We start from the raw sequence: 72089 nt of genomic DNA on the forward strand, positions 1-72089 counted from the left end.
ACTTCAGGGTAGAACTTGAAATGTTCTTTTTAAGGATGAATACGATGCCACTCTTCTTTAATTTGTCATTCCCGGCATAGAAGACCATATGATTGCCCAATTCAAACTCACTAATACCAGTCCATTTTAGCTCACTAATGCCTAGGATATCAACGTTTATGTGTTCCATTTCGTTTTTGACATTTTCCAATTTTCCTAGATTCATACTTCGTACATTCCAGATTCCAATTATTAATGGATGTTTGCAGCTGTTTCTTCTTATTTTGAGTCCTACCACATCAGCAAATGAAGGTCCTGAAAGCTTGACCCCAGAGACACCATTAGAGTCAACTCCACTTTGAGGAGGCAGCTCTTCCTAGTTGTATTTTGAGTGCCTTCCAACCTGGGGACTCATCATCCGGCACTATATAAGGTGATGTTCTGCTCCTATTCATAAGATATTCACTGGCTTATTTTTCAGAAGCAGACCTATAGGTCCTTCTTCCTTTCCTGTCTTAGTCTGGAAGCTCAGCTGAAACCTGTCCACCACGGGTGACTCTGCTGGTATTTGAATACTAGTGGCATAACTTCCAGCATCACAGCAACACAGAAGCCACCACAGTACGACAAACTGATAGATGCAAAAATTAGCCAATGAAAACTCTATGGATCACAACAGAATATTGTCCAATATACTGCTGGAAGATGAGATCCTTAGGTTGGAAGGCAATAAAAACACACAGTGATCACAACAACGGACTTGAGCACACCAAGGATTATGAAGATGGCACAACACTGGCAACATTTTGTTGTCTTGTACATGAGGTCTCCATGAGTCAGAGCCAACTGACAGCAACTAACAATAACTACCTCCTAGGTTCTACTTTCATAACCTGGGAAGGGAGTGATTTTCTAGGATACTGTTTAGACGTAGGAAAACAAAAGAAAATTAACGTTTCAAGTTTTGGTTGACAACTTCTGTCATTTCTGTTGTTATTGTTAAACTTAAAACTTGTTAATTTTCTTTTCCTACTTGGGTGATTTTATCTATGTAGATATCTTTTTAACTACTTCTGAGAGATTACTTTGCTGTAGCACATAGTTTAAGTAATCAGTGATGAACCATCCTAGCCTTTTTTTTTCTGAATTATTTTTGGGGGGTGTGTGTGTACGTTCTGACAAAGTACAGTCAGCCAGTGGGGCTTTTTATGGATATAGAATGCACACTGAATGATCTTCCTAAAATTAGATTTGCATTGCTTGTTGACTGTTCCCTTCATGTATACAATACTAGAGGAAGAATAAGAAAACAAGTCATTTTGCTAACACTAGCATTTCACATTCAATTAAGAGGCTTAATCTTGGTTTTAAAAGCATCTTTTAAACAGAATCTCAACAATGCCTATTGGATAGTTATTATTAGAAGGAGAATGGACACTATTTAAATAGTGATAGAAAGAAGTTGAAACAGGACAATAGTAGAGGAAAACCATTAATGTTTACAGTATTTTTAACCTGAAACTAAAATGAAGAGATTTCAAATCCATTCAGATTTGTCAAAGTGTTTTATAGGCTTTGAAACTAGGAAATCTGTTATATTCCATTGCAGCAAATTGATTCATCCATGAAGACACTGGTCAAAAAGAAATCCTATGTAACAGTGGAGTTAACACAATAGTGTGATATACGTGGTCATTTTTTTTTTTTTTTGAGATGGTTTGGCTTTGCACTGTAGTCTCCCTAGGAGCTAATTCTTTCTTCCCTGAACACTGTGCTCAAAGGACTGAAAATTGCTGTCAGGCAGAAGATTTGCCAGTTAGATCAGTAGTCTTATTCCAAGAATGGAAAATTAATTTTTCAAATAAATGAAATCCAATTTTGCCAATTAGACTTTGTCTCTGAGACATATGACTATGTTTAATGAAAAGTAGCTAAGCAAAGGTACATACTAACACATTTCAAAGAAATATAATTCTAAGGCACAGATATAGGCATTCTGACAATAAAACTGTTATCAATTAGATTTTCTGAAGAAATGCTTCAACTATGAAAAAGTCTCTCTACAGTCACACATATGCATGAAACATTAAGTCTATCATTTTTTTCTCTTTCATTAATTGACTTGCTGCCTTTTGTTGACATAGTCACGAACTTAGCCAGGTTGACCTAGTCTTCTCTTTATCAATCAGATTTTGTGATGTCACCCTAGATGTATATATCCACAATCTATGCTCATGGATGCAGCAGTCAAGAAATCAAACGACACATTGCATTGGGGAAATCTGCTGCAAAGGACTTCTTTAAAGTGTTAAACAGCAAAGATGTCACTTTGAGGACTAAAGTGTGCCTTACCCAAGCCAGGATATTTTCAAATTGCCTCATATGCATGTGAAAGCTGGACAATAAATAAGGAAGACCAAAGAAGAATTGATGTCTTTGAATTATGGTGTTGGTGAAAAATATTGAATATATCATGGGCTGCCAAAAGGACAAACAAATCTGTCTTGGAAGAAGTACAACCGGAATGCTCCTTGGAAGCAAGGATGGCCAGACTTTGTCTCAGGTCCTTTAGACATGTTATCAGGAAGGACCAATCCCTCGAGAAGGACATTATGCTTGGTAAAGTAAAGAGGGTCAGTGAAAAAGAGGAAGACCCTCAACAAGATGGATTGACACAGTCAGTGGCTGCAACAATGGGCTCAGGCATAACAACAATTATGAGGATGGCGCAGGACCAGGCAGTGTTTCGTTCTGTTGTACATAGGGTCACTATGAGTTGGAACCAACCTGAACGCACCTAAAAACAATAAGAAATGTAAATATATATTTGTTTCAAGGGATAATGGGATCTTTGATTCATTTCCCTTCCACTTTTAGAACAGAAAGCAACACAAAAAGATCAGCTCTCTTCTGTGACTGCCATTTACTGTAGGAAGTTCCAATTTTACCTCCCTCTTTTTTTTTCATCAGTAATTATGTTGCAGCTATTATAGGGTCGCTATGAGTCAGAATTGACTCAACGGCACTGGGTTTGGTTTGGTTTTGGTTTAGCATTTTAGTAACTCATTTTAATAGAGCTAAATCTTTTCCTAGGCCACACATTTAGATGCATATAACATACTGTTTAGAGCATGGAGCCTGAAGCCATTATGCCTGGGTTTGTAGTCTGACTCAGCTAGTAACCCACCATGTGATCCCGGGCAAGTTGAATAACTTCTGTATGCCTCACATTCCTCGTCTGTAATAAAGAGCTAATTTTAGTGTTATTTTTGAGAATTAAAGATGATAACATGCAGAGTACTTAGCACAAATACTGGTATAAACTAAACACTACATAAGTGTTAAATATTATTGTTTTGCACATATTTTGAACTGGACACTTTTATAACAATCGGCCTTTTTCATTTTTGAAAAGGGGATGTGACATATATATCAAAAGTATTTTCAACATAGATCTTGAACAGGCTTCAATGTTCATTTGGTGGAGGCTCTTTCTTGCTTTTGGCTATGTAGAGAATTATCTTTGTTGAGGTCTTTGCTAAAACATCTTTAGTAGCATCGCCTCATTACCTCAGGAGGCATGTTTCTGAATTCCTAGTACAGGACTCCTTCTAGCACGCTACAGGGAAGAAGTTGTAATCTCAGTTGACATTAACATCCCACCTCAAAACAATCTGGTAGATTCAAGGTGCAGCCAGAGCACTAAAAAGAGCAGATTTGTCATTTTATTTTGCATAATCATTAAAGGTAACCATCCAAGCATAAAAGTAGATTTTCTGCTGCTACAACAGTTTTGGACTCTGTTTTTCATCATAAAACTAATTAGGAATGGTGAAAAGCTGAGCCTTTTTTGGAGGGCAAGGTGGGATAAATAAGTAAAGCTTGATTCTTTTTGGTACCTACATTTTCTGCAAACTTCTACATTTTATTATAATCTCAACTGATAGTGAAGTTCTTCAGACATTATGTATAAACCAAAGTGGTAAGCTCCACAGAAATCAGCATCTTCCCTTTAGCCATTTCATGCTTGCAGGTACCTCTAAACCTCTAGGGACTATTAATTTTTTCAGCCTCTGGGGTTTATCAGTAAGGCGCTGCACCACTGACAGTGTGTGTTACCTCAAGATAGGCCTTTATGACTGTTTGAAGAACCTGGAGTGTGCCTCAAATTACTGTTTTCACAGGGTATTGTATGAGGTGTCTGAATTTTTGGTAGGTAAAATAGAAATTTTGAAAATTTTTATTTGTTACACATATGTGCCAATAGACCCCAGTGGGGACTCTGGGTTATAATTAGTGGTGCTTCATATGTACCACTAAACAGTTGGGGTAGACTTGTGGGAGGGAGCAAGAAAAAAAGTCCATACTACCTACCAAAAATTCAGACACACTCAATAATTCAGCACGCTTCCATTAATAAAATCACATGGTATCAACAAAAATTCAAAGCAAAAAATAATTGGTTCACGAAAGGGTTTAGTATAGTTTCTCCTCTAAATCCCTAGTACTTTCTGAAACCATTTTTTTCTTTCATTATCAGACCAACAACAGTGCTTCAGTGACATTAAGTTAAAAAAAAAAAAGGAAATGAAATGAAAATACAATTAAAGCCATGCCATAAAGCTTCAATAAAACACAAGGTATCAACATTGTAGAGGATGGCATTTGCTCTTCTGAGAACTGGCGCCTCAAAGAAGTATCAACCCTTGGAGACAAATCTAACCTGCTACTCTAATAGACTCTGTTGCCATTTTAAGTCTGTTTTCAAGCAGAGCCTGTCCTTGATTGCCATCTGTTATGTCCCTCCTTCCTTTTGTTTTGACTCTATGCTACTCAGGTCAGATTCTAGGCAAAACTACACAGTAAGTGATTACTCATCTTTATTCTTTTGCTCTCCTTCCTGAGGTCTGCTTACTCTTTTTGGATACCTTCACTAGAATGCAATTGTCCTGACTTGGGGAAAAAAAAGTATCCAATACCCTAAACAAAGTAAGCTCTATCACATTTTATATCTTTCTCGGGAGCGTGTACTATATATATAAATGTGTCATATGTTGACAACAACACTTAACTGAAGATCCAAGATTTTCAAGTGTTATAGTTTGAAGTCTTATGAAATGAATGGAAATAAGTATGCCAGTGCTATTAGATTAGTAAATTAAGAAGATTCCGTAGATATAGTGAATCAGGATTTCCATCACAATTTGAAATAAGCCTGGCATATCCTGGAGGCGATCATAAAGCTTATAAGTAGTAGTTGTTCACTAAAGTTTTATTACATCAAAATGAGGAGAATTACATTGCAGAGAGATATGGAGTTAGAGATATGGGAGTTAGGAAACTTCATGTATGCATGAGGGCTGTTGGTTAATAGATAGGATTTATATCTAGAGGATTGTCTCTAGTGCAGAACTATAGTCTCGATTATTGGACTTAATCATTTCCATTTTTATCAACAACTTAATTAAGACAAAGAAAGTAGATAAGCTTATCAAATTTGTGGACAACATAACTTGGCAGAATACCTAATACAGAACCAAGATTTAATAAGGAAAATCTGACAAGCTGAAATGATGAGTCAAAACTATAGTGACAGGCTCTACTAAGTCATAAAAATAAATTGCAAAAGTATAGGATGAGGGTAAAACTCCTTTTAGAGCTGCTATGTAAAACATGTTTTCATTGACTCTGGGACATCGAGAAAAATAGTATTACTGTTATGAAAATAGTGAAATACCAGTCTGTGTCCACATAAGTGTAAGGTCCAGAATTAAAGGAGTTCATCTTCTTCCATTGGTCAGACTATACTACAAATGTTGGGTTTAGTTCTGGGAGAGATGACTTTTTAGTGACATGCACAAAACGGTCTTTTGAGAGGACAGTGGTTTAGGTAGTAAAAGATCTGGAAACTATATGTGTAGGATGATAGAGGAAACTGGAGCAGTTTTGAACAGAGAAAATGAGATTTTAGGGAAGCATGATAATTACACTCACTGTGTGAAGAGCTACCAGGTCTTTAAATACAGGTTTTTTTTTTTTTAATTCGTTCATTCAACAAATATTTGAATACTTTCCATATCCCAGACCCTGTTCCAAGCTTCGTAGATAGAGACGTGAACGAGTCAATGTCTTGGCCTTAAGAAGTACACTTTCTAATTTCTTTCTTCTTTGGTGCTTGCCTCATTCTATGCATTCTACTTAGGCAATTCCGTCCATTCTCATTGTTTTGTTTATTTACCCCCATAAGCAATTATGGAGTCACTGGGTGGTGCAAGGAAATCCTGGTGGCATAAAGGTTAAAGACTAAGGCTGCTAAACAAAAGGTTGGCAGTTTGAATCCAGCAGGAGCTCCTTGGAAACTCTATGGTGCTATGGGGTAGCTATGAGTCAGAATCGACTCGATGGCAATGAGTTTTTTGGGGGGGGGCGGTGCAAACTGCTAATGCACTAGGTTGCTAACCAAAGGGTGGGAGATTGGAGTCCACCCAGAGGCACCTCGGAAAAAAAACCTGGTTAAATACTTCCAAATAATCAGCCATTGAAAACACTAGGGTTTTACTCTGACACACATGGGGCCACCATGAGTTGGAATTGACTTGATGGCAACTGGTTTATCAGTAATTATGTTGCTACACTAAACAACTCTATATTTAGGCAGTGCTCTCTCCTAATATACTGATTCAGGCTTATTCATTTAAGAAACATTTATCTGCACCAGATACTGTTCTATCCACTGGGAAAAAACAGGAAGAAAAGATAGACACATTGCTCCTGTTTTCATGGATTCTGCTGTCTACTGGGAAGACAGATGTTAGATATTTGCACAAATAAATATAAATTAAAAATTATGAGTTTTAGGAATGAAAAATACAGGATGCTATGAGAGCAAAGAATTGGGGAAGGGAGTTTAACCTCCCTGAGCAATAATATATAAGCTAAGACATAAAAATTAACTAAGAATTAACCATACCAAGAGATGGGGAAATCATATTCAGGGTAAGAAAACAGCATATGTGAAGACACTGAGATGCTATCTTCTTACTGGTCCTCTCCTTCCAGATGGTCCACAGGTAGGTGAAATTTAACATGTTTAAAACTTGACTCATTGTTTTCTCCCCAGACTGCTCTTTCTCCTATAGTTGCTATCTTACATGATCATTAAAGCCCAAAACATTCTACCCACCCTCATTCTAGTTTTCTCACCCATTACATCTAGTTTATCCTGTCAGTTCTCTGTCACTTCTGTTCTTCCTTCACATGTCAATTCTGCCCTCTCCTGCCCCATTGCAACAGTCTTTACCATCTTTAATCTAGGTTCTTGAAATACTTAAATAACTGTTTTTCTTACAAAACATTTTTACTTAACTTTCACATCAAAAATGGCGGTGTTAAAATGTTGAAAAAGTATCACTCCCCCCTCCTACTTAAAATTCTTCAATAGCTCCCTGTCACCAATAGAATGAAATAGAAACTCCTAAACACAGTACCATTCATGTTTTGCACCTGCCTACCTGCCCAGATCCATCATTCATCCTTCCTCCCTGTACACCCTAGTTACCAAAAAAAATTCCAAATCCTTTGCTGTCAAGTCGATTCCAACTTATAGCGACCCTATAAGACAGAGTAGAACTTTCCCATAGGGTTTCCAAGGAGTGCCTAGTGGATTTGAACTGCCGACCTTTTGGTTAGCAGCCATAGCCCTTAAACACTATGCCACCAGGATTTCCACCCTAGTTACAGTCAGGTGGAAATGCTGGTAGCTTCCCATTACAACATGTTTTATTTTCTCTAAGCCTTTTAGTATGGCATTCCTTTCTCCTCCTTTTGTGTTTTCCAACTGCCTAGGAAAATAGTACTTTCTCAGTAAATATTGGAAGGAAGGGATGTAGAAGGAGGGAAGAAGGAAGAAAGGAGAGAAGAAAAGAATGGAAGGAGGGAGAAACGAAAGGAGGGTAGGAAAGACAGAAAAACAGACAGAAAGAAACAAACAAGGAAGAAAGAAAGGAAGTAGTTTAGAATAGTGTAGAAAGCATATTGAATGATAGGTCTACAATGGGTTGTTAAAGGGAAAATTAATGGGATTTAGGGTATAATATCTTGAGATTCTTACCAGGTGGTATAGGACAACAAGATCTCTTGTGGCTCTGTTAAAGACTTATTGCAGAGATTCTTCATTTGATTCACTGAGTCATTCTTTATATTCTTCTGATTCTGAAGATTTGCATAGTGTTTTCCTGTGAAGAAAGGAGACAACAAAAACATTTTTAGTGCATGTCTCTTCCTAACTATATTGCAAATTTGGAAAGGAAATTTTATATGGTTTCTGTTTCAGCAATATCCAAAACGAGATAAATAGAAGATAAGTGATTTTCTCAGGGTCACATAGCTAAGTGGCATCAACGTTAGGAGAAGAAGCCAGAGCTCTTTACTCAAGTCTTATATTTTTTCACCAAATCAGTTTTCCAGCATGGTTCAGTTCCTTTAAAATATCTAGCAATCGTGTGTAAGGCCAAAGTCCAGAAAATCATTACTAAAAAAAATTCATATTTTCTTAGCGACAGGTGACTCAGCTATAGAAAAGTTGAGGTACTGGGGAAAAGACAGATTGATTTTCTTTCACCAAGCATTTCTGTAATCCCTTAGTTTGTTATTGTGTGCCATTGAGTTGATTTCTACTCAAAGTGACCCTATATGACAGATTAGAACTGCCCCCACAGGATTTCCTAGGCACTGGAGCAAATAGCCAGGTTTTCTCTCCTGTGGAGCCACTGGTGAGTTCAAACCATGGACCTTTTATTTAACAGACCAGTGCCTAACCATTTCACCACCAGGGCTCCTAATCCCTTAGTGTACAATTTAGTAAATAATTATTTCTATGAACTTATAGTTATCCTTTGCAATTAGTAACAATTGAGGTTATATATTGGGGTTGTAGGTGATTGGGCTTTACTTTAAATGCAGGCAGCTCAGGGTGGAGGGAACTCTCTCTGCATTTTTTAATAGCAGTTAAGAGGAGAGAATTTATTTTGCAAAATAAATGAAGACCCAGCATGCATATTTTATGGAGTGTAAAGGAGAAGAAAATAATCTGCCAACACATTACTTCCACAAGAAGATTCCAGTTCATTCAATTGCAGCTTCCTTGACTCTATTCTCACAATGATCCTGAAACAATGGGAAGCTGCTTATTAGGCATTTTTTCTCCTTTATGCTATTCCATTGATTTCAAATGGCAATGTCATAGGTCCAGCCAGGACCAAAATTAGAAAGGGTGGTTTCATCCTTCTCTCTTGTCATGGGAATATCATTGCCAGAACTCTAGTAATTCTTCCTGAAATCCCAAATGGAGCCTTGAGAAGTGTTCACAGGTGATAAAAGTGAAAGGCTGCTGCTACCCGTTAGGAAATACCTGCCCTGCTTGGTAGGAAAATGTAAAATTAATTTTTAATCAATGAGTCTGCAGAAGAGCTTGTGGTGCACTCCATGCCCCAAGAAAAAAATAGATTTAAACTGCCTGGAAGATATGCCCTATTGGGAAAAACAGCAACTAGAACAATAACAACAAAACCAAAGAAAACAAAACAACGACAGAATAATAGAAATCCTGATATCAGGCTCCAGAACTATATATTTTTTGCCTTTTTGTTTTTTTTAATAATTTTTATTGTACTTTAAGTGAAAGTTTGCCATACAAGTCAGTCTCTCACACAAAAGCCCATATACACCTTGCTACACACTCCCAATTACTCTCCCCCTAATGAGACAGCCCACTGTCTCCCTCCACTCTCTCTTTTCCTGTCCATTTCACCAGCTTCTAACCCCCTCCACCCTCTCATCTCACCTCCAGGCAGGAGACGCCAACAAAGTCTCAAGTGTCCACCTGATCCAAGAAGCTCACTCATCACCAGCATCCCTCTCCAACCCATTGTCTAGTCCAATCCATGTTTGAAGAGTTGTTATTTGACTTTTTGAGCCTTGGTTTTCTTACCTGTAAAATGGGGTAGGCACTACCTATCTCATAAAGATGAAGTGAGATGTTGTTGTTAGGTGCCATCCACAGAATTATATTTTTAAAATATTTCTTATTTATATTGCACCGCTCAGGCCAATGCCTCCCTAGGTGCCTTACATATAAAAAGACAATTTAAAATCAACAGCTGAAGTAAAAAGTCTCAAAACTGTGATTATACCACCCCTCTCAGAATTTTCAGATTTCCCCCCAACTCCCCAGCAGGAGAAAAACAATGGAAAACATTTTCCCCCTCAAAACACAGATATATTTTGCAGCAAGTCTTGAATATTAGAATTGATGGAGGGAAATGAATCATTTAAACTTCGCAATTTCTTTCCAACATAGGGAGTAAGGCTTTGAACCAAGAAAAGGCAAGTCATTACTTAGCCATTTAATTATTTGACTTACATGAAAAAAAAAATATGATTTTACATATAGCTGACCATTTTTCACGAAAAAGTAAGAATTTTGCCTTCGCCCTCTGGGCACAAAGATGAATGAGGTCCCTGTCCTAAAGATATAAAAAGTAAGCAAACCAGAATTATAAGAGAGTATAAACACTGTGAGAGAGAGTAGCATAGAACACCACAGAGACACTGAGATTTGTCTGGCCCAGATTTGGGTCGAGTCATTTTTTTTTTTTTTTACATAATTAAGATAGATTTCAAGTGAAGAGCTTGGCTCAAAATGTTTGACACTAATGCCAGTCATTACCCTTAGACCTAGGCCTGGGACTAAACAGAACCCTGCTCCCACCCTCCTCTGGCTACACCTTTCTCCGTGGGCTGAGAGGTGTGCAGGGCCAACAGTGTGTTCACCTGGAATATGTGCCCTCTCCTAGACCATGCTCCAACTACTCAGGACCCTGGAATTTCTTGACAAATGGCAATCAGTTCACTTGCATAGTCTACACAGGCCTCTTCTCTTGGGTCCTCCTGAGTGGCCATAACCCATTAAAACCCATTGCCATCGAGTTGATGCCTACTCCTAAGGATCCTATAGGAAAGAGTAAAACTGCCCCATTGGGTTTCCAAGGCGATAATCTTTACTGAAGTAGACTGTCACATCTTTCTCCCAAGGAGCAGCTGGTGGGTTCCAATCGCCTACCCTTCAGTTAGCAGCCAAGCTCTTAACCCACAGCGCCACCAAGAGAAAAAACAAAACAAACAAACTCGTTGCCTTCAAGTCATTTCTGACTCATAATGACCCTATAGGACAGAGTAGAAGTGCCCCATAGAGTTTCCAAGGAATGCCTGGTGGATTCGAACTGCCGACCTTTTGGTTAGCAGCCATAGCTCTTAACCATTACACCACCAGGGTTTTCCAGCACCACCAAGGATCCTTATTTATGGAAGGTGTGAGTACGGTTTGGTTTTCAGTCTGGAGAGTCCACACTCATACACATATGTGGGAATAAGCAAAAATAACCCCCCAAAAGAATAAATGGTGGCTATTTTTTTTTTTTATTTATTCAGAGCTTCCCATAGAAAGGAAACCCTGGTGGCGTAGTGGTTAAGTGCTACGGTTGCTAACCAAAGGGTCGGCAGTTCAAATCCCCCAGACGCTCCTTGGAAACTCTATGGGGGCAGTTCTACTCTGTCCTATGGGGTCCCTATGAGTCGTAATTGACTCGATGGCACTGGGTTTGGTTTTTTGGTTTCCCATAGAAAGGGAGTGAGCCACCATCATTTGCATTTGACAGGGACTCAGAAGCATGTAGGGGAGTGGGAAAGCTTCATAGTGAAAAACAGGAAAGGCTTCAGGAGTGTTCTGACGGGAGATTGTTGGCATGGGGAAGCCGGAGGTGGGCTAACAAGAAACACGGAATCCTATATAATCAGTATGGGGAGAATATTTAGTTTTTCTTTCTTTCTTTTTTTTTTTTTTTTGGTTCATCTTGAGTTGGCAACAACAACAACAACAACAAAACAAATCCGTTGCCATCAAGTCAATTCCAATTCATAGCAACCCTGTAGGACAGAGTAGAACTGCCCGACAGGGATTCCAAGGAGCGGTTGGCAGATTCAAACTGCCGTCCTTTAGGTGAGCAGCTGTAGCTCTTAACCACTGTGCAGTGGAGGCAAAATTAAGAATCTGGCAGCTATTGACCAAGTCCTGACCATTCTGGGCTGACTGTACAGATACTGTGGTTTCGCTCCCAGTTGCTGCAGGGTCTGTGGTTTAGAATTCTATTGTCATACATGGTCTGGGCGTTGTCCTTTTATATATTAAGTCTCTAATACACAAGACCTCTCAGGTGCCAGGTGTAGCTAGTGGTGGAAAGATGAGCTTGAAATCTCCTCTCCCCACACTGTCACTTTCTTGGACAGAACTCCAAAGAGCCCCAAAACTCTAAATTTGAACTTGGCTTTCTGGGTCTTTATGCAGGTGTATCCATCAAGATAAGAGAGTAGAATATATTTTATCAATTTGTTCTCTTCATTTATAAATTCTAAATATATATACACATGTTATATGGGCCTCCATTTGACATTTTGCCCTGGGCCTCACAAAAGTTAGAGACAGGCCTGAAAAATGCACTAGGTGACTCCATTAATTCCTTCCATAGGCTTCCAAATTATGTGAATTCTTTTTGTTATTTTTTTATTATTATTGAACTTTAGATGAAGGTTAACAGAACAAACTAGTTTCTCATCAAACAGTTAGTACACACATTGTTGTATGACATTGGTTAACAACCCCATGACATGTCAACACACTCTCTTCTCAACCCTGGGTTCCTGTTCCCTCCTACTTTCCAGTCCCTGCCCCAGGGCTGGTGCGACCTTTTAGTCTTGTTTTGTTCCATGGGCCCATTCAATCTTTGGCTGAAAGGTGAATCTCAGGAGTGGCCTCATTACTGAGCTGAAAGGGTGTCAGGGGTCCATACTCTCAGGGTTTCTCCAGTCTCTGTCAGGCCAGCAAGTCTGGTCTTTCCATTTGAGTTAGAAATTTGTTCTACATTTTTCTCCAGCTCTGTCTGGGACCCTCTATTGTGATCCCTGTCAGAGCAGTCAGTGGTGGTAGCCGGGCACCATCTCATTGTACTTGACTCAGTCTGGTGGAGGCTGTGGTAGATGTGGTCCATTAGTCCTTTGGACTAATCTTTCCCTTGTGTCTTTAGTTTTTTTCATTCTTCCTTGCTCCTGAAGGGGTAAGGCCAGTGGAGTGTCCTAGATGGCCGCTCACAGGCTTTTAAGACCGCAGATGCTACTCACCAAAGTAGAGTGTAGAACGTTTTCTTTAAAAACTTTGTTATGCCAATTAAGCTAGATATTCCCTGAGACCATGACCCCCACAGCCCTCAGCCCAGTAATTCGGTCCCTCAGGGAGTTTGGATGTGTCTATGGAGCTACCATGGCTCTGCCTTATACAGGCTGTGCTGGCTTCCTCAGTACTGTGTATTGTCTTACCCTTCACCAAAGTTATGACTTACCTATTGTCTATTAATTTTTTTCAATCCCCACTTCTCTCCACCTTCATAACCGTCAAAGATTGTTTCTTTTTGTATGTAAACCTTTTCATGAGTTTTTACAGTAGTGGTCTCATACAATATTTGTCCTTTTGTGATGGCCTTATTTTACTCAGCATAATGTCCTCCAGATGCATCCATGTTATGTGATGCTTTACAGATTCATTGTTGTTCTTTAGCATTGCATAATACTCCATTGTTTGTATGTACCACAGCTTGTTTAACCAGTCATCTGTTGATGGGCATCTAGGTTGTTTCCATCTTTTTGCTGTTGTGAACATGGATGTACATATATCTATTTGTGTGACAACTCCTATTTCTCTAGGATATATTCCTAGGAGTAGGATTTCTGGATAGTATGGTATTTCTATTTCTAGCTTTCTAAGGAAGTGCCATAACATTTTCCAAAATGGTTGTATCCTTTTGCATTTCTACCAGCAGTGTGTAAGAGTTCCGATTTCTTACATAACTGCATGGCAGCTATGCCAGGGTGAGATGGTATCTCACTGTGGTTTTGATTTACATTTTTTTGATGGCTAGAGATCGTGAGCACTTCCTCATGTGTCTGTTGGCCGCTTGAATGTCTTCTTTGGTGAAGTGTCTGTTCATATCCTTTGCCCATTTTTAATTGGGTTATTTGTCTTTTTGTTGTAGAGGTATTGGATTTTCTTGTAGATTTTAGATATTAGACCTTTGTCTGATTTGTAATAGCTGTTTTTTTTTTCCCCAGTCTGATGGTTCTCTTTTTACTCTTTTGGTGAAGTCTTTTAATGAGAATAAGTGTTAAATTTTTAGAAGATCCCAGTTATCTAGCTTATCTTCTGGAGTTTGTATGTTGTTGGTTGTGATTTGTACCCGTTAATGCTGTGTATTAGGGCCTCTAGTGTTGACCTATTTTTTCTTCTATGAACTTCACAGTTTTTGGCTTTATATTTAGGTCTTTGATCCATTTTGAGTTATTTTTTGTATATGGTGTGAGGTATGGGTTCTGTTTCATTTTTTTGCAGGTGGACATCCAGTTTTGCCAGCACCACTTGTTAAAAAGACTGTCTTTTCCCTATTTGATGATCTTTGGGCCCTTGTCAAAGATCAGGTGACTGGAGGTGGATGGATTTGCATCTAGGTTCTCAATTCTGTTCCATTGGCCAATGGATCTCTCATTGTACCAGTACCAGGATTTTTGACTACCGTAGCTGGTTCTGAGGTCAGGTAGTGCAAGTCCTACTTTATCCTTCTTCTTCAGTAGTGCTTTACTTATCTGGGGCCTCTTCCCTTTGCATATAAAGCTACTGATAAGTTTTCCCATCTCTTTAAAGAATGTTATTGGTATTTGGATCGGTATTGCATTGTATTTGTAAATCGCTTTGGGTAGAATTGTCATTTCACAATGTAGAGTCTCCCTATCCATGGGTGTCGTATATATTTCCATTTGTGTAGATCAAATTAAGTGAATTTGGCACGTAATGTTGTCTACAGAAGATAAGGGTAGGACTAAAGATGTTGGTTCAAGATGATCTTGAGGTACAGCTTGTCAACAAGTATATAATATAGCATAGCTGTGGACGACTGGGAGTCATTCAGTTAGGAACAAGCTGGAGACTACTATCATTCAATACATTGTTGCAACAGCCTGAGTGCATTTATTTTTTTTAATTTAATTTTATTAGGGAGTGTAAGAATAACCCCTTGCTGAAAAATACACGCTATTTCCTTTGTCTACAAGATTAAGTCAAACTCATAAGCATTTAAGGCCTGGCATTATTTGATCCCAATTAACCTTGCACACTTTATTATGTGTCACTTCTTTCCATGTATGCAACAGGAAAGACACACTGAATGTCTCAATATTTTTCTGATATTCCAGGCCCTTCACAATCCTTTGGCTGTGTACACAGTGCACTCTACTTAAAAGGCCTAGTCATCATCCTACAAGGCAAAGTATCCATCCCCATCCATTCATCCATCTTCAGTGTCTTGCTATCTACTGGTTTCTTACTTTCTGTTTTTAAGCAAACACAGATTTCATCTTTTAGGTAGCAGGATAAAATTATTCAAGAGCCACCTAATCTTGATAAAATGCTACCTGGTTTGTGAAACTTTCTTGTTTCCTACGGGCAGCAGTAGCCAGTTCTTCCAATGTGCCCCCTTAACAATCTGTTCTATTACAGGACTTACACACCTCTTCTGTAATTTCCTGTTTATATGTCAGTATTCCTACTTTACTCCAAACCTCTGAAATGCAGGAAACCTGCCTTAATTTTCTCTCCTGGAACATAGTAAGCATTATGTAAATATTTGATTAACTGAATTAAAAGAAAAGGTCAGGCAAAGTTCATTCAGTCTTATGTCTGTGACATGACACCAAGGGAAATTTTGCGGAAGATTGTAGTAATTCTCTATGATCAATCTCAGGATTACAAGAATGTCAAAATTTTCCCCCTTTTGACACACTATGAATCTACTATCTGTAAAAAAGGTACTTTAAAATCTCAAAGGAAATGTTATAGATTGTTTAAAATGTTTACCACAGTAGAAAGTAATTTCATTGTCTTTAATTTCTTCCTGCATCCTTCATACTTCCTTCAGAATTAACTCCTGAAAGTACAGTTCAGACCATAGCTCTCTCCTACATATGGCCTATTCTTTCTCAGCTCTGCCTCTCTTCTAAAGATATGCCTTAATGCTTGTGACACCACTCCTGGAACCCCTGCCTGTACTTCAAGGCTCAGCATAAATGTCAACTGTTTTATAAAGCCCTCTCAAATTTTCCAAATCAGAATAAATCATCTGTACTTCTCTGGATTCACTGTGCCAACACTTAAAATGCCTAAAATATGATTAGGCATTCAATAAATGATTTTCATATTGAATATTCTGGCAATTCAAACCATTTCCTTGGTAGTTATAGTCTATGGTCAATTCAGGGGCAATGCAAAATATTAGAGACAGATGTCTCAATATCTCGAAGAAGGTTTTGTTCAGCTTTAGGGAAGTTTTGTGCCCATAAACCAACCTAGTGCTTTATTTGTAAACTATGCAGACTTGCTAGCTGTTTACGTATTCTTCTCCCCCTGGGGAAAGAAAGCCCCCTAATTGGGAACTACTGCCTTTACCCTCACTACATATCCACTGCTGTTTACTTGTAAGGCCATCTTGTTATATTTTTGTCAGTTCTCTTACCTGACATAAACAACCAGTCATTGTCCCTACACACAACTAGCTAATTGATGGCTGTTGTTCACTGCTCTGAACAAACTGGGAGCCTGGAATTGATGGCTTTTTATTAATCTATCCAGTTTGAAGAATAAATGTACACAAATCTAGGATTAAAACCTCAGTATAAAACTTAGGCCTTATAAATATAACTGAAACCCAAGTCTGTTAAATCCTGGTTCTATTACTTTACTCTCCATATCTCACTTCATATCTCATGAAAATTTGTTTTATAGAAAATATAAAAGTAATGTATTTTTATCTTATTGTTCAGAGGCACAGACTTCTATGTAAACTAATGTGTTAATACTCTATTAGTAATTGAAAACACTGAGATATAGGCAGAAAATCTGTGAAAGGCTAAACAGATAACTCTAGAAAGAGCTTGAAATTATTCTGGACTCATTTAAAAAGTTTCTATTTCCAGGCCCTTTTCCCAAAACTCCAAGCTTGTCTTTACTGGAACAGAAAGCAAGAGGAAAAGGGCATTTTTCCTATTCGAGTTAGTTTTCATGAACAATTGTAAAATGTGATTAGTTTATATTATAAGAAGTATGTTGTCCATCAGGCAGAGTAGAAGTGAATTCCTAGCTAAGAAACTTAGAAAAGAAATTTGTAAGAAGGTGGAATACAGACAACAGATAAGTCCTAAATCTGGGAAACTGTTAAGCATTATTCCTTCACTGATTTTCCTTTTCATCTCCATTCTGCTATTGAGACTATACAGTGATTTTTTTAAATTACAGGTACTACTTTTTTTGAGTTTTAAAATTTGGATTTTTTTATATTTTTATAATTTCTTACATCTACTGAAAACTTCCATCTTCCCAATAATTCCAAGAGCTTCACACTTATCTCAAGAAAGGTAGTTGTAATGTTGTTGTTGATAGGTGCCATCAAGTTAGTTATGACTCATAGTGACCCTACGTACAACAGAACAAAACACTGCCCTGTCCTGCACCATCCTCATAATCGTTGTTATGCTTGAGTCCATGGTTGCAGCCACTGTGTCAATTCATCTTATACAAGGAGTTCCTCTTTTTCACTGACCCTCCGCTTTACCAAGCATGAAGTCCTTCTGCAGGGACTGGTCCCTCCTGATAATGTGTTCAAAGAATGTAAGATGAAGTCTCCCCATCCTTGCTTCTGATGAGCATTCTGGCTATACTTCTTCCAAGATAGATTTGTTCATTCTTTTGGCAGTTCATGGTATATTCAGTATTCTTCACCAACAGCATCAATTCTTCTTTGGTCTTCCTTATTCATTTTCCAGCTTTCACATGCACATGGGGCTTTTTAAAACACCACGGCTTGGGTCAGACACACCTTGGTCCTTAAAGGGAAGTCTTTGCTTTAAACACTTTAAAGACGTGTTTTGCCCAACGCAATACATCCTTCGATTTCTTTTGTTCCCATGGGTGTTGATTGTGGATTCAAGTAAAATGAAATCCTTGACAACTTCAATCTTTTCTCCATTTATCATGACACTGCTTATTGTTCCAGTCATGAGGATTTTTGTTTACTTTATGTTGAGGTATAATCCATACTGAAGGCTGTGGTCTTTGATCTTCATCAGCAAGTGCTTCAAGCCCTCTTCACTTTGAACAAGCAAGGCTGTGTCATTTGCATTTTGAAGTTTGTTAATGAGTCATCCTCCAATCCTGATTTCCCATTTTCCATCATATAGTCCAGCTTCTTGGACTATTTGCTCAGCACACAGATTGAATAAGTATAGTGAAAGGATACGACCCTGATGCACACCTTTTTCTACTTTAAACCGTGCAGTATCCCCTTGTTCTGTCTGAAAAACTGCCTCTTGATCTATGTACAAGTTCCTCATTGAGCACAATTAAGTGTTCTGGAATTCCCATTCTTCACAATGTCATCCACAATTTCTTATGATCCACAGAGTCGAATGCCTTTGAATAGTCAATAAAACACAGGTAAGCATTTTTCTGTTATTCTCTGCTTTCAACCAGAATCCATCGGTTCAACAATAATATTCCTTGTTCCACGACCTCCTCTGAATCTTGCTTGAATTTCTGGCAGTTCCCTGTTGATGTACTGCTGCAACCACTTTTGAATGATCTTTAGCAAAATTTTACTTGTGTATGATATTAATGATATTGTTTGATAATTTCCTCATTGTGTTGGATCACCTTTCTTTGGAATGGGTACAAATATGGATATTTTCCAGTCAGTTGACCAGGTAGCTGTCTTTCAATTCCTGTCCATCAATTCCTAGAGGCTTGTTTTTAGCCAATGCCTTCATTGCAGCTTGGATCTCCTCCTTCAGTACCACCAGTTCTTGATCATATGCTACCTCCTCCTGATATGGTTGAACACTGACCAATTCTTTTAAGTACAGTGACTGTGTATTCCTTGCATTTTCTTTTGATGCTTCCTGTGTCGTTTAATATTTTCCCCACAGAATCCTGCAATATTGCAACTCAAGTCTGGAATTTTTTTTCTTCAGTTCTTTCAGCTTGAGAAATGTTGAGTGTGTTCTTCCATTTTGGTTTTCTGTCTCCAGGCCTTTGCACATTTAGCTACTTTAAAGTCTTTGACTGGTAACTCCAATCTTGGCCATCATGGTGTTGACATGTCTTTTCACTTGAGAATTGGTCACATTTTCCTGGTTCTTTCTATGTGTAATAATTTTGGATTATATCTTAAACATTTTGAAAATTATGTTGTGCCACTCTGTGTTATGTTAAAATCCTTTGAGCAATGTTGTAATTTTTTTGCTTCAGTAGCTAGTCAATCCAGTTAGGTTCGGAACAATATTCTGTCTGTGTTGCCTTCAGTGGATAGTAGTTCTAAGGTCACTTCAGTGTACAAATCTTTTTCATACTCTTTGGGCCAATCCCTTGATTGAGCCACTCAGGAGTTTATTTGGGATTAGGGGGTTGACTTACATTGTACTTCTGTTTTGAAAGCCTTTTTTTTTTTTTGCCTTTGGGTTTGTTCCACACGTGCACAGCTTAGGGATGAGCTTAGCACTTGTGTCAGTTCTTGCCCATAATTGGGGAAATTCTCTATCCAGCTCTCTACTTTTCAGGGTATTTCTCACATGTTCTCATTTCCAGGGAACCCTATACTTGTACTCTGGCTACAAATCTGGGACTTCTCTGACATTTAGCTCACTGAACTATCACACATTTGTGCATTACCAACCCTACCCTTGGAGTGAAGCAGAGACAGAAATAAAGAAAACAAATTATAGAGATTTCCCACCACAGTATTAACCCAAAAGGAGCCCCTTTCCCCATTTCTCTATCCAGAGAAATGTATGTAACCAGAGAAATGTTTCTCTCAGAGTGGTAGATGCTCACACTGCCATTATTGCAGTATGAATGTGACTGCCTCAAGGCAAGGCTCAGAGAGATAAAATAAAAAGGGGAATTCCCATATACTCTCCAGCACACAAGGACCCCTTTCCTGGTTTTCTTTCAGAAATTTGGAGTTTCTCTTTTGCTGTCCATGCCTGCTATGCACTTCCCCAATATGTCCTGCCCTTGCTCCAAAGCTAGGAAACAAAAGGAGCAAAAAAAAAAAAAAAAAAAGAAAACCAGGAAACACACCGCTGCTGTAAAGGTCACTCTTCTTTTGACTTTTCTCTCAAAACCATCTACTGTTTTTTGTTTTGTTTTTTCAGTTATCAGGTAGTTGCTGTGTTTTTTCCAGAATCTTTAAAAAAATTTTTTTTTTTTAGCTGGGAAAAAATAGGCTGTAGTTGGCCTACTCTATCTTGATCAACACTGGAAGTTATAGATTTCATTTTTAATGTATTAATCTGAAGGACTAGCTCTTACATTCCTACTATGATTATGTTTTTCATAAGAATTACCTATAACATTACTAATATTTATACAAAACCAAAACAGTGAGTTTTTCTAAAAATGCCCAAGTTCAGAGAATCAAGACCATAGACTTCAGAGTCAGCCTGTCTGATTTTAGAAGTGGTTTTACTACTTGCTAGCTATGAGTCGGAATCGACTCGACAGCAACAGGTTTTTTTTTTTTTTTTGGTTTAGCTAGATATGATGGTTAATTTTAAGTCTCAACTTAGCTAGGCTATGTTGTCCCGTTGTTGGGCCAAATTCTATGCTAGATATTGCTCTGAAGGTATTGTATAGAGTGATTGACCTTAAGTAAAGGAGATTGCCCTCGAAAGCGTGTATGGGCCTCATTCAATCAGTTGAAGGCCTTAAGAGCAAAAAATGAGATTTCCTGGAGAGAAGGAATTCTGCCTCAAAAATATAACTCAGAAATCTGCCTGAATTTCTAGCCTGCCACCTGGCCTACCTATTTCAAAAGAAGACTGTAGGAGTTTCCAGTCTGCTGCCTGACCTACAAATTTTGTACTTTCTAGTCCCCATAATTGCATGAGCCAATTCCTTAAAATAAATTTCTCTCTCTGTCAGTATATATGTGTGGGGTGTGTGTGTGTGTGTGTGTGTGTGTGTGTATGTGTTTACTGGCTCTTCTTCTCTGGAGAACCGTGACTAATACACTAGGTAATCTTGGGCTGGCTAGATATTTAAACTCACTGAGCCTTTGTTTACTTATATCTAATTTGTAAGTTTGTGGAGAGGATTTAATGAGATAATGTAGATTGAAAGTTACATGAACTTGAAGAATTTCATCTACTTTGTTCAGCGCTCTGGCCTCAGTTTTTTTTTTTTTTTAATAATGTCTGGTACATAATAGGCAATTTAAATATTCAGTATATATGTGTAAAGCACCTGGCAGATAGTAGGTACTCAAAAAATGTTAGCCGTCACGATAGGTTATGAAATATCAATGAACACGTATTGGACAAATTGGGTGATGCATCTATACATGTATCCCAACTAAAATATTTACTACTGACACCCAACACATTATTCTTGGACTATTAAGATATTAAACATGAGATTAAATTATGAATATAGTATTAAAATGGCAGCAATTTATCAAAAATGTATTTAAATTTCTATCCTTCATTGCTTACCAGTGCAACAATTTTCACATTTACTTCCAGTTGGGTAGAGCAAAATTTTATTTTATTTAAAATTAAATTACTTCCTTCAAACATCAAGGGTTTGGGGAAGTAAAAGAGGGCTGACTTGCATGCTCTGAAGTTTAGTGATTATGCCATGTTCCCTCTATCCATGGTTTTCAAATATATGAGGCTGTCTTACTAGTTGTTGTAAATATCCAGAGGCACACTTAACCTTCACATCTTGAACACGAAGATGGCATTATCACAATGGAATGATCAGCTTCAGACCTCTTGGTACTATCATTATTCAAATATACCAGCTCAACCACTGACATTAGTAATTTTATCTACTAAGAAAGAAAAGTAAAGTATGACTTCTGCTTCAAAAGTGGAATTGCTTTTGAAATATCTAGTAAGAACTTCAAAGAGAAGTATGTGCCTTTATAGGGTGCAGAGTTACAGACTTCTGAGGTACATCCAAACACCTTGCGGGATTGGTTTACCGGGTAAAAAGGCTTAGGATCATAGTTTTGTGGGACAACTCAGTCGACTGGCATAAAATAGTTCATAAAGATAATGTTCTCCATCCTAGCTTGATAAGTAGTATCTGGACTCTTAAAAGCTTGCCAACGGCCATCTAAGCTACTACTACTGGTCTCTACTTGTCTGGAGCAAAAAAGAATGAAGGAAACAAAAGACTCAAAGAAGAAACTAGCCCACAGGATGGATAGCCCACACAAACCACAGCCCCTTTTAGCCTGAGACCAGAACTAGATGGTGCCCGGCTCCCACTGCGAGCCATTCTAATCAGGGACCAATAGAAGGTCCCGGATAGAATGGGAGAAAATTGTAGAAAAAAATCAAATTCTTAAAAAAGACTACTGAACCGATATAGACTAGAACCCCTGAGACTATCACCCTAAGATGCCCTTTTGATCCGGAACTGAAGCCACTGCCAGAGGGCACCGTTAAGCCAAATAATAGATGGGCTTATAAAATAAACAATATCACCTATGAATAATGTGTTTCTTTAAACAACCAACTATCTGAGACCAAATGGTCAACATCTACCCAAAACCATAGATAAGAAAGCAAGGAGGGGCAAGAAAGCTAGATTAATGGAAACAGAACAAACAGAATGGAAATAATGAGAATGCTGACACATTGTGAAAATTATAACCAATGTCACAGAACAATCTGTATAAAAATTGTTAAATGGGAACCTAATTTGCTGTGTAAACATTCACCTAAAACAATAAAATATTTTTTAAAAAAGGATGTGCCCTGGCAACAGTGCTCAATCCATGAGCCAGCTTGAGTAATCAAGTTATACAGTAGTCCTATTCTCAGTCCCTACAAGACATCAATCATATCAAAACGATGAACAAATTGCCTGAGACGTCACAGTGCTGCCCTCCTTTGCTTTCTCATCTTCCTGTAATTTCAAAGGCATTTCACTTCTCAACAGACCAACTAAAAAAATATTGTTTTGTGTGTGTGTTTCTAATCCTAAACAAGTCTGGAAAAGCTAAGCAGAAATGGGCCCAATTGGTAGCTATAATACAATGTAATTGTGCAGTGTTTAATTATATCTCTGTTACTTTTCATCTGTGTCAAGAAAACCTTCCTATGCAAAATATCGCTTTTAACTTGAATAAGTGAAAATGATGAGGATATTAGACTGCCTGGCTTTTGTAGGATAGATATTTATGAGCATTATAGTTTCTGTAGTTGGTTTAAAAATACAGAATCTTGATTCTTTGGTTGTCTTTAGAATAAATAGGTATGAAAAACAAACATATTTAATGGAAACTCTAACTCAACTCAACCAACAGTTATGTGAGCCCCTGCCAGGGTTCTCGATATTGTTGGCAGCATTAAAATGATTCAGAATTACTCCCTATCTAATATTAGGGATTAACAAAAACCACAACACTTATGTGGTACTCACTATGTGCTAGAAGCTGATTTAAGCAGATTATATAAATTAATTTATTTAACCTTCACAATAAATCCTACGATGTAGATACTATACTATAATTATCCTCATTTTCCATACGTATCAACTGAGGCAAAGAGAGGTTACGTTACTTACCCAAGGTAACATAGATATTAAGTGGTAGAGACATAGATTTTTAAACACAGTCTGGATATAGAGGTGATTATCCAAGCCACTATACTACCCTGAATACTAAGATATAGCACTAAAAATACGGTGATCAAAATAAGAGGGTGCTAGTCAAAGATTATGGAGGGTTAAAATGACGAAAGTTATCACATTTAGATTACAGGTGGAAGGATGATTAGAAAATAATTTTTTAGAAAATCCTCTGCTTGAAAAGACACAAGTAAAATACTTCAAAAGGGGAAGAGAGAAGAAGATAATCCCAGAAAAGAGAACAGCATGAATAAGAACTATAATTTTTATCAAATGGGGCAGTGTCATCTTGCACTAAAATTTTTAACTACATAGAAAAAAAAATCTAGATTTCAAATTTCTGGTTAAGTTTTCACATTTTTTCTGCTTCTGTCCTGCTCTGTAGGCATATTAAAACAAATTTCATTGACATAAGAGAAAATGACAGAGTAAGGACCTCTGAAAGTGCTTTCCTCCATAAAAGCAATAAGAAAAATGGCAAAAATGGTCAGAAAGTTTTCAAAAATTTGGGAATTAACCAAAGGCTTACAGCAATCCAGGGGGCATTTATTTAAGAGGAATGCTTGAATCTCAGTATGAACAGTGAGCTTTGTCACATTTTAGCTTATCTTATTACCATTCCCCCCTTTCCAGCTTCATGACAGTCCTGAAAACAGCCTACAATTACACTGAAAACCAGCAGCCTGGCAGCTATCAGAGAGGGCAGAATGGAACTGAAGCTCCTTCAAAGCCTCGTTTCCAGAGAATTGACATTATTGACTATCTGGTTGTTTCTCTGGAAGGCCCCTCTTGCAAGGCTATCTTTATTTAACCAGATTTGGAGCTCACCAAATAGGAAAAGCCTTTTCTTCAGGGGCATTTGTTAAAAAATGTGTCCTAGAGGTAGTTGTTCAGTTTTGGAGCTACCTGAGGCAGTGGATAGGCTTTGAAGCAAACAAGAGGGTAACCAAAAAGCCTAAAAAGAAAAACTGGAGAGTGAGATATTTATAAAGGTTCTGAAAAACTTGGACATAATTCTGGGAACCTAGAGGGTGACCTGCATACATAAGGATGTGTGCATGCCCAAGGGGGAATGTGATTTTCAAATTATATTGTTTTTTAAAAATCTAGTTGTCAAACCACAAAAAAATTAAAAGTGCCGTAGTGGTTAAGTGCTACGGCTGCTAACCAAGAGGTCGGCAGTTTGAATCCGCCAGGCACTCCTTGGAAACTCTGTGTGGCAGTTCTACTCTGTCCTATAGGGTCGCTATGAGTCGGAATCGACTCAACGGCACTGGGTCTGGGTATGGAAAGAAAGAAGAAAGTATGGCCCATACATAGGAAAAAACTGAGTAATCAATAGAAACCACTCCTGAGGGCCCAGATATTGGACTTACTAGACAAAAGCTTTAAGTCAGCTATGTTAAATGTATCTAAAGTACTACCAGGAACTATGTCTAAAGCACTAAAGCAAAGTGTGAGAATAAGTTTGCACCCAAAAAAAATATTAATACAAAGATAGAAATAAAAGAGAACCAAGTAAAATTTCTGGAATTAAAAAGTATAATAACTAAAACAAAAAAAAATTCACTAGAACAGTTGGTTCAACAGCAGATCGGAGTAAATGGAAGAAAGAATCAACAAACTTGAAGGCAGGGCAATTAAGATTACCCAGCCTGAGTAACAGAAAGAAAAACAAGTAAATAAAACTGTAGAGAGGAGGCAGAGCCAAGATGTCGGAATAGACAGATGCTTCCGGCAAGCCCTCTTACAACAAAGGCCAGAAAAAACAAGTGAAACGAGTATATTTATGACAAGCTAGGAGCCCTGAACATCAAAGGCAAGCATAGAAAATGAACTGAGGGGCAGAGGGAGGAAGAGCCGGTTCAGAAGCAGAGACTAATTACTGGACCTGAATCGTGCTGAGCCCTCAAGCATCACTTGGAGGAGTGGCAGCGGTGGCAGGCTGGTACTAGCGTTGGGCCACAGTTTCCTCAGGAAGAAGCAGCCACCCACACAGACTACTCACACCTCCGGAACCAGAGAAGAATGGCAGTCTCAGCAAAAGCTAAGTAATTCTGTATATTTTACCGTGCCCCTCCACCCCTCAGCTCCCAAGCCGGCTTCAGGGGCTGATCAGCCTGGGCCTGAGATGGGTCCTCCTGAGAGCCTAGAGCCATCCTCCCAGCCTTGGAGAGGGAAAAAAATAGTAATTAAGGGAAAAGATAATTTGCCAGCTCCACTAACCAGGGGAGCTCAGGACAGAAGCAGCTCCTGTCCAGGCATAAATGGTCCGTGGACTTTGAGTATGTTTCCCCTCTGCATGGACCTGTGTGGGCCTCTTTCAGGAGACTAGGCCCTTGTTGGCAGACTACAACCATTTCAGCTGTGCGGTAGAAAGGTGAGTGTTTGATGTTGGACATTGCTTTGCCTATTAATCAGGGTCCTCACCTACCCACATCAGGGGCCTAAGGACTGGTGGCTCCACGAGGTCACCCAGCCACCTGCGACAAGTGTCCAAGGATAACTGGTACCTCCCAGTCCTTACAACCAAAAACATTGGGTGCCCATGGTCCATCTGCAGAACCCACCCACCTGTACGCTCTAGGGAACAGGGAAACGCTCCCCTCAAAGACATGATTCTCAGCCCCCTGCCTTGTTCAGAGTGTGATCCCTGCTGCAGCCAGATACCAGTACCTACACCAATCACCCCTGCCCCTGTAAGACTGCAGGACAGAGCCTGTACTGCATGCTTGATGATCAGCTACCTGGACACCTGAGTTGAATTCATATAAGAAAAGTGAGTGGACTCCTAGGCTGATATACCTGATAGCAATGCTAGCCATCTGGGGACACAATGTCAGAGCTCCAAAGGCGAAAATAATCAAGCTAGCTCACTCAAGCAACCCATTTGGGCATATCAAAACAAAACAAAGCAAGAAGCTAAAACACAGTAAGCAAACATAAAATAAACTAATACAATAACTTATAGATGGCTCAGAAACAACAGTCAATATCAAGTCACATACAGAAACAGACCACGATCACCTCAACAAGCTCTCAAAACAAAGAATCAAGTGATCTTCTAGATGAAAGTACCTTCCTGGAATTACAAGAGGCAGAATACAAAAGATTAATATACAGAACTCTTCAAGACGTCAGGAAGGAAATGAAGCAATACGCAGAACAAGCCAAGGAACACACAGATAAAGCAATTGAAGAAATTAAAAAGATTATTCAGGAACATAATGAAAAATCTAATAAGCTGGAAAAAACCCAAAGACAGGCAGCAATGAGAAATTCAGAACAATAAAATTACAGAAGTAGAAAATTCAATAGAAAGTCAGATGAGACGAGCAGAATTGAGCAAGTAGAAGGCAGAATTTCTGAACTTGAAGATAAAGCACCTGTCACTAGCATATCTGAAGAAAACTCAGATAAAAGAATTTTAAAAAATGAAGAAACCTTAAGAATCATGTACAACTCTATCAAGAGAAATAACCTACAAGTGATGGGAGTACCACAACAGGGAGGGATAACAGAAAATACAGAGAGAATGGTTGAAGATTTGTTGGCAAAAACTTTCCTGATATCATGAAAGATGAGATGATGTCTAACCAAGATGCTCATCGAACTCCACATAAGGTAAATTTTAAAAGAAAGTGACCAAGACATATTATAATCAAACTTGCCAAAACCAAAGATAAAGAGAGAATTTTAAGAACAGCTAGGGATAAAAGAAAAGTCACCTACAAAGAACAGTCAATAAGATAAGCTCGGACAACTCGGGAGAAACTATGCAGGCAAGAAGGCGAAGGGAAGACTTATATAAAAAATTGAAGGAAAAAAATTACCAGCCAAGGATCTTATATGCAGCAAAACCGTCTCTCAGATACAAAGGTGAAATTAGGATATTTCCAGATAAACAGAAGTTTAGGGAATTCATAAAAACCAAACCAAAAGTACAAGAAATACTAAACGGGGTTCTTTGGTTAGAAAATCAATAACATCAGGTATCAACCCAAGACTAGAACACTGGGCAGAACAATCAGAAGTCAACCCAGGAAGGGAAATAAAAAAAAAAAATCAAGATAAAAAATGCTCAAAACAGGGTAACAGAGATGATATTATGTAAAAGAAGACAACATTAAAACAATAAAGAGGGATGAAGAAATGTAGCCATAGATCTCCCATACAGAGAGGAAGGCAAGGCAATACAAAGAAATAAAAGTTAGGTTTAAATTTAGAAAAATAGGGGTAAACATTAAGGTAAACACAGAGGAGACAAACTATCCTACACGTCAAAAAAAAATACAAGAAAAAAATAGAGACTAAGCAAAAACAAATCAGCAACAACAAATATGAGGAAAGGACAATATATAAAGTTAATCTACTCAGCAAAAAATATTAAGTGGGAAAAAGAAACAGTCAACAACACACAAAAACAGACATCAAAATGATAACACTAAATTCGTACCTATCCGTAATTACACCGAATGTAAACGGATTAAATGCACCAATAAAGAGACAAAGAGTGGCAGAATGGATTAAAAAACAAGATCCGTCTATATGCTACCTACAAGAGACAAACCTTAGACTTAGAGACAAAAACAAACTAAAACTCAAAGGATGGAAAAAAATATATCAAGCAAACAACAATCAAAAAAGAGCAGGAGTGGCAATACTAATTCCTGACAAAATAGACTTTAAAGTTAAATCCATCAGAAAGGATAAGGAAGGACACTATATAATGATTAAAGGGACAATACACCAAGAAGATATAACCCTATTAAATATTTATGCACCCAATGACAGGGCTGCAAGATACATAAAAAAAACTCTATCAGCACTGAAAAGTGAAATGGACAGTTCCACAATTACAATACGAGACTTCAACACACCGTTTTTGGTGAAGGACAGGACTTCCAGAAAGAAGTTCAATAAAGACACTGAAGATCTAAAGGCCACAATCAACCAACTTGACTTCACAGACATATAGAGAACAGTCCACCCAACAGCAGCCAAGTATACTTTCTTTTCTAGTGCCCATGGAACATTCTCTAGAATCGACCGCATATTAGGTCATAAAGCAAGCCTTGGCAGAACCCCAAAACATTGAAATATTACAAAGCATCTTCTCTGTCCGTTAGGCTATAAAAGTGGAAATAGATAACAGAAAACTCAAGGAAAAGAAATCAAACACTTGGAAACTGAACAATACCCTGCTCAAAAAAGACTGGAATACAGAAGACATTAAGGATGGACTGAAGAAATTCACAGAATCCAATGAGAATGAAAGGACTTCCTACCAGAATCTTTGGGACACAGCGAAAGCAGTGCTCAGAGGCCAATTTATATCAATAAATGCACACATACAAAAAGAAGAAAGGGCCAAAATCAAGGAATTATCCCTACAACTTGAACAAATAAAAGAGAGGAACAAAAGAAACCCTCAGGCACCAGAAGACAAATAATAAAAATTAGAGCAGAACTAAATGAAATAGAAAACAGAAAAACAATTGAAAGAATTAACAAGACCAAAAGTTGGTTCTTTGAAAAAATCAACAAAATTGATAAACCATTGGCCAAACTGACAAAAGAAAAACAGGAGAGGAAGCAAATAACCCGAATAAGAAATGGGATGGGCGATATTACAATGGACCCAACTGATATTAAAAGAATCATGTCAGATTACCATGAAAAATTGTACTCTAACAAATTTGAAAACCTAGAAGGAATGGATGAATTCCTAGACACACATTACCTACCTAAACTAACACAAACAGAGGTAGAATGATATTGCAACAGACTCAACTGAAATTAAAAGAATCATATCAGATTACTGTGAAAAATAGTACTCTAACAAATTTGAAAACCTAGAAGAAATGGATGAATTTCTAGAAACACATCACCTACCTAAACTAACACAAACAGAGGTAGAACAACTAAATAGACCCATAACAAAAGAAGAGATTGAAAAGGTAATCAGAAAACTCCCCCCCAAAAAAGCCCTGGCACAGACGGCTTCACTGCAGAGTTCTACCAAACTTTCAGAGGAGAGTTAACACCACTACTACTAAAGGTATTTCATAGCATAGAAAAGGATGGAATACTACCAAACTCATTCTATGAAGCCAGCATATTCCTGATACCGAAGCCAGCATATTCCTGATACCAAAACCAGGTAAGGACACCACAAAAAAAGAAAATTACAGACCTATATCCCTCATGAACACAGATGCAAAAATTCTAGCCAAGAGAATTCAACAACATATTAAAAAATAATTCACCATGAGCAAGTGGGATTCATACCAGGTATGCAGGGATGGTTCAACATTAGAAAAACAATTAATGTAAGCCATCATATAAATAAAAGATAACAATCACATGATTTTATCAATTGGTGTAGAAAAGGCATTTGACAAAGTTCAACACTCATTCATGATAAAAACTCTCAGCAAAATAGGAATAGAAGGAAAAGTCCTCAACATAATAAAGGGCTTTTATACAAAGCCTTATACAAAGCCAACAGCCAACATCATCCTAAATGGAGAAAGCCTGAAAGCATTCCCCTTGAGATCGGGAGCCAGACAAGGATGCCCTTTATCACCACTCTTATTCCATATTGTGCTGGAGGTCCTAACCAGAGCAATTAGGCTAGATAAAGAAATAAAGGGCATCCAGACTGTCAAGGAAGAAGTAAAAGTACCTCTATTTACAGATGGCTCTGTCTTATACACAGAAAACGTTACGGAATCCTCAAGAAAACTACTGAAACTAATAGAAGAGTTCAGCAGATTAACAGGATACAAAACAAACATACAAAAATCAGTTGGATTCCCCTACACCTACAAAAAGAACATCGAAGAGGAAACCACCAAATCAATACCATTTACAGTAGCCCCCAAGAAGACAAAATACTTAGGAATAAATCTTACCAGAGATGTAAAAGACTTATACAAAGAAAAGTATGAAACTCTTCCACAAGAAACCAAAAGAGACCTACATAAGTGGAAAAACATACCTTGCTCATGGATAGGAACACTTAACAGTATAAAAATATCTAGTCTACCAAAAGCTATCTGTAAATTTACTGCAATTCCGATCCAAATTCCAACGACATTTTTTAATGAGATGGAGAAACAAATCACCAACTTCATATGGAAGGGCAAGAGGACCCAGATAAGTAAAGCATTACTGAAAAAGGAGAACAAAGTGGGATATGCCTCACTCTACCTGATTTTAGAACTTATTATACTGCCACAGTAGTCAAAACTGCCTGGCACCGGTACAGCAACAGACACATAGACCAGTGGAACAGAATTGAGAATCCAGACATAAATCCATCAACGTATGAGGAATTGATATTTGACAAAGGCCCCACCCAAAGCAGTTAAATGGAGAAAAGACAGTCTTTTTAATAAATGGTGCTGGCATAACTTGATATCCATCTGCAAAAAAATGGAACAAGACCCATACCTCATAGCATGCACATAAACGAGCTCAAAATGGATCAAAGATCTAAATATAAAATCTAAAACGATAAAGATCATAGAAGAAAAAATAGGGACAACGTTAGGAGCCCTAATACATGGTGTAAACTGTACAAAACATTACTAACAATGCAGAAGAAAAACTAGGTATCTGGGAGCTCCTAAAAATCAAACACCTATGCTCATCCAAAGACTTCACCAAAAGAATAAAAAGATTACCTACAGACTGGGAAAAAGTTTTTAGCTATGACATTTCTGATCAGTGCCTATCTCTAAAATCTACATAATACTGCAAAAACTCAACTACAAAAAGACAACCCAGTTAAAAAATGGACAAAAGATATGAATAGACACTGCACTAAAGAAGACATTCAGGTTGCTAACAGATACTTGAGGAAATGCTCGCAATCCTTAGCCATTAGAGAAATGCAAATCAAAGCTACAACGAGATTTCATCTCACTCCAACAAGGCTGCCATTAATCCAAAATACAAAAAATAATAAATGTTGGAGAGGCTGTTCAGAGATTGGAACACTTATACACTACTGGTGGGAATGTCAAATGGTACAACCACTTTGGAAATGGATTTGGCGTTTCCTTAAAAAGCTAGAAATAGAACTACCATACGATCCAGCAATCCCACTCCTTGGAATATATCCTAGAGTAATAAGAGCCTTCACACAAACAGATATATGCACACCCATGTTCATTGCAGCACCTTTTACAATGGCAAAAAGATGGAAGCAACCAAGGCGCCAATCAACGGATGAATGGATAAATAAACTATTGTATAGTCACGTAATGGAATACTACACATTGATAGAGAACAGTGATGAATCTGTGAAACATTTCATAACATGGAGGAATCTGGAAGGTATTATGCTGAGTGAAATTAGTTGCGAAAGGACAAATATTGTATAAGACCACTATTATAAGAACTCGAGAAATAGTTTAAACAGAGAAGAAAATATTCTTTGAGGGTTACGAGAGAGGGGAGGGAGGGACGGTGGGAGAGGGATATTCATTAATTAGATAGTAGATAAGAACTACTTTATGTGATGGGAAATACAACACACAGTACATGGAAAGTCAGCACAACTGGACTAAACCAAAAGCAAATAAGTTTCCTGAATAAACTGAATGCTTCAAACATCAGCGTAGCGGGGGGTATTTTGGGCCCCATGGTTTCAGGGGACATCTAAGTCAATTGTCATAGTATAATCTATTAAGAAAACATTCTGCATCCCACTTTGGAGAGTGGCGCCTTGGGTCTTAAACGCTAGCAAGCGGCCATCTAAGATGCGTCAATTGGTCTCAACCCACCTGGATCAAAGGAGAATGAAGAACACCAAGGACACACGGTAATTATGAGCCCAAGAGACAGAAAGGGCCACATGAACCTGAGACTCCGTCAGCCTGAGACCAGAGGAACTAGGTGGTGCCTGGGTACAATCGATGACTGCCCTGACAGGAAACATAAACGAGAATCCCTGAGGGAGCAGGAGAGCAGTGGGATGCAGACCCAAAATTCTTGTAAAAAGACCAGACTTAATGGTCTGACTGAGACTAGAAGGACCCCAGTGGTCGTGGCCCCCAGACCTTCTGTTGGCCCAGGATAGGAACCATCCCCAAAGCCAAGTCTTCAGACAGGGATTGGACTGGACAATGGGATGGAGAGTGATGCTGATGAGGAGTGAGCTTCTTGGATCAGGTGGACACTTGAGACTATGTTGGCATCTCCTGCCTGGATGGGAGATGAGAGGGTAGAGGAGGTTAGATGCTGGCGAAATGGATACGAAAAGAGAGTGGAAGGAGGGAGCGGGCTGTCTCGTTAGCGGGGGAGCAATTGGGAGTATGTAGCAAGGTGTATATATAAATGTTTGTGTGAGAGTCTGACTTGATTTGTAAACTTTCACTTAAAGCACAATAAAAATAAAAAAAAATGTAGAGAGACTCAGAGACACAGAGGGTACCATCAAGCATACCAATGTCCAATAAGGAAATTCTTGAAAGAGAGGAGAGATAAAGGGACAGAATGAATGTTTAAATAATGGCAGAAAACTTCCCAAATTGAATTAAAACTACAAGTCTACACATCAAAGAAGTCCAATGAACTCCAAGTAGGAAAAATTTAAAAAGATCCATACCAAGATGCATTATGACCAAACTGTCAACAGCAAAAGACAAAAAGAAATCTTGGAAGCATCAAGAGAGAGAGAACTTATCATTCAAAAGGGATCCTGAATAAGATTAACAAGGGATTTATCATTAGAAACCATGGAGGCCAGGAAGCAGTGAGATAACATATTCGAAGTGCTTGAAAATATTGTCAACCAAGAATTCTGTATCTAGAGAAACTGTCACTCAAAATGAAGGAAAATTAACACATTCCAAGATAAACAAAATCAGAGAGATTTTGTCACTAGCAAACTTACTTGAGAAGAAAGGAAGTCCTTCAGGCTTGCATGACCAGAAACTAGGAAGTAACTCAAATTCACAAGAAGAGATAAAAAGCACTGATAAAGGTAGCTACATATGTAAATATAAAAGTGTATAAAGGTGTTTTTTGTTTTAACACCTTTTTCTTAAATATGACTTAAAACACAACTGCATAGAGGAATAATTATAAATCCATAGTGATGACCATGTAACTTATAAAGATATAATTTGAATGATGATAATGTCACACAGGAGAAGGGAGAATATGGAGCTATTATAGGAGCAAAGTTTGTGTACACTATTAAAGCTGAGTTGTTATTAAATTAAAATTGGTTGTTCCAAGTTAAGATATTAATTGTAATCCCCAAGGCAAACACTAAGAAAATAACTCACAACAGTAGAGTAAATTAAATGACGAAGGAATTAAAATGGTACACTAGAAAATATCTATTTAACACTAAAGAAGGTAGTAACGGAGGAATCCCAGTGCCATCGAGTCAATTCCAACTCATGGCGAGGAATAGAGAAACAAAAATAAGGCACATCACATACAGGAAAAAAAAAATGGCAGACTTAAATCCTACATTATAGAAAACTATTTTAAGGTTAAATAGATTAAACACTAATTAAAAGGAAGAGATGGGCAGAAGCACCTCAATCAAAAGGCAGTAAAAACAGGATGCAACTATATACTGTCTACAAGATACATAGATAAGATCCAAAGATCTCAAAAATGTGTTCAGGTCTCAAAGAATGAGATTAGAAGTGTCCCCTCTTCTATTTTTTGGAAGAGATTGAGAAATGTTGGTATACATTCTTCTTTAAATGCTTGATGTTTGGTAGAATACACAAGTGAAAACATCTGGACCTGCATTATTCTTTGTGGGTAGTGTTTTATTTTTTTAATTGTGCTTTAAGTAAAAGTTTATAGTTCAATTTAGTTTCTCATACAAAAATTTATACACACATTGTTATGTGACCTCAGTTGCTCTCCCTAAAATACGACAGCACACTCCCCCTTTCCACCCAGGATTTCCCGTGTCCATTCAACCAGCTCCTGTCCCTTTTTGCCATCTAATCTTGCCTTCGGACAGGAGCTGCCCATTTAGTCTCATGTATCTCCTTGAGCTAAGAAGCATCCTCTTCATGAATATCATTTTAAGTCTTATAGTCCAGTGTAACGTCTGTCTCAAGAGTTGGCTTCAGGAATGGTTCCGTTTCTGGGCTAACAGAGAGTCCAGGGGACCATGTCTCCTGGGGTCCCTCCAGTCTCAGTCAGACCACTAAGTTTGTTCTTTATACTAGAATTTGAGTTCGGCAGCCCACTTTTCTCCTGCTCCATCAGGTACTCCCTGTTGTGTTCCCTGTCAGGGCGGTCATTGGTGGTAGCCAGGCACCATCTAGTTCTTCTGGTCTCAGGCTGATGGAGTCTCTGGTTTATGTGGCCCTTTCTGTCTCTTGGGCTCATAATTACCTTGTGTCTTTGATGTTCTTCATTCTCCTTTGCTCCAGGTGGCTTGAGACCAATTGATGTGTCTTAGATGGCTGCTTGCTAGCTTTTAAGACCCCATGTCACTCTCCAAGATGGGATGCAGAACATTTAATCAACTTTGTTATGCCAATTGATCTAGATGTCCCCTGAAACCATAGTCCCCAGCCCCCCGCCCCTGCTACTCTGCCTCTTGAAGTGTTTGGTTGTATTCAGGAAACTTCTTAGCTTTTGGTTTAGTTCAGTTGTACTGACTTCCCCTGTATTGTGTGTTGTCCTTCTCTTCATCTAAGATGATTCTTGTCTACTATCTAGTTAGTGAATACCCCTCTCCCTCCCTCCCTCTGTACCCTCGTAAGGATCAAAGAATGTTTTCTTCTGTGTTTAAACCTTTTCTTACAATAGTGGTCTCATACAATATTTGTTCTTTTGTGACTGACTAGTTTCACTCAGCATAATGCCTTCCAGATTCATCCATGTTACGAGATGTTTTGCAGATTCATCGTTGTTCTTTATGGTTGAGTAGGAGTATTCTACTGTGTGAATATACCATAATTTTTTTATCCATTCGTCCTTTGGTGGGCACCTAGGTTGTTTCCATCTTTTTTGCTATTGTGAACAGTGTTACAATGAACATCGGTGTTCATATATCTATTCCTGTGATAGCTGTTATATCTCTAGGATATATTCCAAGGAGTAGGATTGCTAGATCAATTTTTTTTTTATGGTACTTCCATTTCTAGCTTTTTAAGGAAGCGCCAAATCAGTTTTCAAAGTTCCCACCAGCAGTGTATAAGTGTTCCAGTCTCTCCACAACCTCTCCAGCATTTATTATTTTGTGTTTCTTGGATTAATACTAGCCTTGTTGGGGCGAGATGGTATCTCATTGTAGTTTTGATTTGCATTTCTCTAATGGCTAATGATCGTGAGCATTTCCTCATGTATCTGTTAGCCACCTGAATGTCTTCTTTGATGATGTGTGGGTTTATATCCTTTGCCCATTTTTTAAATGGGTTATTTGTCTTTTTGTGGTTGAAGTTTTGCAGTATTTTGTAGCTTTTAGGGATTAGACGCACATCGAATTTGTCAGTCAAAAATTTTTTCCCAGTCTCTAGGTTGTCTTTTTACTCTTTTGATGAAGTCTTTGGGTGAACATAAGTGTTTGATTTTTAGGAGCTGCCACGTATCTAGTTTTTCTTCTGGTATTTGTGCATTGTTAGTAACGTTTTGTATTCTGTTTATGCCATGCATTAGGGCTCCTAGCTTTGTCTGTGGGAAGTATTTTGATTAATTTAATCAGTCTACTTGTTATGTCTATACAGAATTTCTAGTTCTTCTTGAGTAAGTCTCTGTAGCTCATGCTTTAAGTTAGATAATTTGTTGGCATACCATTTTTCAGAGCATTCCCTTAAAATTCTCTTTATTTATGTAAGATCAGTAGCAATGCCTCTCTTTCATTTCTGACTTTAGCAATCTGAATCTTTTTCTCTTGTTCAGTCTAGCTAACGGTTTGTCAGTTTTGATCTTTCCAAAGAATCAGCTTTAGGTTTTGTTGAGTTTCTGTGTTTTTTTCTATTCTCTGCTTCATTGGTTTCCTGTTCTAATCCTAATTATTTCCTTTCTCCTGCTTGCTTTGGCTTTACTTTGCTCTTCTTCTCCCTATCCTTAAGGTGGAAAGTTAGCTTGTTGATTTGGGATCTTTTTTATTCTTTTTTAATGTAAGAGTTTTTAGCTATAAATTTAACTTTAAGCTCTGCCTTAGCTGCATCCCATGAGTTTTGGTATGTTATGTCTTTATTTTATTCATGTTAAAATATTTTATAATTTTTCTTATAATTTATTTTTTTATTCATTAGTTATTTAGTAATGTGTTGTTGGAAACCCTGGTGGCGTAGTGGTTAAGAGCTATGGCTGCTAATGAAAAGGTCGGCAGTTCTAATCCACCAGGCGCTCCTTGGAAACTCTATGGGGCACTTCTACTCTGTCCTATAGGGTCACTATGAGTTGGAATCTACTCAACAGCAACGTGTTTTTGGTTAATGTGTTGATTAATTTCCACACATTTGTGAATTTCCCAAATTTCCTATTATTGATTTATAATTTCATTCCATTTTTGTCAGAGAACATATATTCTATGATTTCCATCCTTTTATATTTATTGTGACTATTTTATGGCCTAACATATTGTCTATCCTGGAGAATGATCCATGCACACTTAAGAATGTTCTTCTGTTGTTGGAGTGGAGTATTTTATAAATGTCTGTTAAATCTAGTTGGTGTATAGCATTCTTCGAGTGTTCTAATTTTTTATTCATCTCCCGAACATTTTTTCTCTTCATTATTGAAAGGGGGTATGAAAGTCTCTGAGCATTATCATTGAATTGTCTCTTTCTCACCTCAATTTCAACAGCCTTTGCTTTACTTATCTTGCAGCTCTATTTTTAGTTGTCTATTTTTTTTATAGAAATATATTTATGGATCAACCCTTTTGTCATTATAAAATGTCCTTCTTTATTTTATGATTTAAACTCTATTTTCTCTGATGTAATTCCCTACTTAAACACATCGCTGCTCCCAACCACCTACATTGGCTGTTAATGTCATATACACTGCTGTTGTTGTCAGCTGCCGTGGAATCAGTTCTGACTCATAGCAACCATATGTACAGCAGAACAAAACACTGCCTGGTCCTGCACCAATCTCACAATCATTTTTATGCTTGAATCCATTGTTGCAGCCTCTGTGTCAATCCATCTTGTTAAGGGTCTTCCTCTTTTTCAATGACCCTCTACTTTACCAGCATGATGTCCTTCTCCAGGGATAACATACTCAAGATATATGAGACATAGCCTCCTCGTCCTTGCTTCTGAGGAGCAGTCTAGCTGTACTTCTTCCAAGAAAGATTTGTTCCTTCTTTTCACAGTCAATGGCATATTCAATATTCTTCGCCAACACTATAATTCAAAGGCGTCGATTCTTCTTCAGTCTTGCTTATTCATTGTCCAGCTTTTGCATGCATATGAGGGGACTAAAGTATCATGGCTTTGGTCAGGCACTCTTTAGTTGTCAAAGTGACATCTTTGCTTTTCAAGACTTTAAACAGGTCTTTTGCAGCAGATTTGATCAATGCAAATATATTATTTGATTCCTTGACTGCTGCTTCCATGGACATTGATTGTGGATCCAAGTAAAATGAAATTCTTGACACCTTCAGTATTTTCTCTCTTCTCTATAACATATAAAAGGTAATATATATGACGTATGATCATAGCAAGCAATCAGGAACCAATGGTACTGAAGGAAGAGGTCCAAGTTCACTGAAGGCATTGGTGGAAAACAAGGCTCCAGGAATTGACAGAATATAAATTGAGATGTTTCAACAAATGGATGCAGCACTAGAAGTGTTTATTCACCTATGCCAAGAAATTGGGAAGAAGGCTTCCTGGCCAACTGACTGGAAGAGATCCTTATTTCTGCCTATTCCCAAGAAAGGTGATCCGACTGAATGTGGAAATTATCGAACAATGTCATTAATATCACGCACAACTAAAATTTTGATGATCTTCCAAAAGTGGCTGCAGCAGTACATTGACAGGGAACTGCCAGAAATTCAAGCCAGATTCAGAAGAGGACATGGAATAAGAAATATCATTGCTGATGTCAGATGGATAATGGATGAATGCAGAGAATACCAGAAAGATGTTTGCCTGTGTTTTATTTTTTTTTTTTTATTGAGTGTGCAAAGGCATTCAACTGTGTGGATCATAACAAATTATGGATAACATTGCAAAGAATGGGAATTCCAGAACATTTAATTGTGCTCATGAGGAACCTGTACATAGATCAAGAGCCAGTCATTCAAACAGAACAAGGGGATACAGTGGGGTTTATTGTCCAGAAATGTGTGTGCCAGGGTTGTATCCTTTCACCACACTTACTCAATCTGTATACTGAGCAAATAATACAAGAAGCTGGACTATATGAAAAAGAACAAAGTGGCGTTAGGATGGGAGGAAGACTCATGAACAACCTGTGTTATGCAGATAACACAACCTTGCTTGCTAAAAGTGAAGAGGAATTGAAGCATTTACTGATGAAGATAAAATACTACAGCCTTCAGTACAGATTACACCTCAACATAAAGAAAACAAAAATCCTCACAACTGGACCAATAAGAAGCATCATAATAAAAGAAGAAAAGATTGAAGTTGTCAAGGATTTCATTTACTTGGATCTGCTATTGACACCCATGGAAGCAGCTGTCAAGAAACCAAAGGATGCATTGCCTTGGGCAAATCTGCTGCAAAAGGCCTCTTTAAGGTGTCATAAAGGCAAAGAAGTCACCTTGAAGACTAACGTGTGTCTGACCCAAGCCATGGTGTTTTCAATTGCCTCATATGCATGCAAAAACTGGACAACGAATAAGGGAGAATGAAGAATTGACGTCTTTGTCTTGTGGTGTTGGTGAAGAATATTGAACATACCATGGACTGCCAGAAGAATGAACAAATCTGTCTTGGAAGAAATGCAGCCAGAGTGCTCCTTGGAAGTGAGGATGACGAGACTTTGTCTCAGGTACTTTGGACATGTTATCAGAAGGCACCAGTCCCTGGAGAAGGACATCAAGCTTGGGAAAGTAGAGGGCTAGTGAAACAGAGGTAGATCCTCAACGAGATGGATGGATAGTGACTGCAACAATGTGCTCAAACATAGCAATGATTGTGTGGATGGCACAGGACCAGGCAACATTTTCTTCTATTGTACATAGGGTCACTATGAGTCAGAACCGACCTGATGGCACCCAACAACAGCATTGTAGCAATACTGGATACTGATTACCTTGCCCCCTCTCTGGGGCTTGTTTGTTTTGTGATATGTCTAGACTATTTTTGTGAAGTTTATTTCCCCTGTAATTTGGAGCCTTTGTTGTCACTTTTCACAGGGCACACAGCCTTGTGTGTGTGCAATCCCCCTGTGATGACAGTCATTTTTAGCAGGTCTCTCACTGACTGTCTCTTTCTCTGATTTCTTTGTTATTTCTTTGAAGTTAAAACCTAAGTATTATACTCTACTAATTTCCTGCTAGGAAACCCTGGTGGCATAGTGGTTAAGCGCTACAGCTGCTAACCAAGAGGTCGGCAGTTTGAATCTGCCAGGCACTCCTCGGAAACTCTATGGGACAATTCTACTCTGTCCTATAGGGTCACTATGAGTCGGAATAGACTTGATGGCAGTGGGTATGGGGTAGTAATTTCCTGCTAGGAGCCCTGGTGACACAGTGGTTAAGAGCTTAGCTGCTAATCAAAAGGTCGGCAGTTTGAATCCACTAGCCGCTCCTTGGAAACCCTATGGGGCAGTTCTATTCTGTCCTCTAGGGTCATTATGAGTCAGAACTGACTTGACAGAACGGGTAATGGGTAATTTCCAGCTGATTTTTCCATTGTTTACAATAATGCCCTGCAGCATAAACTGTTCATCAGTCTGATCCAATTATATTCAGTTTGGAATAATTTTAGAGACTCGTCTTTGAGGTTTGTTCTGACTTCAGGAAGGCTCTTCTTAGTTGTCTCCCCCTAAATATCTTGAGTGAACTAGCTGACTTATGGCTTAGGTTATTCTTCTTAATTAAAAGGAGGTATTCTTTTTGAGAGTGTTGTTGTGCTTGAACTTAACCACATTTTGTTTGAAATAGAGTCAGTTATTTTTGGAGGTCTTCAGAGTTCTCTTCTTTTGTGGGCTGTTGCTACCCGTGGGTAAACTATTTCTGCCACTATTTTGTGTCATGATTATGCCTGTAATCTTTGAACTTCTTAGTTTTTCTCTCCTGATGTGGAATCTCTGCTGTGAGGGTGTTTAAGTCTCAGTATTCTCAGCCTCTTGAGTCTGAGCATTCGTCCTACTGGTAAAGTCTGAGTGGTGGAAAACAGCCCCGCACACTCACCAAAAATTTAGCATTTTAAACCTGGAGCTGAAGGGGTGAAAAATGCTGACAGCCTGCTGCTCCTCCTGGTGAGATAGAATAACCCATGACTGGGAGCTGAAGGGAGAAGAAGCCCCATCTTCTTGGCCACACCCACCTGTAGTGAGGCATCAAGCTGAGCTGGCAGTCACTTGGGGGCATTTGGTTGTTGCTCATACGCCACAGACTCTTGGTACTCTTACCAACTTTTAGTAAATTTTCTTCAATAAATATTTCCTCTTTTGCTATGTGCTTTTAGAAAATTTCAGGAGACATTAAGTGCATTTTTTAAAATAATTTTTATTGTGCTTTAAGTGAAAGTTTACAAATCAAGTCAGTCTGTCACATATAAGCTTATATACACCTTACTCCATACTCCCACTTACTCTCCCCCTAATGAGTCAGCCCGCTCCCTCCTTCCAGTCTCTCCTTCCATGACGATTTTTGCCAGTTTCTAACCCTCTCTACCCTCCTATCTCCCCTCCAGACAGGAGATGCCAACACAGTCTTAAGTGTCCACCTGATACAAGTAGCTCACTCTTCATCAGCATCTCTCTCCAACCCATTGTCCAGTCCCTTCCATGTTCCACAAGTTGTCTTCGGGAATGGTTCCTGTCCTGGGCCAACAGAAGGTTTGGGGACCATGACCGCCGGGATTCCTCTAGTCTCAGTCACACCATTAAGTCTGGTCTTTTTTATGAGAATTTGGGGTCTGCATCCCACTGATCTCCTGCTCCCTCAGGGGTTCTCTGTTGTGCTCCCTGTCAGGGCAGTCATCGGTTGTGGCCGGGCACCATCTAGTTCTTCTGGTCTCAGGATGATGTAGGTCTCTGGTTCATGTGGCTCTTTCCGTCTCTTGGGCTCATAGTTATCGTGTGACCTTGGTGTTCTTCATTCTCCTTTGATCCAGGTGGGTTAAGAACAATTGATGCATCTTAGATGGCCTCTTGTTAGCATTTAAGACCCCAGATGCCACATTTCAAAGTGGGATGCAGAATGTTTTCATAATAGAATTATTTTGCAATTGTAAGTGCATTTTTTTAATTAACTTTTATTAAGCTTCAAGTGAACATTCACAAATCCAATCAGTCTGTCACATGTAAGTTTGCATACATCTTACAACCTTCTTCCATTTGCTCTCCCCCTATTGAGTCAGCCCTTTCAGTCTCTCATTTCGTGACAATTTTGCCAGCTTCCCTCTCTCTCTATCTTCCCATCCCCCCTCCAGTCAAGAGTTGCCAACACACTCTCCAGTGTCCACCTGATTTAATTAGCTCACTCTTCATCAGCATCTCTCTCCCCCCCCGCTGACCAGTCCCTTTCATGTCTGATGAGTTGTCTTCAGGGATGGTTCCTGTCCTGTGCCAACAGAAGGTCTGGGGAGCATTGCTGCCGGGATTCCTCTAGTCGCAGTCAGACCATTAAGTATGGTCTTTTTATGAGAATTTGGGGTCTGCATCCCACTGATCTCCTGCTCCCTCAGGAGTTCTCTGTTGTGCTCCCTGACAGGGCAGTCATCGATTGTGGCCAGGCACCAACTATTTCTCCTGGTCTCAGGATGATGTAGGTCTCTAGTTCATGTGGCCCTTTCTGTCTCTTGGGCTCTTAGTTGTCGTGTGACCTTGGTGTTCTTCATTTTCCTTTGCTTCCGGTGGGTTGAGACCAATTGATGCATCTTAGATGGCCGCTTGTTAGCATTTAAGACCCCAGACACCACATTTCAAAGTGGGAAGCAGAATGTTTTCATAATAGAATTATTTTGCCAATTGACTTAGAAGTCCCCTCAAACCATGTTCCCCAGACCCCCGCCCCTGCTCCGCTGACCTTTGAAGCATTCATTTTATCCCAGAAACCTCTTTGCTTTTAGTCCAGTCGAATTGGGCTGACCTTCCATGTATTGAGTGTTGTCTTTCCCTTCACCCAAAGCAGTTCTTATCTACTGATTGATCAATAAAAAACCCTCTCCCTCCCTCCCTCCCTCCCCCCTTCGTAACCACAAAAGTATGTGTTCTTCTCAGTTTTTACTATTTCTCAAGATCTTATAATAGTGGTCTTATACAATATTTGTCCTTTTGCCTCTGACTCATTTCGCTCAGCATAATGCCTTCCAGATTCCTCCATGTTATGAAATGTTTCAGAGATTTGTCACTGTTCTTTATCGATGCGTAGTATTCCATTGTGTGAATATACCACAATTTATTTACCCATTCATCCATTGACGGACACCTTGGTTGCTTCCTGTAAGTGCATTTTTTTAAAAATAATATTTTATTGTGTCTTTGGTGAAAGTTTACACAGCAAATTGTTCACATTTGACAATTTCTAACAAATTGTTCAGTGACATGAGTTACATCTTTCGCAAGTGTCAACATTCTCTTTAATTGTGTTCTGGGTATTCTGTTTCCAATTTTCTAGTTTCCCTGCCACCTTATCATCTTATCTTTGCTTTAGAGTAGTTTTTGAACTTTTGGTGTCATATAGATTTTTTTTTTTTAATGGAGCACTGTACTCATGGGTAGTATCCTTCATTTTGCATGCCTATCTTTTGTTTCACTAAATCGTGACCTTGGGATGGTTTTGTTCAAGGTTTAAAAAGTATCTCAGGATAATAGTTTCAGGGAGTCCTCTAGCCTCTATTGGTTTGGATTTTTAAGAACTTGAGTTGTATTCCACGTTTTTCTCCCATTCTATCAAGGCCATCTATTATGGCACTGATCACAGCAGTCGGTAGTGTTAGCCAGGCACCATCTAGATCTTCAGGTCTCAGGATATGAGGCCATGGCTTGTGTAGGCTATTTTTTTTTAAATATAGTTTTTGCCTGTTTTGTTAGGAAGTGCACCAACAGCGCTCCTCACACTATCATCTTGGATATCCATAATTATCTTTATAAAAAATATAAATAATTTTTTTCTTCTATGTGTTAGTGATTTTAAATTGAAAAATAAAAGGTGCACACCTTACAATGAATATTATTTTTATTCTTCTCTTTTCGTTTATACATGTATCTAGTGATTTTTTTTTATAGTGATAGCTTTCTTATACCATTAAATTGTCTTCTACATGATCATTTTTTAATGATTCCACCATAATATTCCACTGTATTAATGAGGTAAATTTTATTTAACTATTCTCATATTTTGGAATATTCTCTTATTTTGTTAAATTAATACTCAAATTGAATATACTTGTAGTTCAATAAGGAGGCCTGGTGACACAGTTGTTAAGTGCTCAGCTGTTCAATGAAAGGCTGGTGGTTTGAACTCATTAGCCACCCTGTGAAAGAAAGATGCGGCAGCCTGTTTGCATAAAGATTACAGCCTTGGGAACCCTATGGAGCAGTTCTACTCTGTCCTATAGTGTTGCTACGAATCTGAATGACTCAACACCAATGGGTTTGGTTTTGGGTTTGGTAGTTTAATATATATTTATATCAATTATTTTTTTTTCCTCAGAATATGTTCCTAGAAGTACTAGATCATAGAGCATGGACATTTTTGAGGGTTTTTCTAATTAACTTATAGTTTACACATGATAAAATGCATAGGTCATTAGTGTTGTTTAATGACTTAAAAAAAAGCACAAACTTTATACACCCCTGTAATCATTACAACAAAGAAAATATAGACTATTTTCCCTATCACAGAAAATTCTTTCATGCACCTTTCCAGTCTATTCTTGTCTTAAATATGCAACTACTGTAATGATTCCAACCATTTATAGAATAGTTTTGCTGTTCTTGCACTTCACATAAATGGAATCACACTCTATGTATTATTTTGTCTGTCTCTTTTGCTCAAAATAATATCTTAGAAATCATCTACATTGTTCAGTGTATCAGTGTTTTATTGGTTTTTATTGCTCATTGACATTTAATTAAATGAATATGCCACAATTTGTTTATCCATTTACCTGATGCTAGACACTCGTGTTGTTTCCATTATTTGACTATCCTGTATAAGAAATGTATGAACGTTCTTGTGAAATACTTTTTGTTGTTGTCGTTAGTTGCTGTCTAGGCAATTCCAATTCATAGCAACCCTATGCGCAACAGAACGAAACACTGCCCAGTCCTGTGCCATCTTCACAATTGTTGCTATGCTTGAGCCTATTCTTGCTGCCACTGTGTCAATCCATCTCCCTGAGGGTCTTCCTCTTTTTAGCTGACCCTCTACTTTACCAAGCATATTGTCCTTATCCAGGGACTGATCCCTCCTGACAACATGTCCAAAGTATGTGAGACACAGTCTCACCATCCTTGCTTCCAAGGAGCATTCTGGTTGTACTTCTTCCAAAACAGATTTGTTCATTCTTTTGACACTGCATGGTATATTCAATAATCTTCATCAACACCACAATTCAAAGGTGTAAATTCTTCCTCAGTCTTCCTTATTCATTGTCCAGCTTTCACATGCATATGAGGCGATTGGAAACACCATGGCTTGGATGGGGCACACCTTAGTCCTCAAGGTGACATCTTTGCTCCTTAACACTTTAAAGAGATCTCTTGCAGCCGATTTGCCCAATGCAATGCATCTTTTGATTTCTTGACTTCTGCTTCCATGGGTGTTGATTGTGGATCCAAGTAAAATGAAATCCTTGGCAACTTCAATCTTTTCTCCATTTATCATGATGTTGCTTATTGGTTCAGTTATGAGGATTTTGGTTTTCTTTATGTTGAGGAGTAATCCATACTGAAGGCTGTGGTCTTTGATCTTCATCAGTAAGTGCTTCAAGTCCTCTTCACTTTCAGCAAGCAAGGTTGTGTCATCTGCGTAACGCAGGTTGTTAATGAGTCTTCCTCCAATCCTGCTGCCCCATTCTTCTTCATATAGTGCAGCTTCTCATATTATTTGTTCAGCATACAGATTGAATAGGTATGATGAAAAGATACAACCCTGACGCACACCTTTCCTGACTTTTAACCATGAAGTATCTTCTTGTTCTGTTCAAACGACTCCCTGTTGATCCATGTACAGATTTCACCTGAGCAGAATTAAGTGTTCTGGAATTCCCATTCTCCTCAATGTTATCCATATTTTGTTATGATCCACACAGTCAAATGCCTTTGCATACTCAATAAAACACAGGTAAACTTCTTCCTGGTATTCTCTGTTTTCAGCCAGGGTCCATCTGACTTTAGCAATGATATCCCTGGTTCCCTGTCTTTTTCTAAATTCCACTTGAATTTCTGGCAATTCCCTGTTGATATGCTGCTGCAGTTGCTTTTGAAAGATCTTCAGCAAAATTTTGCTTGCATGTGATATTAATGATATTGTTCAATAATTTCTGCATTCGGTTAGATCACTTTTCTTTGGAATAGGTATAAATATGGATCTCTTCCAGTTGGTTGGCCAGGTAGCTATCTTCCAAATTTTTTGGCATAGACGAGTGGGCACTTCCAGTGCTGCATCCGTTTGTTGAAACATATCAATTCTGTCAATTCCTGGAGCTTTGTTTTTTTGTCAATGCCTTCAGTGCAGCTTGGACTTCTTCCTTCAGTACCTTCGGTTTCTGATCATATGCTACCTCTTGAAGTGGTTGAATATCAACTAATGCTTTTTGGTGTAGTGACTCTGTGCAGTCTTTCCATCTTCTTTTGATGCTTCTGTTATGGCAGTTTAGCGAGTTAGAGTTGCCTGCCACAAATAGCTAATTCTTGGGAAGGGATGAGGTGGGTATCAAGAGCTTTATTAGATATACTGGTATATGGAGACAGAGGGGAATGATCTCCTCCTAAAGTCGCCTGTCTCACCAGACTACTGATCAGTTCAGGTTTTTAAGGAAAAGGGGCCATAAGTTTTAGGGATTTGTGGAATATGCACTCTCTTCTGTTTGGTTTCAGTGGTCGTATCTCAAACATGTTGATCTTTTCCTGCCATTATCCCATCGCCTGGGGAGGGGTGGCTGGTGCCATCCTTCTTATTTGACAGGCTTAGATCAATATCACTTGCTTTCCACAGTTTTAGAGGAAACATTGGTTAACACTTAACCATTTGGGGAGCTAACATCAGGATCTTACTTGGAAGCAGGGATGGGCTAGGGGAGGGAAAGGAGAGAAAGAAGAAAGAAGAAGGCAAAAAATTGGCTCAGGCACTGTTCAAGATATGGTTGAGCAGCCTGTTTCACTTCCTGTGTCCTTTAATATTTTCCCTGTAGAATCCTTCAGTTTTGCAACTCGTGGCTTGAATTTTTTCTTCGGTTCTTTCAGCTTTCCCACATGTCTGTCAGTTTGTCGTACTGAGCAGCCTTGTTGTATGTTTCTGTGATGCTGCAAGCTATGCCACCTGTATTCAAGTACCAGCAGGGTCACCCATGACAGACAGGTTTCGGCTGAGCTTCCAAACTAAGACAGACTAAGGAGAACGATCTGGCGGTCTACTTCTGAAAAGCATTAGCCAGTGAAAACCTTATGAATAGCAGTGGAACATTGTCTGATATAGCGCTGAAAGATGAGCCCCCCAGGTTGGAAGGCACTCAAAAGATGACTGGGGAAGACCTGCCTCCTCAAAGTAGAGTCGACCTTAATGATGTGGATGGAGTCAAGCTTTCAGAACCTTCATTTGCTGATGTGGCATGACTCTAAATGAGAAGAAACAGTGGCAAACATCCATTAAAAATCTGAACGTACAAAGTATGAATCTGGGAAAATTGGAAATCATCAAAAATGAAATGGAATGCATGAAGATTGATATCCTAGGCATTAGTGGGCTGAAATGGACTGGTATCGGTCATTTTGAATCCAGCCATCATATGTTCTACTATGCTGGGAATGACAACTTGAAGAGGAATGGTGTTGCATTCATTGTCAAAAAGAACATTTGAAGACCCATCCTAAAGTACAATGCACTCAGTATTAGGATAATATCCATACACCTACAAGGAATACCAGTTAATATGACTATTGTTCAAAGTTACCCACCAACCACTAAGGCCAAAGATGAAGAAATTGAAGATGTTTACCAACTTCTGCAGTCTGAAATTGATTGAACATGCAATCAGAATGCACCGATCATTACTGGTGATTGGAATGTGAAAGTTGGAAACAAAGAAGAAGAATCGGTAGTTGGAAAATATGGCCTTGGTGATAGAAATGATGCTGGAGATCCCATGATAGAATTTTGGAAGACCAATGACTTCTTCATTTCAAATACCTTTTATCAACAACATAAACAGTGACTATATTTTTTTATACACATGGACCTCACCAGAAGGAATACACAGGAATCAAATCAACTACATCTGTGGAAAGAAACAATGAAAAAGCTCAATATCCATCAGTCAGAACAAGGCCAGGGGCCGACTGTGGATCAGACCATCAATTGCTAATATGCAAGTTCAAGTTGAAACTGAAGAAAATTAGAAATATTCCATGAGAGCCAAAATACAATTTTGAGTATATTCCACCTGAATTTAGAGACCATCTCAAGAATAGACTTGACACGTTGAATACTAATGACCAAAGACCAGATGAGCTGTGGAATGACATCAAGGACATCATACATGAAGAAAGCAAGAGGTCATTGAAAAGACGGGAGAGAAAGAAGAGACCTAAATGGATGTCAGAAGAGACTCTGAAACTTGCTTTTGAACATGGAGTAGCTAAACAAAAAGGAAAGAATGATGAAGTAAAAGAGCTAAACAGAAGATTTCAAAGGGCAGCTTGAGAAGACAAAGTAAAGTATTATGATGACATGTGCAAAGACCTGGAGTTAGAAATACCTTTTTGTATGCATATGTTTTCATTTCTCTTTAGTAAATACCTAGGAGAGAAATTACTGTTACAGGGTTAATATATATTTAATTTTCTTAGAAATTGCCAAAACGTTCTCCAAAGTGGTTGTACCATTTACACTTCACCAGAAAATATGTGATATTTCTGGTTTCTACACACCATCTTCAACCATTGGTACAGTTACTCTTCGACTTTAGCCATTCTAGTGGGTATTATATGCTATCTTTTTGTGATTTTAATTTGCCTTCACCTGATGATTAATTATGTTTACCACTTTTTCATGTGCTTATTGACCATTCTTTTATTTTCTGTTGTGAATTGTCTGTTATTTTGCCAATTTAAAAGTTTATTTTATTATTGATTTGTAGGAGTACTGAATATGTTCTGGATACAAGTACCATGACAGATATTTGCACTGTGAATATTTTCATCTGTTTTCCCTTTCCTATTCCTTTTCTTAATGTCTCTTGTTTAATTATTTTTTATTTTGAAATAATGTTAGACTTACAGAGTACTTACAAATATAGTACAGAAAGTTTCCATATACCCTTAACCGTACTTTGTCTTACATTTACATTTTATTTAACCATATAACAATAATCTAAACTAAGAAATTAAACTTGGCACAATATTATTAATTAAGCTAAAGAAGGTATTTAAATTTCAGTTTTCCAATGTGATGGGCTGAATAATGGCTTTCCAAAGTGCACATGTCCTAATCACTAGATCCTGCGACTTTTACCTTATATGACAAAAGGGGTCCTTGCCTATGTGACTAAGTTAAAAATCTGGAGATGGGATGATTATCCTGGTGTGCCTGATGTAATCACAAGGATACTTGTAAGAGGGGTGAGAGAAGATTGTATGACAATGGACGCAAAGCTTTACTACTATTGTTACTCTTATTCAATTATTTTCCCTCTATTAGCTTGCTCTTTTCATTATGCCTTTTACTATCATTGGTACCTTTTTTGCTAATCAAACTTTTAAGGCTACCCTACTGGATTGATGGTGCACTATATTTATTTAAATTGTAGAAGAATAAGAAACCAAAAGAAATAAGACAGAAGAAAAAGTGAGAATGAGCATAAATGCAAACTTACATGAACGTATAAGTATAAAAGATCCAAAAATAATTTAAATCAGTCATTTTGTCCTTCATTTCTCTTTTTTATTTTTAGTGTGACATTAAGAAATATATGATGCAGTTCATGAAATTGTAAGAAAGCAACCACAATACTTTTATTTTCACACCAATTACCTGATCTTTGACAGCTCAGTCACTAGCTTTGTTGAGGAAATTATTTTTCTTGATATCGTTAGGTGGGACATCAGAAGGTTACATATTTAAAATGTTAGAGTATTTTTAATTAAAAAGTGTGAATAAAGAATCAAATATGCCATTTTTCTCTGGTGTCAGAAGATTCATTAGCTTTTTATTTTAAAAATGCAGTTGACTGGCCATTATTTATCTTGACTAAGTCAAAATGCTCTTTGCAAATGTCCTCTACCATAAGTGTTAATTTGACATTTGAAAGTATGTTTGATTATAGTCACATCATTCTTTGATTTGTAATATTCAGGCAAATATTGAGAGGAAAACACCAGGGAGCTGAAAGTTCAAGTTCACTTTCTTGATATCTGATCACCGTTAGGGAGTTTATCCAAGACATGCTCTATTTAATTCCTAGTACAGCTAATATGTCATACAACAATCAAAATGGTTGCACTGATATTTTGAAATGGAAGGATATTTACCAGGCACAGTGATATTTGCAAAAGAAACTTAAGGAATTATTGTTCTTAAGAGCATGCTCAACTTAAGTTGATGTAGCATTTTCAGTGACTAAACTCCAAATTATTGTCACTCTAAATTTCTGTTCTTAGAAAATTCTGAGTGATAATTATGTTGATTATTATTTTAAACTATTAAAATACATCATCCCACATTGTAATCCGCTTACACGTTTGTGTTTTGTTTTCACCTATCATTTTATCAATTTTTTTCCCTTTGAAGTAATTATCTTCTTTCTTTCAAGCTCTGTTGTGCAGATCTACCAAATTCCTTATATTCTCAACAGAAATTTCTGTTGCTCTCCATTATTTCTGGTTCTAGTTCCCTTAGCTAGACATATGTTATTGTTGTTGTTCTTAGGCGCCTTCAAGTCAGCTCTGACTCATAGCGACACTATATATGACAGAATGAAACATTGCCTGCTTCTGCACCATTCTTACAATAGTAGGCATCATTGAGCCCATCTTTGCAACCATTGTGTCAATCCATGTTGTTCAGGATCTTCCTCTTTTTCTCTGACCTGCTACTTTACTTAGATACGTAGAAGACTACATTTCCCACCTTGCAAATTGGATGGAGCCATGTGACTAATTCTAGTTAATTGACTGTGACTGGTGGTGATATGCACCATTTCAGGGCTGGTTGACATGTGAGCCAGTGCATCATGCTCTCTCCCTCGGCCAAAAAGAATCCTGAGGCTTCTTATTGAAGTGGAGGGGTCATAAAATGGAAGCAGCCAAGAATACCTAGCTACCACATGCAGCATATATGCTCTGAAGAGTCATCCAGATCTAAGCCATCCAGATCTAAGCAGAATTTGTATGAGCAAGAAATAAACTTGTTTAGTGTTTAGGAACTGAGATTTTAGTATTGCTACCACAGCAGAACCTAAAGTATCCTGGCTGCTACATATCATAAAGAACTAAAGTGTAAGCAGAAAATGGGGTGGCAGTGTGGAGAGCTTTTTGACTTGCCACTTTGCTTCACAGCTTATATCTAATTTCTTCCCAAAAGCTGGCAATTTTATTTTTATAATGTGACTTTGCTTTATCCATCTCTACATCTACTTCCAAACCCTGTAAATTTCATCTCAAATTAGGTACAAATGTACAAATGTATTAGTGATCAAACAAGGGCAAGACATGTTGTTCCAGGCACAGAAATAGGACAAAGCTTTGAAGTCCAAATTGTATCATGCTCTAACCACAATTCTGCCGTCTCCTCTGAAGCTGAAAGTGTACGATTTATTGCATATGTTGTTGTGGTTGTTGGATGCCATCGAGTCAGTTCCTGTTCATAGTGACCCCATACACAACAGAAGGAAACACTGCCCAGTCCTATGCCATCCTCTCAAGAGATGCTATGTTTGAGCTCATTGTTGAAGCCATTTTGTCAATCCATTTTGTTGAGAGTCTTCCTCTTTTTTGCTGACTATCTACTTTACCAAGCGTGATGTCCTTCTCCAGGGATGGGTCCCTCCTGATAAAATGCCCAAAGTAGGTACGACAAAGTCTTGCCATCCTCCCTTCTAAGGAGCATTCTGGCTATACTTCTCGCAAGACAAATTTGTTCATTTTTCTGGCACTCCATGGTCCATTCAATATTCTTTGCCAACACAATAATTCAAATGCATCAATTCTTCTTCAGTCTTTCTTATTCATTGCCCATCCTTCACATGGATATGAGGCAATAGAAAATACCATGGCTTGAGTCAGGGACACCTTAGTTCTCAATGTGACATCTTTGCTTTTTAACACCTTAAAGAGGTCTTTTGCAGCAGATTTGCCCAATGCAATGTGTCTTTCGATTTATCAACTGCTGCTTCCGTGGGTGTTAATTGTGGATCCAAGTAAAATGAAATCTTTGAAAATTCAATATTTTCTCCAAACTTATCATGTTGTTGCATATTGGGCCAGTTGTGAGGATTTTAGTTTTCTTTATCTTGAGGTATAATCCATACTGAAGGCTGTGGTCTTTGATCTTCATAAGTAAGTGCTTCGTGTCCTCTTCACTTTCAGCAAGCAAGGTTGTGTCATCTGCATATCCCAGGTTGTTAATGAGTCTTCCTCCAATCCTGATTCGGTGTTCTTCATATAGTCCAGCTTCTCAGATTATTTGCTCAGCATACAGATTGAGTAAGTATGGTGAAAGGATACAACATATACCTTTACTTATTTTAAACCATGCAGTTGCCCCTCATTCTGTTTGAACCACCTGCCTCTTGTTCTATGTACAAGTTCCTCATGGGCACAATTAAGTGTTCTGGAATTCCCATTCTTCCTAATGTCCGTAAGTTGTTATTATCTACATAGTTGAAAGCCTTTGCATAGTCAATAAAGCATAGATAAACATCTTTCTGGCATTCTCTGTTTTCAGTGAAGATGCACCTGACATTAACAATGATATCCTTCATTCCACATCCTCTTCTGAATTTGGCTTGGAATTTCTGGCAGTTCCCTGTCAAAGTACTGCTGCAATTGTTTTTGAATTATCTTCAGCATAATTTTACTTGCATGTGATATTAATTATATTGTTCAATAATTTCTACAGTCCATTGGATCACCTGTCTTTGGAATGGGCACAAGTATGGAACTCTGCGAGTTGGTTGGACAGGTTGGTGTCTTCCAAATTTCTTGTCATAGACTTGTCATAGACAAGTGAACACTTCCAGCACTGCATCCTTTTGTTGAAACATCTCAAGTGATATTCCGTAAATTCCTGGAGTGTTGTTTTTTGCTAATGCCTTCAGTGCACACTGGATTTCTTCCATATGTTGATCATAGGCTACCTCCTGAAATGGTTGTAGGTCAACCAGTTCTTTTCGGTACAATAACTCTGTATATTCCTTCCATCTTCTTTTGATGCTTCCTGTGTCTTTCAATTTTTTGCCAATAGAATCCTTCAATATTGCAACTCAATGCTTGAATTTTTTCTTCAGTTCTTTCAGCTTGAGAATTACTGAGTGTGCTCTTCCCTTTTGGTTTTCTAATTCCAGGTCTTTGCATATTTCATTATAATACTTTACTTTGTCTTCTCGAACCACCATTTGAAATCTTCTGTTCAACTAGCTTTTTTATTTCATCATTTCTTCCCTTCACTTCCCTGCATTCAACAAGTTTCAGAATGTCTTCTGACATTCATTTGGGACTTTTTTTTTTTTAATGACTTTTTGCTTTCTTCATGTATGCTGTCCTCGATGTCATTCCACAACTCGTCTGATCTTCAGTCATTAGTGCTCAATGCATGAACTCTATCCTTGAGACAGTCTCTAAATTCTGGTAGTTTATACTCAAGGTCCTACTTGGCCTCTTTTTTTTAATAATTTTTATTGTGCTTTAAGTGAAAGTTTACAAATCAAGTCAGTCTCTCACATATAAACTTATATACACCTTACTCCATACTCTCACTTACTATCCTCCTAATGAGTCAGCCTGCTCCCTCCTTCCAGTCTCTCCTTTCATGACCATTTTGCCAGTTTCTAACCTCCTCTACCCTCCAATCTCCCCTCCAAGTCAGGAGATGCCAACATAGTCTCAAGTGTCCACCTGATGCAAGTAGCTTACTCCTCATCAGCATCTCTCTCCAACCCATTATCCAGTCCCTTCCATGTCTGATGAGTTGGCTTCAGGAATGGTTCCTGTCCTGGGCCAACAGAAGGTTTGGGGACCATGACCACCGGGATTCTTCTAATCTTAGTCAGACCATTAAGTCTGGTCTTTTTATGAGAATTTGGGGTCTGCATCCCACTGTTCTCCTGCTACCTTAGGGGTTCTCTGTTGTGGTCCCTGTCAGGGCAGTCATTGGTTGTGGCTGAGCACCATCTAGTTCTTCTGGTCTCAGGATGATGTAAGTCTCTGCTTCATGTGGCCCTTTCTGTCTCTTGGGCTCATAATTACCTTATGTCCTTGGTGTTCTTCATTCTCTTTTGATCCACGTGGGTTGAGACTCATTGATGCATCTTGGATGGCCGCCTGTTAGCATTTAAGACCCCAGATGGCACAGTTCAAAGTGGGATGCAGAATGTTTTCATAGTAGAATTTATTTTGCCAATTGACTTAGAAGTCCCCCGAAGCCATAGTCCCCAAACCTCCGCCCTTGCTCCGCTGACCTTCAAAGCATTCAGTTTATTCAGGAAACTTCTTTGCTTTTGGTCCAGTCCAGTTGAGCTGACCTCCCCTGTATTGAGTGTTGTCCTTCCCTTCACCTAAAGTAGTTCTTATCTTCTATCTAATCAGTAAATACCCCTCTCCCACCCTTCCGCCCTCCTCCCTCTCATAACCACTAAAGAACGTTTTCATCTCTGTTTAAACTATTTCTCAAGGTCTTATAATAGTGGTCTTATACAATATTTGTCCTTTTGCTTCTGACTAATTTCACTCAGCATAATGCCTTCCAGGTTCCTCCATGTTGTGAAATGTTTCACAGATTCATCATTGTTCTTTATCGATGTGTAGTATTCCATTGTGTGAATATACCACAATTTATTTATCCATTTGTCCATTGATGGTCTACTTTGGCTCTTGTGGAATTGTTTTAATTTTGTTCAGCTTCAACATGAACTTGCACCTGAGCAATTGATGGTCTATTCCACAGTGGGCTCCTGGCCTGATCTGACTGATGATATTGAGCTTCTCCATTGTCTCTTTCTACAGATATAGTTGATTTGACTCCTGTGTATTGCATATGACGTGGTCCACATTTATAGTTACCATTTACGTTGTTGAGAAAAGGTATTTGCAATGAATAAATAGTTGACCTTGCAAAATTCTATCATGTAATCTCCGGCATTGTTTCTATCACCAAGGCCATATTTTCCTACTGATCCTTCTTTTTTGTTTGCAACATGCCCATCCAATCATCAGTAATTTTTAGTGCTTTTTAATTGTATATTAGATCAATTTCAGACTACAGAAGTTGGTAAAAATCTTCAATTTCTCCATTTTTGGCCTTTGTGGTTGGTGTGTAAATATGAATGATAGTTGTATTAAGTGGTCTTCCTTGTAGGCATATGGATATTTTCCTATCCTTGACAGCATTGTACTTTAGGATAGATTTTGAAATGTTCTTTTGATGTTGAATACAATGCCATTTTATTTCCTATAGGAGTTTTAAATATAAATAAGGTACTTGAAGTTTCAAATTCATTTATTATTTTAATATAGATACATACATGCTACAAAGACTTTATTCTTTAGGAATTATAAACTGGTGGAATTTACTTTTGCTTCTGGAAATCATGACAGTATTAAGCACTTGGTTGCTCATCTTGACACATTGATTAGGTCACATATTCACATTTAAAAGTGATAACACAATACAGAAGAAAATTGAATTTTCCTGCATGACAAAGAGTATTTAGTACATATTTAGAGGTGTTTGGAGCCACTAACAAAAAGGTCAGCACTTTGAATCCACCAGCAGGTCCTCAGAAACCCTATGAACAGTTCTCTTGTGTCCTTCCTATAGGGTTGCTATGACTTGGAATCGACTTGACAGCAAGTAGGTCCTCAGAAACCCTATGAACAGTTCTATTGTGTCCTATAGGGTTGCTATGACTTGGAATCGACTTGACAGCAAGTGATTATACTCTTGTAATTCCTCACGGTTGTCTGTCAACAACTCAGCCAACTGATTTTCTCATGTCATAAGTACAAGGACAAAGAAAAACTATAGATGCTGGCTATTTAAGGGAAAGTACCATGTTGCAAATACATACTATTACATTGAAAGGAAAGGTAAAAAAAAAAAAAAAAATGACAATGAGATAGATTAAATGGAAAGGATACATTTTCTTAGCATCTCATATACTCCATGATATTGCCCCAAATATGATTATATAAACCTATCAGCTTTATTTTTATTTAGGGAAATCCATTTTATTTTTATCTCCTTTAATTATAATTATAATGATTTTTATACCTATTTTTCAATAAAAGCTGAAACACATCTTATGTCATGAACATTCTATGTAAATAATCTTACATATGAGATTTAAAAAGCAACCTTACTACCAGTTCCAAAAGCATTTATAAGCCTCTCCCACAGAGATATCTAAAATAGTTCCTGACCTCTGGAAACCTGGAATTCAAAACAAGCAAAATGAACACCCACATCATTTTGAAATCTCACATACAACTCTTGAGACGTTAAACAGGTATGTGATTCTGTCTCTTTATTCCCAAGGAACTTTTTCTATCACACTGTTATGATATTTGCCATATTGAATTTTATTTTGTAGTTTTCTGTGTGCTTTTTCTTATAAGCTCTACAAATCTGTGTTCTTCTTAGGGGCAGGGGTATATCTTATTACCCTAGAACATAGTAAGAATTCAATAAGTAATTCACTATTGGTTATGCACAGCCATTATATTTTATGTTTATATCTCTGTGTAAAATGTAAACCAAAATATTAGGATACCTAGAGTATTTTATTCATTCCTAATTTCACATAGTCACGATTTCTGACTGCAAGTGCATATGATTTGTAAACAACCATTTTAATGGAAAAAATTTTTAATATATACATGTAGAAAATACTCAGTAAAATCTAAATTGTTCAAAAGGGCTTTGGTGTCAGAGCAGTTTTATGGGGGACTCTAAGTGGTGTTGAGATCTATATCTAGGTTCACACAGTAGAGATCAAGTTTGAAGATTACAACTGCATGAATCCAGATTTGGGGATATGCCCAGAGAGTGCTATGCAATGAAAAGGGGGACAAAGTGTTATAACTGCTTGACTTCAGGCTTAGAAAAGCAGGTTTTTACACCAAGGTAAACCAAAAAAGAAAGAAATCAAACCCTTGCAGTGGAGTCCATTCTGACTCACGATAAACCCCATGTTTACAGAGTAGAATTGCTCTATAGGGTTTTCTTCGCTGTAGTTTTTTTTACCGAAGCAGAACAGCAAGTTTTTCTTCCATGGCGCTGCTGGGTGGGTGCAAATTGCCACGTTTTATAGGTAGTAGCTGATTGTAATCTGCTCATACAACCAGGCACCAGGGTAGAGGAATTAAAAAAAAAAAGTAGTTGTTGTGTTGGTTTGACTCATGGTGACCCCATGAGTGTCAGAGTAGAACAGTTTTTCAGAAGTAAATCACCAGTCCTTTCTTCTGAGGCACTTATGGGTAGACTCTAACCTCCAACCTCTCAGCACCCAAGTTCATTAACTGTTAGTACCACCCAGGGACTCCTACCCACCATCTAAACAAACAAACAAACAAACAAACAAACCTATTACCATTGAGTCGATGCTGACTGATAGTGACACTATAGGACAGAGTAGAACTGCCCCACAGAGTTTCGAAGGATTGGCTGGTGGATTCAAACTGTTGCCCTTTTAGTTAGCAGCCATATCTCTTAACCACTGTGCCACCAGGGCCGCTGCCTATCAACCCAAAATAAAAAACCCATTGCCATCGAGTCAATTCCGACTCATAGCAACCCTATAGGACAGAACAGAACTGCCCCATAGGGTTTCCAAAGAGCTCATGGTGGATTCGAACTGCTGATCTTTTTGTTAGCAGACACAGCTCTTAACCACTAAGCCACCAACCAAAAAAAAAAAAAAAAGCCACCAGAAAAGGCACAAGGGAACCCCTTAATTGCTCAGATATCAGTTTAGCCACTAGGTGGTGCTATGCCTTTACTGCATGCTAGCTTTAACTCTGGAATTACATCATGGATTCTGGCAAATGGGATGATTCTTGTAACTCTAGACTGTCAGGGAATGGGGCAAGGCTTGGAAACCAGGGAGCAGCTGGATATAATTTGAAAATACAGAAGGAAGTGGACATTAGTACTAAAACTAGGCCCTGGAAGAATCTGAGAGTGGGGGAACCCATTGTAAATATTGAAGTATCAGCCTTGAAGATAATTAATGAAAACTTTTTAAGATGAAGAAATGAGAAATGAAGGGGTGCTCTTACAAGCAAGTTTAAGATATAAGGTATAAAAATTGAAGGAATCCATTCACAATGGACTCTCTTTTCTCTGTGAAGAAGGCTGAGAGTGAGTTGTAGAGAGACTTAACTTATTGATAATTATTTGGAATAGCCACCTCAAGAAAAACTTAAGGAGGTATCTAAACACAGAGATGCATTAGGAATACAGAGCATCAAGCAGGGCTTAACTGATACTGCAGAATTTTTAAATAAATAACAGAAAGAATACACCATCAATGAATTTTGTATATATATATTGTACTTTGAAACCGAAATTTTGAGTTCATTTTGGTATTTTGAGTTTACCTAATGTTAGTGTTATAATATTCCCTGGCAGTGCAAGGAAATGGAAATCTGAGAACTATTTCCATGGCATTTTTAACATCCCTATGCAAAAGACAACCAAGGTAATCCGCATTTAAATGGATGGAAGGGGTACAACTTCACAGCTGGAAACTGGATTTGACAATGAGCACCACTGATAGCCTATTTCCTGTGGAGGATAAAAAAAAAATATCATGAAGTAATACAGTAGCAGTCGAAACAACACTTTTTGTAACACATTGTACTGGCTTCATTTATCTGTTCAATGAGTAGGAAATCTACTTAAACCACAGTGCCAAGATACACTATTTCTTTCACCTCAAATGCATTTTTCACTTTGCCTTAGTGATAATGGAAAAAAAAAAAGTGCTATAAACAAAAAGAATGTCTTTTATCCCAGATAATACTTAATTCATGCAGTGAAGCTACTAGCTGAGGTTTCCGTTTGCTTCTTAAGAAATTCAACATTTAAAATTCGTGTCAATAACAAAGCTTTTGGAAAACTGATTTATAATCCAATAATTAAATACACACACTGGATAGTTTTATATGAAATCTGAAAATATTGGGAAAATATGGAAAAATGTGTGATATATTAAAAAGATGAGTAAGGAACTTCTACGTGATGGTAGATTTTGTAATGAACTTTGTCTGTTCTCCCTAGATTTATGATGTTAACAGAATATTTTGTATCAATTTTGAAGTTTTATTTCATTTTCAGCTATCTGTTATCTTCTGAAAAGCCATTGGAATATTATTCTCTAATAGGTGCCTAAAGTCAAAAGCATGAAAAATAATAAAGTAGAATGGGTCTAAAACCTAAGAACATAAAAATATAAAGAAGTGTTCATCTAGATCCTTGTTATGGAGAAGGCGGCAAGGACATAAACTCTGTTACAGTTTTAATGTCTCCGTAATATCTCACCGGCATAATACATAGCATGGTTGTCCATGTCTTGTCACATATATTATGTGATTTAACCATTTGTGTGAATTAAGATTATATAAGACATTAAATAAATGAGCAAGTGGGGATGACGACAATTTCATATTGAATTTAGCACTTCATATACTCTCTTTTCAAAATCAAGGACAACTCAAAATCCAAGAGATGGACATAACATGACATTCTAAAAGTAAGCAAAGTCCCTAGAAGAAACCAGACTTTATAGATTTTCACTGGAACCGATATCATTTTGATTTAATTGGTGCCTCCCATCTACCTTGTCAATAATGCATAAATAGAGTAAAAAAAAAAAAGTAGTTATATAAAATAAAATTAAAATACGTCTCTTTCATGTCCAGAGAAAGAAATCATTTACCAGAAAAGTGTAGTCAGAGGAACAGACCTACAACAGAAATTTTACCCTAACGAATTTGGCTAGTTTGGCAGTGAAAAACAAAAACATTTAAATGCACACACATACAATCAAAATTCTGGATATGAATTGATTGTTCTTTGACTTTGATACCCTTCTCAGGCGATAAGGTAGTTATAAAGACACTTGGTCACAATTCCAGATTACTGATATTAGCATTTTTTAAATCTAAAAAAACCAAAACCAAACGCATTGTCACTGAGTTGATTCTGACACATAGCAACTCTGCTTCAGTTTAGATATTTACCAAACAAAAAAGAGCTATCACCTATAAAAGTCAAAACAAGGAAAAAGATGATAACACATGCACGTAAGATGTGACGTAGAGGAAGCGTTTATTAAACTGCAATAACAATAGCAATTCTATTGGTGTGCCTTTCAAGTAGAGATGTGCTATGGCGAAGTGTTTAAAACACGTTTCTTTCTTTCTTTCTTTCTCTCTTTCTTTCTTTTTTTAATCTCACAGGATGTTATTGGAAATGTAGTGGTAAAAGGGAATTGATGAGATTATTATTTAAAGCAACTGTGTGGTAAAATATATTAGAAGGAGAACACCACAAAATGTGAAATATTACCCTTTTTAAATAAAGTTTTAAAAATTTTTAGTCATCAATTCCTATCCATGTTTGGACCTGCCGTAATGTTAACACTTGACAAAAGCTTTGCACGAGAGGGAAAACAAAAAAAACAATGAGGCCTGTTTAGTCAAATGTCCACAGCTCTTTATGCAGATTAGATTATTAAAAATAATACACCAATTATTCTTCTGCTTCACAGCCTTTGTACTCACTCGGCATTAATTTTAGAAAATTCCTGGTCAATATTTCTTCTTTCCTGTTGTCTCTTTTCCTTTTGGGATTTCAATTACGTATTCAATACCCAGTGAAACCCAGTATTCAATAGACTGTTTAATACTGTTACACCCATCTTGGTTGTTCTATAGTTTTGTTATCACCCTTTCCGTCTTTGTGTTTCTATTAGTGTGATTTCTATGGACTTATGTTCAAGTACAATGGTTCTTTCCTCAGCTGTGTCCAGTCTAGTGATGAATCCATCAAATGAATTTCTTTTTTATCACTTTTACTGTGCTTTTCATACTTTTTTGTTGAAATCTAGTCATCTTATGTAAGACAGTTAGAGAAAACCAAAACCACTACTACGTATTACTTGACTCTCATTAGCCTGGTGATGGAGGACATTACCTGTTGTTCTAATTAATCCTCCATATTAGGCACCATGTTCCTGGGTCTTAGAAGTGTGGTTGTCTCGGTACTTCTGAGCCTAGTAGAAACAAAGACAAGTCAGTTTCTGGGCATGAGAACAATTTACCTCAGTCTCTACTATCTGAGGAGCCCTGGTGGTGCAGTGGTTAAAGCACTTGACTGCTAACTAAAAGGTTGGTGGTCCAAACATTCCATGGGAGAAAGATGTGGTAGTCAGCTTCCTCTACTTCTGCTCCTTCCTGGGTGTAGTTCTTGGCCCAGCAAGTGCTCTTGCACTTCCCAAAACGCAGAATTTTTTTTCCTGTTCCCTTCCACCAGCTGCAGTAGGTTTTCACCACGGCCTTTAGAGTAACAGTTTTTGTTTTCTTCCTTTCCTCACACTTTAAGGCTTTTGTTGCATAGGAAAAAAATAGGGGAAACAGATCTGAGTAAGATTTCCTGCTGCTGATGTTTCTCTCACCCAGGCTTGTACTGTGAGGGATGCTTTTTCAGGAGCTCACTAATTTTTTTTTTTTTTTTTTTTTGAGTGTCCAGTGATGTCTATGGAGAAGAGCCTGCTAAAAGTGAATGTCAATTCCCTTTATTCCTCTGCCCCCAGTGGTTCTATATTCTCTCCGTAAACTACAGTCAGCTTTTACCAATTTGTTGACAATTTCTTAGTTTTTTAAACTCTGAGATAATTTTAGAATTACGGAAAAGTTTCAAAAATAGTACAGAGGGTTCCTAATCCATGTTCAGGTTATCTTACATCAGATGTCACTACTCTTTTGTTTGGGTGATTGCTTTTAAGAAGCCTAGAGAGAGAAAAAAAAAAAGAGAGAGAGAGAGAGAGAGTTAAATTAGTCAAATTGCTGCTCTTTTTCTCTTTGTGTGCACTGTTGGCACAAATGAAAAACATCTACAGTGCATAGTAATTATACTTTCCTTAAGATTCTTTGCTCATTAAATTTAAAGGGTATGTAGGACAGTAATTGCCATTTAATCTGCACTATGTTTTGGAGGGAAGAAATTAATGCTTATTTATTTTTCAAATACAGTGGTGACTAAAATTGAGTTGATTTCACAAGTTTTTTTCTTATTTTAATGCAAACAACTATGACAAATTATAATATAGCTAAAAAATTCTATATTAAAATTTTCCATCTTTTGTTTAAAGGGAAATATCTCTATGCTTTATGGTACATTAGGCCTCTGATAACACTACAGAACTTTAAAATCTCTAGCTTTTGTTAAAATGTAAACATACTTTCATTTGTTTGCAAATTAAATACAAAACTCTAATTGTTTCCAATAGCGTAAAGATGAATTAGTTCATTCAACAAATATTTATTTTGTGCCTAGTGTTCTCAGTACTTGGGTTATAATAGTGAAGAAAACAAGCAAAAATATCTGGCATCATGGAGCTTACATTATAGTGGGGTGGGCAGCCAAGAAACAAAATAAGTAAAAGATATATTATGCTAAATGGTAATGATTTTTAAGAAAATATATAAAGCAAGGGAGTATGATACGAAATATTGGGGTGCCTAAAATTATAGATGAGGGGGTTGGAGATTTTTCATAAAGAAGGTGGCTTTTGAAAAAAGACCTGAAGAAATGGAGGCAACTAATAGAGATAATATCTGAGGAAAGAGCCTTTGAGACACAGAAATAGAAAATGCAAAGTCCCTAAGGCCAGAGCATGTAAGGCAGGTTTGAAAAATAGCAAGAAGCCTGAGGGGCTAGAGAGAGGTGAATGCAGAAAGGTGGGAAGTGACAGTACTAGAAATATTATGTTAGAGAGGTAGCAGGGGGGCTAGATCACGTAAAGCCTTGAAGTAAAATGCATGGTAAACATTAGTAAGGAGCATGACTTCTTATCTGAATAAGAGTGTGTGAATGGGGAATGGTCAGAGGAAGAGATTAAAAAAGGAAATTACGAGTTATTAAGTGCATTCTATAAACCTGGCATTAGATTTTATGTTTTCACGTAAATTGATTTTATCCTCACAAGTCTATAACTTTTTAAATAACTTTTATTGTACTTTAAGTGAAAGTTTATAAATCAAGTCAGTCTCTCACACAAAAACCCATATACACCTTGCTATACACCCCCAATTACTCTTCCCCTAATGATTCAGCCCGCTCCCTCCCTCCGCTCTCTGTTTTCCTATCCATTTGGTCAGCTTCTAACCCCCTCCACCCTCTCATCTCCCCTCCAGGCAGGAGATGCCAACACAGTCTCAAGTGTCCACCTGATCCAAGAAGCTCACTCTTCACCAGCATCCCTCTCCAACCCACTGTCCAGTCCAATCCATGTCTGAAGAGTTGGCCTCGGGAATGGTTCCTGTACCGGGCCAAAGGAAGGTCTGGGGGCCATGACCACCAGGGTTCTTCTAGTCTCAGTCAGACCATTAAGTCTGGTCTTTTTAAGAGAATTTGGGGTCTGCATCCCATTGTTCTCCTGCTCCTTCAGGGGTTCTCTGTTGTGTTCCCTGTCAGGGCAGTCATCAGTTGTGGCCGAGCACCATCTAGTTCTTCTGGTCTCAGGGTGATGTAGTCTCTAGTTCATGTAGCCCTTTCTGTCTCTTGGGCTCGTAATTACCTTGTGTCCTTGGTGTTCTTCATTCTCCTTTGATCCAGGTGGGTTGAGACTTATTGGTGCATCTTAGATGGCTGCTTGTTAGCTTTTTAGACCCCAGATGCCACTCTTCAAAGTGGGATGCAGAATGTTTTCTTAACAGAATTTACTTTGCCAATTGACTTAGATGTCCCCTGAAACCATGGTCCCCAAACTCCTGCCCCTGCTTCGCTGACCTTTGAAGCATTCAGTTTATTCAGGAAACTTCTTTGCTTTTGGTCCAGTCCAGTTGTGCTGACCTCCCCTGTATTGAGTGTAGTCCTTCCCTTCACCTAAAGTAGTTCTTATCTACTATCTAATTAGTGAATACCACTCTCCCACCATCCCTCCCTCCCCCCGTCTTGTAACCATCAAGGAATATTTTCTTCTCTGTTTAAACTATTTCTCGAGTTCTTATAATAGTGGTCTTATACAATATTTGTCCTTTTGCAATGGACTAATTTCACTCAGCATAATGCCTTCCAGGTTCCTCCATGTTATGAAATGTTTCACAGATTCATCACTGTTCTTTATCGATGCACAAGCCTATAATTTAAAAACTATTATTACTATTACTGCCGATGATGAAACTAAAGTTCAGATAATTTAAAAACCTGGCTAATAAGCTAAATACAACTAGTAAGTTTCATAAGTAGAATTAGAAACTAGTACCTTGTATTTTCTCATGCGTCTGTCAGTTGGTCATATTGTGGTGGCTTGCACGTTGCTGTGATGCTGGAAGCTATGCCACCAGTATTTCAAATGCCAGCAGAGTCACCCATGGTGGATAGGTTTCAGTCGAGCTTCCAGACTAAGATAGACCTGACAGACTAATACTGAAGATACTAGCCAGTGAAAACTTTATAAATAGCAGCAGAACATGGTCTGATATAGTGCCGGAAGACAAGCCCCCCAGATTGGAAGGCACTCAGAAGAGGACTGGGAAAGAGCTGCTTCCTCAAAGTAGAGTGGACCTTAATGACGTGGATAGAGTCAAGCTTTCGGGACATTCATTTGCTGATATGGCACTACTCAAAATGAGAAGAAACATCCACAAACATCCATTGGAAATTGTCAAAAATGAAGTGGAATGCGTAAATGTCAATAACCTAGGCATTAGTGATCTGAAATGGACTGGTATTGGCCATTTTGAGTCGGACAATCATGTAGTCACATTGAAGAGGAATAGTGTTGCATTCATTGTCAAAAAGGATATTTCAAGAGCTACTCTGAAGTACAAAACTGTCAGTGATAGGATAATATCCATACACCTAAGAGGAAGACAGTTAATACAATTATTATTCAAATTTATACACCAGGAGGGGCCAAGATGGGGGCATAGTCATATACTTTGTGTGGTCCCTTTTACAACAAAGACCCAAAAAAACAAGTGAATCGATTATATATGACTATCTAGAAGCCCTGAACATCAAAGGCAAAGCTGAGGAATCAGACTGAGTGGCAGGGGAGGAAGAGATGGTTCAGAAGCAGCAAGGAGTTGCCAGACCTGACCTGGCAAGAACTGGCAGCCTGCAGGCTGGATCTCCTGTGTGTGGTGAGGCAAGCAGTAGCATTCAGGACTCGTTTCCCACAGGGTCTCTATGAGTCATAATCGACTCCATGGCAGTGGGTTTTTTTTTTTTTTTTTTTTTTTTACTATTTCTTTACTGGTTATCCAATGATTACATGATACTTCCTTAATTCATTACACTCTAATATAAATCATCACTTTCATTATTTCCTCAACAGTGCTAAGAACTTATAACACTTGAATTCCTCTCATCCTTCTCCAGTACTTTGTGTTATTTTTTTTGTTTAATTCTACATTCATTTTAAAGCTTAAAAGGCATTATTGTTGGTGTTTAATGCAGTCAATATTCATTTTTATTTACTCACATGTTTACTCTTTCCATTCCTCTTTATTTCTTCCTGCCTTTCCCTGCTTCTATCTGAAACTATTTCCCTTTAGTTAAAGGAATAAGTATAGCATTTCATTTGGTGCAGATGAGCAAATGTTTTTATATTGCTTTCCTTTTGAAGAATATTTTTCTCCTGGATAAAGAATTGTGGGTTGGCAGTTGTTTTCTTTCAGAATTGTGAAGATGTCAAATCATTGTATTTTTGCTTTCAAAATTTCTGTTGAGCCGTTCACTGTCAGCCTATTTTTCCTCCTTTGAGATTACTCTCTTTCTGTCTTTAGCTGCTTTTTAAAACATTTTGTCTTTGTTTCTGCTATTTCAGAGTTCTAATATGATTTAACTAGTTTTGGTTTTGTTTATGATTATCCTATATGGGTTTGTATTGGAGTCCCTGGGTGGTATAAATGGGTAAGTGCTCAGCTGCTAATCAAAAGGTTGGCAGTTCAAGTCCACCCAGAAGTATCTTGAAGAAAGACCTGGAGATCTATTTCCAAAAACTGAGACACTGAAAACCCTATGAGACATAGTTCTACTCTGACATACATGGGGTCACCATGAGTCAGAATCAACTTGACGCCAATCAGTTTTTGTGTTTGTATCACTTCTTGAATCTGTAGCTTGATGTCCTACATCAGTTTTCGTAAGTTCACCAACTATTTTCTCTTCCAATATTGCTTCTGCCCCATTCTCTCCTCTCCTTCTATGGCACTAATTGCTTGTATTCAGAATGTTTTATCTTCTCCTATATGTATTTTTTTAATATTCTTGTTCTGAGTTTTCCCTCTTTTTTCTGTTTCTTTCACTGATTTAATGATGGCACTCAACAACAACACCACCACCAATCTGCTGTTAAATACATCTACTGAGTCCTTCACTGCATTATTTATCAGTTTCAGGCTTGTCATGTATTTCTTATTTACAAGTTCCTATCCTATGCTGAAAATCTCATGTTAAACATATTAGTCTGAGTATTTTAAAGTTTGTGTCTGGTAACCTCAATATCCGGCTTTCCTATATGTCTATCCCTGCCATCCAGTTTTATGTTACTATTGGTGATCTGATGTTATATTCCAGTATGTGTGCTATTTTAAAAGTCATACTCCAGACATTGCTATGAAATGTTGTAAAGATACTTTGAGTTTATTAATTATAGTTTTCCCACAGATGATTCCCTTTGCTTCTTGCTAGCAATTAGAACAGGGGTACCATGTCTATAAATTCAGTGATTGATCTTAGATGTAACTGGGTTCAATCCTTTGTGTGGTCTTATTTTTATCAAGTTTTACCCTTTCCTTAAAGTGTCTCAAGAGTCTGAAATGAAACCTGGGGTGTTTAAGAGATTCTTTCCTCCTTTTTGTGTCCTGAATTCTAGTTGTCTCCTTCACCTCCCATGAGACTGATGAAAACTCTGCTTAGTTTTTCAGCCTCTCAGAAGCCCCTTAATAATTATCAGTGTATTGAGGGGAAAACTGAAGTGTGACACCTTGCTCACATTTCTACTTTTCCTTTCTCGACCTTATCTCTTCAGATTCTTGTTGCCCTAGTAGCTCTCCAATGATTTCAAAATATTTTAAGCAATATTTTATATAGCTTTCCTAATGATTTTATGAAGGATGGTTGGTCTAATTCAAGCTGTCTGTTGCTTCTGGAAATAAAATTCTCCCAAATATATTTTGATATGCTATTTGCTACGTAAAGTTTTATGGCTGAATTCTTTAACCATATTTGCAGGATTCCTTGATTGGCAGAGTTATTAATTTGTTATTTATAATGTATCACTTTGGCTAGGCTACATTCCCCATTTATTCAATCAAACATTAATCTAGGTGCTGTTGTGAAGTTATATTTGCACATGCAATTAAAGCCCCTTATTAGTTGGTTTTAAGTAGAAGGTATTATTCTGGATAATCTGGGCGAGTCTGATTTAATCCATGAGAAGACCCTAAATGTAGGGCTGAGTCTTTTCAGGGAGAAAGAGAGAGAAGAGAAGGGACGAGAGAAGAGAAAAGTGAAGGCAAGGGTAGAGAAGAAATTCTGCTTGTGGACAACAGCTTTGGCCCTTGAGATTCAACAAGTCCTTACTGACTGCCTGTCCTATGGATTTCAGACTTGCTTAGCCAGACCCACAATTATGTCAGCCAATTATTTTTAATAAATCTGGAGATTTACTCAGATTTATTCTGAAAAAATATAAAACTCTCAACTGTATTTTCTGGTTGAATCCTGACTGGTACAATGACAATGAATATATTCCACAGGAAAAAAAATGAGATCATATAGTATAAATGAGGACCAAAGTATGCCATAGCCATGGAATGAAATCTGCAGTATTATATTTAAATGGGTCCCTTTGCTGGCAGAAATGACTATAAGATACATAATTAAGTCAGACTTTTTTTCAAAGTAATTAGCTTTGGGAATAGAAATGGAAATAGAACCACGATTAATGAATATGCTAATTTTCCCCCTGTTATAGACATCAGGGGATAGTTGATCTTTATCCACGACTTAAAAATGCATACCAGATTAAATTGATGATTTCCATAAATATTTTCTTCATTTATAAATAACAACATGAAAATGCTCTTTCAAGGTTAAACTTTACACAATGGGAAAAATCCATCAATTTATTATCCTTGAGATTAATTAAATATGAAGTATTATGAGAAAATATTGACTAAATACCAGAAGGCTGTATTTATGCTAGAAAAGACTAGGCAGCTAATAATGATTCTTGATAATGCCCAGTGAGAATAGACTCTCACCACTCTTTATTAGTGCAGACTTTTTTTTTTTGCAAATAAGCTAGCATTACCATAATAAGCATAAGCATGTAAAACATCATAAATAACTTTTTTGTATGCCGGAATAAATTACTTCTGCTCTAAGTAACTATAACCAGAGGGAACAAATATTCTTCTGGATTTGAACAAGTATTCTTCTGAACCTACATTCATAGAAGTAAAACAGAGCCTCATAATATTTAAAGCTGTGGAGATTGATTTGACAGCCTAACAATTTTACAAGATCACATAAATAAATAAATAAAAGAGTCTTAAGGAAAATAGAAAAAGGAATGTATGCAGCAATATGCCAACTAATAGTACACAGTGTGCTTTTTTTAGTGGAGTCAAATTTAATAGGACATGAAGTATTATATAACTTTAATGATTACTATTATCATCATTTGCCTCATGCAGTAGAAGGCCAGGTACTGTACAATAAAAATGATCAAGAAAATACAATTTCAAATATGCTGCACAAACTTGTTTATAACAGTATAAAATAAATACCTGCTTCTGTTTTACTATGACCGGGTTTTTATTAACAAGCACTGGTGAGACAGAGCCTTCTTTGAAAATACAAATGCTACCTTCCGTAGTTCAATTATTTCCCTTCAGATTTTATTATTTTTTTAACGTGTATTAAAAGGAGAATTTTATGACAAAAGATCATTTCAAATACCTTTTTCCTTTCTAAACTACCTCTTGAAATAAAAGTAGTTATTTAACATTTGAGAAATATTCCTTATCTTTTAAATAAGAAGTTGGAGCCTCTTCTACAAGTATTTATTCTCAGGACTCAAAATTCTTTTATTGATTAAAAAGGAAGATCCAACCTTCATTTATTTTGTTTATAAGATTTCATTCTGGATTGTGTTTGATGACTAATGCAAAAAAGAAAAAGAAAATCAACATATACCATGCTGTCTCAGAATGAAAACTCCTAATTAAGGGCAACCAACTCTGTAGATTCTTAATAGCATGTAGGACATTATGAGTATCTGAAGCTGGTGGCGTAACAGTTAAGAGCTCAGCTGCTAACCAAAAGGTCTGCAGTTCAAAAACACCAGCTGCACCTTGGAAACCCCATGGGGCAATTCTACTCTGTTGTATAGGGTCACTATGAATTGGGATCTATTCAACGGCAATGGGGTTTTTTATTTTATGGACATAATTATTCATCAAGAAAGTAGCACTGTCTAAATGAATATTGATACAGTGGAAATTTAAGAAACAAAGAGTCTTAAGGTTTTTATTTTTTTATGTATGTAGTATCCCTTATCCCCCTCTAGAAATTATGAAAACCATGAAAATCATCAACCTCAGGAAAATAATCTATTTTCAGTAGACACTCTTACCTCTCCCATATACATGTCAAAAAGCCCTCCCTTTTTTTTCCACTTCTCTCATTAGGTTTTCTAATTCAAATATCATAACTATACCACACGAAGATATCCAATACATTAAAAGTATTTGTAATGCTCTATCATTTACTATTATAAATAGTATAGGCATGTTTTCACGTGAACTATAAACCTGTAGCACCATACCTTACCAATGTGTAATCCGTTCTCTGGAAACTTAAAAAGCTTTGCTTTGCTTCTATGGAATGATCTTGGTAACTTAGGGATGCTAGATTTCAAAAAGATCAATTAACGTGAAGCACCTCTTCTTTTATTAAACATCATGAAGAAAGATACATGATAACATAAATTCTATCTTTGACATTATAGAAAGAATAGAAAATGCAAAAGTCCAAAGACAGGAGTAAGAATGGTAATGTCTGAAGGACATCAAGGAAGTTTGTGCCTAGAGCAAGAGAAGAAGAGCAAGAGTAGTATGAAATGAAGTCAGAGAAGTAAGGGGGAAGGGGAAGATTGTTTAGGGCTTTGAGCCAGTGTAAGGATATTATTTTTTAGTCTAAGTGAGATTGGGAGCCACTGGAATGACAACATTTGATTTAAATTTTAAATAGATGTACATACTTGACAGTATGTGTGGACAGAGATGGGTGGTGGGCAAGGGTGGGAGAAAGTAGAACTGTTAGTAGACTATAAGTCAATCAAGAATGATGGTGGCTTGGACCATGGTGATAGTGGAAATTACAAAATGTTAGACTCTAGATATATATTGAAAGTTGAACCAAAAGGATTTGTTGATGGACAGGATGTAGGGAGTGAGAAAAAATTGTCATTAGCTGAGATGGAGAGAGATTATAGATGAATTTTTTTTGAGGGGAGGATAGAGGACACCAGGAATTAGTTCTTAATTATATTGAATATGAAGTGCCAATAGTAACTTATAGCTAGTATGTAGAAACAATTTGAAGACACCTATAAAAAAATTCTGATGCTTTATTATTAGTATATTATTTGTATTGATAAAAAAAACTATATTATTTGTATTGATAGGATTATAAATATTGACTACTTCGATGGTCATTACATAAGATAGCATTAAGTATGCTATTTTACTGGTAAATATGGATCTTGGGCGCAAAAACAAGTGTCTCCTTGCTATCATGGCATTGACAAAAAATGACAACGCATTCTCCAACTTAGGTGCTAGTTTCACTAGAAAGGGATGGAAAGCAACATGTCTATCACAGGCATGCATCTCTTCTTTCAAGTGGGAGCTTAGAATCAAAAATAAAAAATTTAAAATGGAAAAAAAAACTCACGTGTCCCTTTGTATTAAAGAACTGAAGGATGCAAACTCTTTGCAATACTCTGTCATTTAGCCTTATCCCTAACTCCCCAAACTTGCAAAAAGAATGTTAGTAGCTGCTAGTGAGTGACACTAAATCTCCTATACCATGACAGGCATAATCTTCTGATAAAATAGGCTTCTTTATCTGTAATGTTATCATCTGTCAACCAAAGTGATGTGATGTCACATCAAGGACAGAATATAATATGATTTGGGGATAGATATACTAAGTTTTCGTTTGCATAAAATAATCTGATTTAGAGATATCTGACAAGTACTGTAATTATTTAAAGTACTTATGACAAAGCAGCATAATTTGTCAATATTGCGAACATAATTGCAATGTGAGTCGTCAAAATAGTTGTGATTTAACCACTCTTTAGACACTGTTTGGAAGAGGATAAAGCGAGAATGACAAGCAACTGTGGTTACTGACATTTAGAACTCGGGGAGATTTTTCAGCTTATCTGTAGGGATTGCTTTCATGAAAAATGTTTTTCAGTTC

Source organism: Loxodonta africana, chromosome X (genome assembly GCF_030014295.1).
Source record: "Loxodonta africana isolate mLoxAfr1 chromosome X, mLoxAfr1.hap2, whole genome shotgun sequence".
Lineage (NCBI taxonomy): Eukaryota > Metazoa > Chordata > Mammalia > Proboscidea > Elephantidae > Loxodonta > Loxodonta africana.